At 34.9% G+C, this 72,089-nt stretch overlaps 3 protein-coding genes, 1 long non-coding RNA gene and 1 other non-coding gene across 5 annotated transcripts in view; 2 read left to right on the top strand and 3 right to left on the bottom strand.

Annotated features, from left to right (window-relative positions):
- Window positions 1–1,350, bottom strand: part of LOC109193400 — a 5,353-nt gene extending 4,003 nt beyond the window's left edge. The window contains exons 1-2 of the mRNA XM_019344257.1: window positions 696–1,350; window positions 1–515 (exon numbers count right to left, since the gene is read on the bottom strand). The exon at window positions 1–515 is cut by the window's left edge and continues 320 nt beyond it. Of these exons, the coding sequence (XP_019199802.1) occupies window positions 1–515; window positions 696–1,350 (1,170 nt within the window). The remainder of the gene's footprint in view (window positions 516–695) is intronic.
- A 10,699-nt stretch (window positions 1,351–12,049) lies between these two features.
- On the top strand, window positions 12,050–19,174 carry LOC109193395 (agamous-like MADS-box protein AGL9 homolog). The gene is made up of 8 exons (XM_019344250.1): window positions 12,050–12,448; window positions 14,046–14,124; window positions 16,919–16,986; window positions 17,779–17,878; window positions 17,980–18,021; window positions 18,109–18,150; window positions 18,287–18,423; window positions 18,841–19,174. The coding sequence occupies exons 1-8, from the start codon at window positions 12,264–12,266 to the stop codon at window positions 18,908–18,910; spliced, it is 723 nt and encodes a 240-aa protein (XP_019199795.1). The 5' UTR covers window positions 12,050–12,263; the 3' UTR covers window positions 18,911–19,174.
- Window positions 19,175–29,066: 9,892 nt separating this feature from the next.
- LOC109193429 lies at window positions 29,067–43,573 on the bottom strand. The gene is made up of 3 exons (XR_002056281.1): window positions 43,563–43,573; window positions 42,938–42,943; window positions 29,067–29,171 (listed from the first exon to the last, which is right to left on the bottom strand). It is a non-coding gene; the product is annotated as an uncharacterized LOC109193429 (long non-coding RNA).
- On the top strand, window positions 39,473–56,239 carry LOC109193428 (agamous-like MADS-box protein AGL27). The gene is made up of 7 exons (XM_019344292.1): window positions 39,473–39,867; window positions 53,875–53,926; window positions 54,472–54,527; window positions 54,598–54,691; window positions 55,278–55,319; window positions 55,615–55,656; window positions 55,764–56,239. Exons 1-7 carry the CDS (start codon window positions 39,683–39,685, stop codon window positions 55,878–55,880), a joined length of 588 nt encoding a protein of 195 aa, XP_019199837.1. The 5' UTR covers window positions 39,473–39,682; the 3' UTR covers window positions 55,881–56,239.
- Window positions 56,240–62,843: 6,604 nt separating this feature from the next.
- On the bottom strand, window positions 62,844–62,925 carry TRNAS-UGA. Its single transcript has one exon. It is a non-coding gene; the product is annotated as a tRNA-Ser (tRNA).
- Window positions 62,926–72,089: the final 9,164 nt, after the last annotated feature.

The raw sequence follows: 72,089 nt of genomic DNA, 5'->3' as shown, positions 1-72,089 counted from the left end.
AGCTTTCGCCGAGCATCTTCCAATGTTGTATGCAAACCCCTTACACCAGTCCCCATTTTCGTCGCGCAGCACTCCTCCACAGCTAGCTAAACCATTACGCCTATAGCTGCCATCCACATTTAGCTTGAGCCACCCTGGTGGCGGCTTAGTCCAAGAGATACGGGTATCAACGTAGATGTTTTGCCCATGCCTTGCCACTTTTTTCGACTTGAAAGCCCCCAACACCTCCTTATCATATTTGCGCAGCCATGCTAACCTCTGATCTACAGGCGTGTTCATTTCATTGAAGACGTCCTCATTCCGCCATTTCCATATCCACCAAAGTCTTATGTAAAAAATCTCGGGCCAGTCATCTGCGAACCCATCCTTCGCGTCTCCCCGAAGATTAACTGTAAACCATTCTGTCCAGTCCACAGTACGCAGCTTCTCCCTCAACCGCCAATGCAAAGAGTCTTCCCAAATGGGCCTGGCCGCTTTGCATTCCCTAAAGAGATGATTTAGGTCCTCCCTTTTACCTGCGCAAAGAAAACAAACATCAGAAGTGGCCAAGTGGCGTCTCACACGCTCGAAATTTGTCAAGATCTTCTCATGTCTCACTAGCCAAATAAACATGGAGATCTTAGCTGGCACCCTTAAGGTCCAAATGATCCTTCAGATGTTGTCCGAGCCCCCTTCATGTGAGGGGTCCATCAGACTATAGGCGGACTTTACTGAAAAACGACCACGAGGGTCCAACTTCCATCCCCACTCATCAGGATTTCCTGCTTCCGTAAGCCCAAAAGCAGCCAAAGCCTCCAAGTCTTCCCGTGGTAAAAACGGCTCGAGCTTCTCCCATTTCCATCCCCTGTATTGATCCCAGTACTCGTCAACATTTGCGTAAAGCTCCGGGAGGCTCAGGAGCCGGAGCAGCTTCTCATACAAAGAATAGGAAGTCAGCCACACGTCCATCCAGAACCGCGTAGAAGCGCCATCCTGAACGATATGCATTACACCCTTCTCCAGGATCACATTGGCATTACACATACCACGCCACACGTTGGAGATTTCACGCCGGCTTGAAACGTCCATGGTAGCTCCCACCCTGTGTTTATATTTGGAGGCCAAGGTCCTTGCCCACAGTGCTGAAGCTTCCGTTCGGTAGCGCCAATATAGCTTAGCCATACACACATTGTTCATTTCATGTAGTTTCCTTAGGCCAAGCCTGCCCTTCGCTTTTCCCGTGGTAACCAGCTCCCAATTCACAAGGCTTATTTTATTCCCTCCTGTCTGTTCGTTTTTGCCCCATATGAAACGCCGAGTCTTCTTTTCAATTTCTGCACAAACACCTTTCGGGAGTGCCACCGTCTGCATGGTACACCGGGATAGCATTCAGGACCGATTTTGCTAACGTAACTCTCCTAGCTAAGGACAGTGTTCTAGCTTTCCAACCTTCTAGCCTGTTGGCAATTCGCTCCAAAAGACTTGTGTATGTGTTACAAGTAATCCAACCATGGATAGATGGTACACCCAAATACCTCCCTAGGTCCTTGGTCTCTTCAATACCCAACTTAGCCGCAATCTTAGCAGCCAAACCGGGTGGAGTATTCTTGGAGAAATGAATTTGAGACTTGTTGAGGCTTATTTTCTGCCCTGATGCCCTGCAAAAACAATCTAAACACCGCTGTACCACATCCACCTGATCTTCTGAAGCCTCGGTAAAGAGGACCATATCATCGGCGAAGCAGAGGTGCGACAAAATCGGTCCCCCTGGAGCCAATTGAATACCTTTCCAATTTCGGGTTGTTACCTGGGACAGAATTAAGTGACTAAGCCTTTCCATATAGAGAACGAAAATCGCTGGGGACATGGCGTCACCTTGCCTTATTCCTCTTTCGGGCTTGAAATAATCTAGACGTTCTCCATTCCAAATGACAGCTAGCCTGGACGTAGTAACACACGTCATAATAATGTTGACCCACATATCATTAAAGCCAGCGTGCATCAGCGTATCCTTAATGAAATCCCACGAAAATCTCTCGTATGCTTTTTCCAGGTCAAGCTTTAAGGCCATGTACCCCTTTTTGCCGCGTGCTTCCTTCATGGTGTGCATAATTTCCTTGTACACAATAACATTATCCGAGATCTGCCTCCCTGGGACAAAATAGCTTTGGTGCGGTCCAATCACTTGAGGCAAAATACATTTGAGTCTGTTAGTAATCGTTTTCGTCAAAATTTTATAACTCACATTGCACAGGCTTATAGGACGAAATTGTTTAATTGTGTCTGGCCCCGGGACTTTCGGAATGAGCGCAACAAGAGTATCATTTAGGCCCTCGGGGAGTTCGCCGGTGTGAATTGCGTTTCTGACCAAATTGAATATACTATCTCCGGTCACGTCCCACGTGTGTTGATAGAAACCCGCCGGGAGGCCATCCGGGCCTGGGGCTTTGAACGGCTTCATGTCAAAAACCGCTTGTTGTACTTCTTCCTTTGTTACCGTTCTGTTGAACACCATCCAGTCTATACGCCTAAGTCTCGGAAAGCTCGGTACATCCGATGGCCAGTCTGTGACCGCTGTGGACCTTGTGAACAAATTAACGAAGAAATTTCTAACATGGTCCCTGAGTCCTGCCCCCTCAGAAAGCCAATTCCCGTCGTCATCTCGGAGCCCTGTTACCCTCGTGCGTGACTTGCGAATTGTAGCAGCCGCGTGATAATATGCGGTATTCCTATCCCCCGACGTTATCCAGTCTTCCCTTGACCTTTGAAACCACAAAATCTCTTCTTGATACAGGGTATCCTCGAGCTCGACTTGTAGTTTCTCTTCCAGCTTTCCCAGACCTCTGTGCGATTTATTAGCTTGGGTCCGTTGGATACCTCCAATCCTGGCCAGCAAGTCCTTCTTTCGTTTAAAAATGTTCCCGAAAACCTCTTTATTCCAGACATTTAGACCGTGTGTAACCTTTTGCACATTCTCGATCAAGCTAGTGTTGGTGTCCCAAGTTCCTTGAACTACGTTTGGTAAATCCTGATGTGTGAGCCAGGCAGCCTGAAAAAGAAAACGGGAATGGTTAGTTTGAAAATTGCTACGGACCCCGGATAGACGGACCAAGATCGGGGCGTGGTCCGATGCAACCCGCGGCAGATAGTCCACCGAAGCAGCCGTGAAACTTACGCGCCAGTCAAAATTACACAAAACCCGGTCAAGGTGGGCCCCTTTAATAAAATCTTTTGACCCGTCTTTCACCCAAGTCAGCTTAGGCCCCGTAAAGCCCAAATCTATAAGACCTTCGTCATGAATCCAGTTGACAAAATCTGCACTTCTTTGGGACGAAAACGAGGTATAATTTGCCGTTTCATCCCTATTGACAACCGATTTGAAATCTCCTGCCACGAGCCAAGGTCCTTGAGAACCCCGTTTAGATTGGGTCAAATCACACCATAGTCTTCGTCTGAGGTGAAGAGTTGGGCTACCATAAACTGGGCAAACACCCAGGGTGACTGGCCAACTTGGGACACCTGCAATAACATAAACTGCGGATGGGTAAAGAGAATCAAAATTTGCACCGGGTCTTTCCAGAGCACCCAAATGCCTCCGCTAAAGCCCACGGCCTCCACCCGGACCCAGTCCGAGAACCCGAGCGCGGAACAGATCTTGTTGGCTTGAGCTCCTGAGACCTTTGGCTCCAATAAGACAAGGATATTAGGTTTATGAACCTGTAGGAGAAACTTGAGGGCGCGACGGAATGTCTTTCCATTCGCCCCTTGGCAGTTCCATAATAAAATATCCATAAAACGATTAAAAAAACAAAACCAACATCATAGGGAACGTAAAGCACAAAACATCAAATCAAACGAAAAACAGCAAGAAAAACAAACGCACAGATGGCAGCTTGTGCCCCGTCAATCCCTTCACAGAAATCGTGACTCCCACCCAACGCCATAACCACGTCACCTTCGTTATCGAAGCACTCTGGCGGGTCAGCGTGGTGCTCCTTCGTGAGCTGCCAAACCGGTGAAGGGAGATCGCCAGCCTCGTCCCCCGCAAACACTCTTGACGAGTGTATCACCAGACCGCCTTGCTCACCGCGAACCACCACGTGCTCGTCTTCCTCCGCTGCTCGCCTAGTGCCCACACGACCACCACCCCCCCCCCCCCGAGCTCGTGTTATTGCCTCCCCCCTCGCTATTCGTGCTCGTCTCATCTCCGCGGGCTCATTTAGAATTTGCCTCTCCACCGCAACCACATTCGGCCTTCGCATACTAGCACTCGATGCCCCCACAACTCGTACCTGGGTTGGCACTGCCAAAGCCGCATCCTGCCTCTTCGATCCTTCCGCATCATTGTTATCTGCCATGTCTGCTGCCACCAAATCCGCCTCGCCCTCCTCCTCTACTGCTAATTAGAAGTTTAGATACTCGATACATCTATAATTTAGCCATTATTAATTTTATACTTTATAATTATGTTTTTGAAAAATATCTATTAAAATATAATAATAATAATAATAATAATAATAATAATAATAATAATAATAATAATAATAAGATATTGATATCATATCGAAAGTTTAATATTATTTCTTTTTAAATGAAATTTTAAATGGTACTTTTTTTTTATCTTTTGTTAAGATTTTATATTATATTTGAATAAGTTTCAAACATGCAATTGAATATTTTTAACTTATTATTCAAACTAAAGCTTGAGCTCACCTTTACAATTTATTGTACGAAACTACGAACTATGCTAATCTTTGGGGTGGTCAATGTTTCAATTTGAATGATGAGTGTCCCGAAAGGATGGAGCTAGCATTCTATTTATAGCAATAAATTATTTTCTTTATCTCAAGATGGTTTTATGACTTTTAATTCCATGATCAAGAATATAATTTTGACTAATATCTACAAATCTAATAACATCCTATAAAGTTATGCTCTTAACGGGAACAAAAAAAATGTTGGTGTAATTAGTTGTTGAAATGAATCATATTATTTTGATCTAAGGTCTTAGGTTCAAACCGCATCCCAATCAGAGTTGCCATAATTGTTAAACATATAATACGGATATGTTAAAAAAATGCAATATAAAATTTAACATAAATTTTGGTCAAATTTAGTCCGACTAAATACATAGCATTCAAAGTTGAGCATCAAAAATTATAAATCAAAAACCTTGAAAATCATTTTCTTGCATTTAAAAAAAAAAACAAATTTAGTTTAAGTTTTTTTTTTTATTATTTTTTTATTTTGATTATTTAGAATTAGATGTCTATAACACGTTTATTAAAAAAATATTCATCATAAATAAAATAAAAAATATATATACTTTTATTAGTTATATTATCTTTATTTTTTACATCAAAGATTCATTACCTTCAAATTCATTAATTAATTATATTCACTATATTGTCCATTCTCTTCTTTTTACATTATCTTGTAATTAAATATCAAAATCATAATACAAAATATGTTATATATTTATTTACCAAGTATTTTATACAAATATAATAAATATTAGTATTTTGTTCAATACTTTCACATGATAATCTACGACACACATCTCACAACATAGAAAACATGTAGGGGAAAAAACTATCACGGACAAATATCAACAGGCGCAACCCAATTGCATGACACACTACTAATAAAACTATTATTGCATGACGTTGTCCTCTATGCTACTACCAGACCAGTAACCCAATTGCACATGGCATACTAATAATAATAATAATAATAATAATAATAATAATAAACGAGGACAAGTAGTGAAGATGAAGACAATGACAATGCTATCTAAAAGAGAATTAAGAAGACTTAGAAAACTTTAAACAAAAAGTAGTATTTATTTAGACTATCATTTTTAAACTAAGTATTTAGACTAGCGTTATTACAAAGTTACAAACATTTATTTTATTGACAATTATAGTCCATCTCTAATATATTATATTGCATTTATATACTTTGAATTACTGATTTAAATAAACAAATTCAACATTCAATTATTTATGCATGAACATCTCCTATATAAATTTTGAATTACTTATTTAAAAATAATCATTGGGCATTATCCATTTGCGCAATGCGCGTGAAAAAACTAGTTAAATAAGAAATATGATAATTAAACTAAATAGAAAGGATAAAATATTTTTAAATATAAGGGAATTGTACTCACAATAAGGACATATCCTTACCTCCCTTTTTAAGTCTTTGGACTCCAAGCAAAGCTTATGAACTTATAATTTTGGTTGGTTGACTCATTGAGCCTCAGAGCTAAAAGGAGTAGTATGCATATATAGAGAACGCGCCAATTTTAAGTCTTTTTACTTAATTTTTTTTTTTTTTATATATAGTAAAGTATGTGATAAAAGTTTTATTTTTAATTTGGAGAAAAATTGTTCTCAAATTTTCTAAAAAACTATTTAAAGTTTTCAAATGAAAAAGGATACAAATAAATATATTTTATATTTTCCATTCTTTGGTTTTTCATTTTTTTTAAATCTCCAATTACTAAACCGCCCTAAGCTTTTTTTTTTTTTTTTTTTTTTTTTTTTTTTTCAGAAAACATGCGACGAAAAAGAGCACGCATGACACAACCTTGGGTTCAGCCGCCCTCATCAGCTTCTTCTACTATAAACAGTCAAATATATATAATTCACTAAAATATTTTCAAGAATTCAAAGACCATATTTTTAACAGTTGAACAATATTAGTTTTAAAAAAATTGTAAACGAAATTTTATTAACTAAGGTCCAAAATCAAAACATTACATACAAAAGGAGGAAGATTATAATACCACTCCATGTAATCAGTCATAGAAATCGACCTCCTAGCAAGTAATTAAGTGAGCTATGCATCTTATTTGAGAATCACTTACCAAAAGAGATATACACGTGAGAAAGTAATAATCCAATGATATCTCTTAATAATATAAATTATAAATTAATTTTAATTTGATAATTTTACTTTATTAGTAAGTAGATATAGATTCAATAACCCACATAACAGCCCTGGAAGGGGTAGTCGAGTGGGTGGAAAATGATTCTCCGCAATTCAATTTAGCTCTCATGTGTAGTTTGCACGTTATTACTACACTGCACATGTTTACTAATGTGTATCCTTAGATAGTGCATGTTAATTTCCTTGAAATAACCCACAAAAGATTAAATACTCAACATTAAGTATTTGACCTATTATAATTATTACTTTCATATATAATAAAGAATAATAAAATAATAAATATCGTGTACTAAAATTCAAATAATAATATTTAAAAACCAACAGGGACATCTTCACGGGACTATGTTACTTGTGACAATAATTACGTATAGCAACTCTCACCAAAAACACCCGAGTAAAGAAGATGTTTGGTTTATGTTTGTTTAGTTATATTGTTATTATAATTGTATTTAGAGTACATATAGTGAAAGTGATATTGTATTGGTTTGATTCTATTCCTTGTATTGATCTCACATGATTTAATAAAATTCTGAATTTTCATTTCAAAAAAAAAAAAAAAAAAAAAAAAAAACTAAAAGTGCGTTTGGTGGATATGAAAATTCAAATTAACTAGAAATTAGATGTTTAAAATTAAAGAAAATTAAATCAGTACGTTTATGCGGATATAATTAATTTTTTCCCCAAGGCAATTGAAAAAGTATAAAACTTATTAAGTTACACATTTACCTTTTTTGTGCTATGTTAAGAAAATTCATCTTATAACTATACTGTATTTGTCTCTCCCGAAGAGAAGATCTCAATTTTCCATAAAAGATTGAAATTTACTGAAAAAGTACATACATCATTTTTTTGGGGTCAAATTTTCTTCCATATGTGTTCTATATTGCCAAAGTATTCTTTTTATTTTATTATTTATTATTTATTATTTATTATTTTTAATTTTTTTTTAGTGTATATGTGTTCAAGTGAGAAAATACTCTCAGATAAAAAGTGAGGATTAATATGATTTATCCTCTTGGGTAGATCAAATATTGAAGGTTGCTGAAAATTAAGGGGAAAAGAGACATGTCAATTTTATAAATATTGCAAATTAAAAAGTTTGTAATAATTATAAAATTAACATCATATTTTATTTTATTTTTTTTATTTTAAAACCTCCCTTGATGAATCTTGATGAGCAGTTCTAATCAGTCATCATTTTTTACTGAAAGACTCTATTCTCATTTAAACCCTTACGCATACACACAGAGAAGAACATGTTTTTCTAATTGCTATATGTATATGCCAACAAATCACAAAATACTTGACTTAAATATTAAATTTGATCTTCATAATTGGGGATTAAATGTACAAATTTTATGTATTATAGTCATTAGTCAATAGACAAAAGTCGACTTATAATTTGTTTTTTCATTAAAACATTTAAATACATTCAATTATAGAATGAGTAATGAATGCCCTTAATTATAACAAAAGATAATAAGAATTCATAATAAATAATGGGAACTAAATTACACACAAATAATGATATTAAAATTACCGGCCTAGCTCACCAAAGCCTAATTACAATAAATATTAAATACTCATAAAGATCCTTAACAATGTAAATTGAACTTACAAATACTATGAATAAAACTACCTCACCAAACTAAATCTTAATTAATTATAACTACTCTTAGATTTTATTTTTTATTTTTTAAAGTGAGGGCCACTTTCTTAGGCCATCTGCAAACCTGAAATTTCTCCCTTGCAAATTCTAGTTGGCTTTTTCTCTTTTATTTATTTTTTTAAAATTTTTTTATATGAGGTGTTGCAATTCTTACACTACAGAATTGCAATTGCAACTCTGGTGTCAGAATTGCAACACAATTGTAATCCACTTATTTATTTATTTTTTTATTAAAATTAAAATTATTATTTTATTAATAAAAATACTTTTTTTAAATAATGTGATATGAAAGTGAGATCACTTTTGAAAGAGGAAAGAGAGTTGCAAAGGGTGAAGAGTGAATAGTGAATAATTGAAAATTTTGTGATATGACATTTTGAAAGTGAGAGAAGATTACAAGGGTGAAAATAGCCTTACATCCCGTAAGATCATGCAAGCTGGCAATTTATATCATGGACCAGGGTCTACATAGCATTGTGGACCCTAGATCAAAAAGACGTCGTTTGATGATTAAACTTTTATCTATAACTTCCCGTTTATCATGTTTAAACACAAATTTTAATTTGTTTTAGGTATATAATCCTTACGATTAATGTACAGAATTGTGTAACGTGAGGTACAGAAACGCATAACACGAGATACATACATATGTTTGATATTTTTACTTATTCTCAAATCTGATTTATGTAAATAATTTATATCCTATAGTAGAGCTGTCAATGCGGGCTGGCGGGGCGGGCTAAAAAGCCCGCCAAGAATGCGGGCCTAGGTAGGGGCAGCCCGCCCTGCCCTGCCTTAGGCCCGCGGGCCCCCGCCAAAGCCCGCCTTTTTTTTTTTTTTTTAATCATGTGTGAAGTGTCCCTAAAATCTAAACTCTAATGTGACTATGTTAATAACTTAATTGCTATCTACTTAAAATACTTATTCATAAGAAAATAACATAAATTCGCTCATCACAACATGACAACAATGACACCAATAGAGGTAAGTATAATTACCGGAAAACCGATAACTGATAACCGAACCGACGGATAATTTCGATTAACGGTTATAAAACAAAAAAAAAATCAGTTATTCAACTATTCGGTTATGAAGGTGTAATAATCGCGGTCACCGAATAACCGATACTATTATTTATATTATTATATTATACATTTTATATATATATATATATATATATATATATATATATATATATATATAACTAAAAAAAAAAAAAAAAAAAAAAAAAAAAAGCGGGAGCTCGCGGGCTAGGCGGGGCGGGCAAAAAAAACCCGTTTTTAAAACGGGCTTCAAAAACATAAGCCCACCCCGCCCTTTTGACGGGCGGGGCGGGAAAGCCCGGCGGGCTAAGCCCATTTTGACGGCTCTATCCTATAGGGCAAATTATGCTATGCGCAAGGTGCGCACGACGCTAAAACGGCGTCGTTTTCCGTGAAAACGACGCTGTTTTAACTAAAAAAAAAAATTGTTCGAAACGCCATTAACGGCGTTAACAGCATATTTGTTATGAAATTATGAATATACAGTTATGACATTATGAATGTACAGTTATAGAATTATGAATGTATAGTTATGGAATTATGAACTTACAATTATGAACATAGAGCTTCAAAAATTATGAATGTTCGGTATGGAATTATGAATATACAGTATGGAATTATGAATGTACAGTTATGGAATTATGAATGTACAGTTATGGAATTATGAATGTACAGTTATGAAATTATGAACATAGAACTCTGACATTATGAACTTACAATTATGAACATAGAGCTTCGAAAATTATGAATTTACAGTTATTGAATTATGAACGTACAGTTACGGAATTATGAATGTACAGTTATAGAATTATGAATGTACAGTTATGGAATTATGAATGTACAGTTATGGAATTATGAACACAAAGCTGTGAATATATGCTCCTATAACGAAGCGGTCTGAAATTAAATTAAAAAAATAAAAAATAAAAAAGGGAAGATAACGGTGCCTGACGGCACCGTTATCCGTGCCCATGAAGCACACTGGGCACGAGCCCACAGCATAACTATCCATCCTATAGGCACATAATTTTATAATAGAAGACATAAATTCGTAAAATAATACACACAATATGTTTTGTGTTATACAACTACTAATCAATTTCAGGTACAGAATCATTACGTTTAATGTACAGAATTGCATAACATGATGTACACAAACACGTAACACGAGATATATACACATTGTTTTCTATTTTACTTATTCTCAGATCTTATTTATATTAATAATTTATGTCCTATAGACACATACTATTATAATACAAGACATAAATTCGTAAAATAAGATACACAATATGTTTTGTGTTATACAACTACTAATCAATTTCAGGTACAGAATCCTTACGCGTAATGTACAGAATTGTATAACATGATGTACAGAAACGCATAACACGAGATACATACACATGCTTTACAATTTTTTTTTAAAAAAAACTTTTGTAACGCGAACTGAGCAACAAACGGTCGCTGTTAAAATTAAAGTTCAAAGCGACATCGTAAGGACCAGGGTTCATGGTATAACGATTGATTCAAGCTAAGGTAGGTGGAAGATTTTTTTCCGTTCAAAAAAATTGGGTTGAGACTTGGTGAGTCGAGTTCAATATTATGCTATTGAAACGTGGCATTGGTTGTTACGTAAATACAAGGAAATAAAATTATATATTTACTACTAGTTTTACATTTTTTAACATAATGGTAAGACAATTAGTGAAGGTTGACTACTATGTAAATATAAGAAAATAAAGTTACACATTTATTATTATATAATGAGTTGTAATTAGGTAGGAAAACATATTCTCCGCCCTTAACCCTAATTCTCCTTATTTCCTATAAAGACAAGAAATCAAACTTCTATAAATAAGGTAAAATTGTCATCCCGTAATTAGTTTGCTTTTTTTTTTTTTTTTTTTAAGTGTAAACTACAAAGTGGTGTGGTTCTTTTTCTGTTCGTTTAACAGTTCAGAAGGTAAATTGTTACGTGTGAGAATGAAACTTAGATTATCTTAAAATTTTTCCTCACAAATTAAAAAAAGTTCATTTGCCACTTGAGCTACCCATTAAGTTACTTAACCCGCATTAGTACTTAGTATCCTTAACACTTGGTTTTCAAAAGAAAATATCCTTAACACTTATGGGGCAGTAATTTTTTTTTTTTTTTAAATAGTGTTTAGGGAGCTATTTTTCCTGACACGTGCCCCTATACACTCATTTACCTTAGTGGATTTAAGGTTTCCTCTTAGCTTCCATCAACACTTCCACTCTTCTGCTCACCATCACATCCGGCGTTCATCCCCCTCACTTCTCCACCGTCCGATTTACCTTTTATAGTAAAATTTCCACCGGCCCCACAACCTTACCAAACACCTTTCCTCCACCTAATCATTCCTCTCACCACTTGTCTTAGAAAAAAAAAAAATAATCCACAAATCAGAAAGAAAAAGAAGAACAACACAGGGAGAACCCTTATGCAACAAAATGTATCTGACGCTATAAATACATATTGGAAGTGTATCTATTCCTGCATGTGTGTGTGTATATATGTAGACGATACATATAAGGATTGGTGGAGAATAAAAGGTGTGAGCTGAGAGAAAAAAACAGAAACTTAGAAAGAGAGAATGGGAAGGGGTAGGGTTGAGCTGAAGAGAATAGAGAACAAGATCAATAGGCAAGTCACCTTTGCTAAGCGAAGGAATGGGCTGCTGAAAAAAGCATATGAACTCTCTGTTCTTTGCGATGCTGAGGTTGCTCTGATCATCTTCTCCAATAGGGGAAAGCTGTACGAGTTCTGCAGTAGCTCTAGGTATATACACAAACATGAAACAAAAAGCTATTAATTCATTAATAAAGATTTCATCTTTTGGGAAATAAAGGATGCCCTTTTCTTGAAATGGTGTTTTTCTTTTATTTCTTTAGCTTGTTTGATATTATAAGTTTGTTTTTTTGAATTCATATCCCCCTCTCTTTCTATCTCTAGATTCTGTATTTTGGGGTGCTTGGTTAGAGATCCGAATGGCTAAGGATTGTAAACTAAGTAAGAATTGTAAGGGGAAAGTATTATCTTTTTTGGTGAAGTAGATAGTAGATTTGCCATTTTTGTGATTGTTTTTGTGTTTATAGGACTTTGTGCTTGAAGGTTTGTTAGATCTGCAAGAGGAAACCATGAAAAGAAGATAACAAGCAAAAAATATAATAAAATAAAACTAATCTATATTTATGATGAGCTTCTTTCTTCTTGTGATGTACTCTTGTTTTTCCTTTTTTTCTCCCAAGTCTTCATCTTTTCTACTCTTTCTACTTTGATACTTCACTAAAGCACTATTTTCATTAGTGTTTTTTGAAGCTTCTGGACTATTATTTGTTTTGCTTTGCACTAAAAATGGTCTTATCAAATGCTTTGCATTATGTATCCATGTTTCTTCTTCACTCTCTATTTTTTTTCTTTAATCTATACTTTTTCCCATGTTCTCAAGTAAAAGAAGCATTTCTCCTACTGTACTGTGATAAAGCTTTGATCTTGAAGCTGATCTTTGGTAAAGCTTTCTTTTTTCTTCATCTTTTTCAATGTTTATTCACTAATTTCTTCAATTAATTTAGTATTCTGTTGTTTTGATGGCTCACTGTTGGGTAAATTGATTTAGGTTTGGGTGGGATCAGGACCCCACTGTTAGCTAGGGTTTAGATTTCAACTCTCTGAAACCCTAAATTTCTGATTTTTTAATGGAACTGTGTCTTCAAGATCAAAAAGTTGTTCACTTTTTAGTTAATCTACCACTCAAAATCTTAAAAATTCCCCCTTTCTTAGCTCCATTTGAGATGATAATTTTTTCCCAGGCTGCTGTAATTTGTAGCATTATATGCAGTCAGTTATGAATTTGTCTAAAATTAGGGATTTGGAGGCTGGTTTGAAGTATGCAGTAATCTGTATCTCATTCTAGGTTTTTGTTTTTGTTTTTTTTTGGTTTTTTTTTGGTTTTTTTTTTTTTTTTTGGGTACAAATAATTAGGATCCATGGTACTCTCAAGAAAATAGAATCTCTCTCTTTGTCTTTCTCTTTCTTGTTCTTTTTCCCCATATCAATTAAATGGATTATAGATCCAATTGATTGATGTAGTCTAATCTGATGGTTTCATTTTAGTTTTTCAAATCACAGGCAGCATAATATCCAGTTATTTGATGAGTCTTCAGGTTCCTCCGAAACACACACATATGTATTAGATTTAGAAAGAATTAACATGATGGGATCAATTGTTTTTGTTTTAGTTTTTTGATTTTTGTTTTTTGTTTTTGTTTTTTTGTTTGTTTGTTTCTTTTTTTTTTTTTTTTTTTTTTTTTGTGTGTTGTATATTCCTTAAGATTTGATAAAAATATAAACATATTAATATCTCATATTTCTCCAGCATGCTCAAGACATTAGAGAGGTACCAGAAGTGCAACTATGGAGCACCAGAGACAAATATATCCACAAGGGACGCTTTGGTATGTATTTCCCAACTATTTCTACAATTCCCTTTAATACTTTATTTTGATTTTTATGGGTAATAAGATAAGTGTTTTACTGCATTCAAAAAAAAAAAAAAAAAGAGAAGTGTTTTACTTATAAGATTATTGTTTATTAATTTTCAATTGAAAAATTAACACTTAAAATTATTGAAAGCATTTGAGGAAAAAATGTGCAAGTTTATTATAAAAATTTAGTGGGCATGGTATGTATATATAGTTGTGTAATTAATACGGGTTTAATAATATATATTAATTGTTTTCAAAAAATAATATATATTAATTTAAGTAGCATGTAAATATTTATATACTGTACTATACTATGTATCCAACTAAGTAATTAAAAGTAATATAAATATCATGGGAAACTATAGTGATATAATTAAGTAAATTAATTGTGTAAAACATTTGTAATTCATTAAACAACTAAATACTCTGTCGGGTCGGAGTGTGGGGCCATTAGGGTTGGGGTTCAACCTTTTGGAAGAATTTGTAGTTCATTAAACAACTAATGGTTGTGTGCAAAAGAGGATTTTAAACAACCAAATAAGCTTTCTATGTTTTTGTGTGCGGTCATAGTTGAATGATCTAGAAAAACCTTGTGGTTGGACAAAAAAATACATTTTCTATGTATATTATAATTTGTCATGCCCATAATTGGAAAAAAAAATCAAGTAAAATTAATTTCATTTTATGGACAATTAACTCTTGTTTGTATCCATTATAATTCTTTTTTTTTTTTTTGACACACATATAGCATGATGACTTTAGTTCAAGATTTTTTTTAGAATTTAGGGGTGTTTGGTAAATGGTTGCTAGCTGATTGGGTTAGTGAGTTTGACTAGTTTATAGTATTAGCTGATTGTAGAAAAGTGTTTGGTAAATTAACTGTTAATTTGTTTTTTGAAAATAACTGTTAGTTGATAGTTGAATACATACAAAATGACTTTCTCAAAAAGCTTATCGAAAGTGCTACTTTGAGCAGTTTTTTTTTTTTTTTTAATTTTAGCATTTTGGAGCAATAAGTTGTTACAACAAGCTAATTAATCAAACACTCATTTATTGTTTAACCAAGTCAAACAGCTAATAGTGATCAAATAAGCCAAAATTGACTAGACTAACTATTTTACCAAATATTGCCTTTATGTTCAATATAAATTAAATAAGAGTTAAAATATTAAGAACTTTTAAAGTGAAGTAAGAGCCAAACACACTCCTATTCAGCAAACTCTAGTTATGCCCCCATCCCCCAGCCACACACACAAAATTGAAAATTTCTTGGTCTAGTATTATTGTTTGTCATTGTAATATAGCATTTTAGGTGAAAGGATGTTTGGAATCAGATTATATACATAATCCTAGATTTTTTAAGTTGTATACATTGATTTGTGATTGATGTTGTCATTTTTTAAACAAACTCGTACTTTGATGTATAATGGTGGATTAATAAATTTTAGTCCCAACAATAGGTTGCACTGAGGACTATAGTACATATGCACAAATTATTCTGTGACATCTCAATTGGGAGGGTCACAGAGATGCCATTGAGCTACTTGACATGCTTTTTAATTACCTAAAACACAAAAAACTTATACAGACAAATACAAAATCTGAACACATGTCACTACTCTTTATGTAAAGCCTTGAAAGTTGAGAATACGACTATCTTATGTTACAATGCAAGAACCCTCTTGCCTTCTTATGCAATTCCTTTTTAAAAGACTAATAACTAATTTCCTCAATGTTAGATTGTACTCTTTGTTGCAGTGCTTAGAAAAGTCTTTAATTGAGCTTAATACCTTGTCAAGATGATAGTTTTGTGTCCCTTGTGCTTCTCAAAATACCTATGAGGATGTATGAAACCCTAACTATCTATTTCCTTGTATGCTTGACTACTAAAAACTTCCCAATAATCAAAAGAGACAAAAGCTAAGGAAACTAAGCAGATTCTCGGGTCTAATTTCGACTCTATTTTTAAGCATCTTACCATTCGAGTGCAAGAATGGTTTCTTATAAAAAGATGTAGCAACATGAGTTACATTTCCAATGCCTCCTTAATCAACTCAATCGGATCTTTGTAGAAAGAGTTATGCCCAAAATACCCGTCAAAATTGTAGGAATAGAAAAACATATATGCTATTTGACAATTTTTAGCACCTTCCAAGACTAGGAAATTAACAAAATAAAACACCAATAACATTTTCTAATTTAAGTTAGTTTTGACTAATAATACGCAATACAAATATTATATACACAAAACAGTTTTAATCTTAATTTTATCATTTGATGAATGCTTTGTCTTGTTAGCAAGATTTGAGTTTCTCTTAGTATGTGTTCAGGCCGGGGGTAAATTTCCACTGAGAGTATATGTCGTTCGAGTTGCAGTATATCATATATTAATCATTGTTAATTGTTAAACATTTATATAAATTAATTAATTCTAATAAAGAATGAACATAATGGAGCTTACGTGTATGATATGAAACGTTTATAACCACTTGAGATGCATGCATGCATGGAGAGCTTAGCTTGTTGGATGTGATCATGTGAAGTCTGATTCCTAGTACTCCTAATAGGGTTGGTTCTTCTTAGTATTTTAATCTGTTCCTTGTTATGTGGAAAATTGTAAGTGAGAAATTAAAAGTTAATGTGGGCAGTGGACAAAAGTTTCATATTTATATATCTTGTCTGAAGGTTTGTCATTTGATCTTGATTCTATTCATCATGAACACACTTTAACAGACTTCATATATATCTCTGCTTATGGTTGCAGGAGATAAGTAGTCAGCAGGAGTATCTGAAGCTGAAAGCGCGATATGAAGCGTTGCAGAGATCACAAAGGTATCAATGCTAATACGAGATAGTCTTCACATTTCTTTTGAGTGATGAGAGAAACCCACAGTTACTATTTGAAGATCAGATATGCACCGGGTAACCGAGAATTGCCCAAATGCTTACCACTAAGCTATAACTGTTAGTGTAAGTAGTAAGCGTTTGATCCTAACAAGTGGTATCAGAGTCCAGTCATGTGCTTGAGTCCAAGCAATAACAGTTACCCGTGACCAAAAGAAATAAAGGTAGGCATTCGGAGTTAATACCTAAAATGGTCCTCGACTATAATGGTTTTTTTCAATTTTGTCTTAAACGACTTTGGTGACCTAATGTAGTCCCAGACTTTTGTGTTTTTTTCTTAATTTAGTCTTCTGTTTGTTATTCCGTTCATTTGGTGTTAAATTGAGGGACAATTCAGTAATTTCAATATTGGTACTCTTTACTCCTAGACATGCGAAGTGCGAAATCCCTCCCGGAGTAATTTGTAAAAGAAAGAGAGATTTCACACTTCGCAGGGCTAAGAGTAAAGAAATGTCAATATTGAGATTACTAATTGTCCCTTTATTTAACACTAATTTGACGGAATAACAAACAGATGACTAAATTGAGCAAAAATACAAAAATCTGGGACTATAGTAGATCACTAAAGTCGTTTGGGACGAAATCGAAAAAAAAAACCATTATAGTACAGGACTATTTTGAGTATTAACTCTAAGCATTCACTACTAGCTATAACTTTTGGCGTATGTGGTAAGCCCTTGATCCTAACGTACTAACGTGTCTTTTGTGTTGTGATACTAGGAATCTTCTAGGCGAAGATCTCGGCCCGTTGAATAGCAAGGAACTTGAATCTCTGGAGAGGCAGCTTGATATGTCTCTGAAGCAGATCAGATCAACAAGGGTACATAATTTCTCCTAACCATATATATATATATGCATGCATGCAAGAGTTTATTCATAAGTTCATTTGAGTATTGCAAGTTATCTGTTTCCATATTGCAGACTCAAATGATGTTAGATCAACTCACAGATTTGCAGAGAAAGGTACATTCAGAGGAGCATTCAGATTATATTCATATGGGATGGGTATTTTGTTCATATAAATAGACTTATAAAGTACTTTGTCTACAGGAGCATGCACTAAATGAAGCAAACAAGAGTTTGAAACAAAGGGTATGTACTCTAATGGCTATTCTTTACATTTCAGAAAACATTATAGCCACAATAATGAAGCTAAGACAGCAATTTCCTTGAAGAACATTCTAAGGAAAACAAAACATTAAACATTGTAGTTCTTCATGTTTTGCAGTTGATGGAAGGAAACCAACTAAATCTGCACTGGAATCCAAACGCACAAGACATGGGATATGGCCGTCAGACAGCTCATCATTCTCAGGGTGATGTCTTCTTTCATCCTCTGGAATGTGAGCCCACATTACAGATTGGGTAAGTCACCCCACATATATTAAGGCACTGTTCGGTAAAATATTTAGCTTATCAGTCAATTTTAGCTTATTTAATCACTATTAGCTGTTTGACTTAGCTAAAAAATCAATATAAGTGTTTGGTTAATTAGCTTTTTGTAACTCCAAAATGCTAAAATTCAAAAAGCTACTCAAAACAACTTTTTCAATTAGCTTTTTGAGAAAGGTAAAATATTATATCAAACAGCTATCAGTTAACAATTAATTTACCAAACACCTTTCTAAAATCAGTTAATGTTATCAACTAGTCATATCCTCTGACAGCTATCAGCTAAGAGTCATTTTATCAAACAGGGTCTAAACCTAGTACTACCTAGGATGACTAGTAAAAATGTTTTTTTTTTTTTTTTGGGTAATGAGTTGTTGTGGTGATATTCAGGTACCCAACTGATCCAATAACAGTAGCAGGTCCGAGTGTGAATAACTACATGCCTGGGTGGTTGCCATGAAAGCTTTCATGTTGAGCAGAAGGTTCTGAAAATCTCACTCTTTTGTATGCTTGATCATAAAAAAGACATGTTTTCATCGTTTTGTACCCATGTATAAGACTGTCATAAGATCATTAAATTCGAGTGTCTTTAATTTGTTCCTCTGCAGACTCAACTCCTTTAGCTCTGCAGCTTCAGCTTGTATGTAGATCAGAGTGAACATATCTTTGTTTCTCTCTGTTTCAAGATTTGACATTTTGGATGCATGCATGTGAGATATTTGCAGATTTTTACTTGTAATTTAGATGTATTTTACTTTGATTTATGGGAGACTGAGAAAGTCCATCTTATAATCCTAATAACTTAGGAAGTACGAGGTAAATTAAGGCCAATTTAAAAGTGTTTAAACGCCTATTTCAAGTTCAGCATCCTTGCCAGTTGTTACAATTTAAATAGGGTCGTATGGGTGACTAATAATACCACTTGCAGGAAAGGAATGAATAGAAAACTAAAATAGAGAATTAATATAAAGTTAGAAAATTTATATGACTAGTTTGATCATAAGGTATATTATGGTAAACTTGTGTTCATAGTTTTATTATGATAACTCAACAAATTAAATTCTCTATCATAAAATTTACTGAGCTTTTGCAGATGGCATAGCGTCTCTGTTCATCGGCGGCGGCTAAGTCCATATATCAACTTCTATAATTTTAGATACTATGAAAGCTTACACTCCAAACCAAGGCAAATTATGCTGTGGAACTGCAAGGTGGACACGATTTCAAAATTATCTAAATATAGAGTTCACAAATTATGAAAATATATTATATAAAATAATGTATTTTTAGTATATTAAAAATGTACTTTATGTACATAAATAATGTACACTTAGTATATTAAAAATGTACTTTTTATTTATGATCCACACAATTATGTGCACCATAGTCCATGCAATAATGATCTTTGCCAAACAAATCCCAAATTCAGACACCCTTTAAAATCTTGAGCATACCCATCAGCCCCAAATCTATAAATCACAAGCCCATTACATTTTTCCATAGATCCATCAAAAAATTCTAATCTTCAAACTCATTCAACCTACTACATTTTTGTTAAAATCAAGCGCTTGCTACTGCCTCAATAGGTATAGTAGCTCTGATACTAGTAAATTATGTGCTTACCATTGCGTACAAGGTATTTTTGATTTAAGTGTTGGCCTCTTATTTTTTGTTTTAATTTCTTGCTTTTGATTTTTTAAGGACAAAATTGTAAGAAGGAATTTTATTTATTTTTTTTAAAAAAAACATAGAGTGATAAATAAAAAAAATTAATGAACATTTTAATTTTAAAAGCAATTAGGAACATTTAAAATTTTGTAAAATATTGTACAGTAAATTTCGTGATAAAATTACCTGTCTAAAAATTGCAAGTTTTTAACAAATTTGAAAATTTAATAAACAATATCCTGTTTAGAGTTTCAATTTCAAATATGAAACATGTTTTTTTTTTTTTTAAATATAATAATAATTATAGTTCATTTCCAGGCCGGAATCAATGAAAATGTAAAAAAGAAAAAAATAACATGCATTTTCTTTTTCCCTAAACCGTGAAAACGAAATAGAAGGGGTAAAAAAGAAAAAGAAACAATTACACTCGGTAATCAATATATATTAAAAAAAAGCATAAAACAATTGGTGACATTATAGTCCTTTATTATTATTATTATTTTTTATTACAAAGGAGGTGGAACCCCATGCTGAAGACGACCTACATAGCTGATGCCACTTGACGCAAAACATGGATACCCAACACATCATCCTCAATAATATCCATCAAACCCGGAGGGGGAAAGTTGTGCTCTTTCCAGGCTCTAGATTGATGGGTACTAATGCTGGCGAGCCAATCAGCCGCATAATTTTGTTCGCGCCAAATGCTCCTGAAGACGACCCTCGAGAACTTGCCTCACCAAACTCTAATGTCAATGATTCCATGCATAGGCCCTCTAAGCTCGTTTGGTCCCTCAATCATAGTCCTTTATTTGAATGCATGACAAAGCCATAGAAATACTCATAATTAATGAGATTTGAACCTATGACATAGGCCTATTTTATTTCGTAGACGATTTCGGACGAAAATTTTAATATGGTGTTAATTGCTTGAATTAAATTGATAATATTATATTTTATAAAATTAAAAATTATTTTATTTCATTATTTAAATTTATTTTTTTAAAAAAATCAAAATTAAAAATTATAATCATAAAGTTGAAATTATTAATTATAAAAAAAGTAAATGAAATAGTATGTAATGTCTATGAGTGTGTAGGAATAGGGCGTAACAAAACAAGAGAAAAAAGGAGAATAATGGGAGGGTGGGGGTCATACTATATCAAAATTCTGTATGGTCTCCAATATTTTATTACTATTGTGAATGACTTTAGCAGGGTGGTTGCAATACAAACCGAAAAACAAATACCCGAAGTATTTCGAGGTTATCCATCCACAAGGAATGGGGTACTAAGCACTAACTCTGTTGATTCTTGTGAAGCTAGTTCAATCATAACGACGTTAAAGTGACGAAACTAAATAAATCTAAACTAAAAGCAACAAATGAAAAGAGATATAGAAGATGCAACAAAGGTAAACGATATAGATCGGGTCTAATGTCTATCTTGAGCTAAACTAAGGTAGAAATGTAGTTATATCCCTTGAGAATGGAGGAATTGCACTAAAGTACCAGGTGTTACTCTCGTGATCTACCTGAGTGTACTAATCCGCAATTTCTCCATTCGCATCAGGTCGGCGAGCCCTTCTCTAGCGTAGCAGCGGCGAACGACGGGCTCTGGCGGGCAGTGGCAGTGCGGACGGGCTCTCTCTCTCTCCGGCGTTGTTCCTATGGTGATGCTCCCGACGGTGTGGCAATGGGGGGCGTAGTTTGGAAATTGTAGGTAAGGTGCTAGCATATGTTGATAAAGCTTATATTAATGATATGGATGTTATGGATGTTGTTGATGGTGATTATGAGTTACATGGGTGGGGGTGATGATGAAGTGAGTATAGTATTATGATGATTAAGGGAGGATTAATGAAACTTAATTAGTGTTAATGTTGGCTTTGGTTAATAATAATGATTAGTGATAATATTGGTAATTAGTGGCTAAAGATGGTGGTCAATGATTAAGATAATAATAATATGATGATGATGTCTTGAATAGGATAATTATTAAAGCTAATGATGGTGATTAGGGTTTAATGAGGTTGATTAAGGCTATTGATGATAATGAAGGAGTTAAATAATGATGAGATGATGGGATATAATTATTGTGGTTATGATGGAGCTAATATGATGATTTATGGAATGATGATGGGTCAATGACTTAATGGTGATGGGTGATTATGGATGAGGTCTAAAATGATAAGGTTTATTGGTAATAATATTTATGGGTTAAATATTGGAAAAGAGAGAATTATTGGTACACCAATAGTATGATATGGTTTAATACTATCCTTTATATAATAAAGCTATATGGTTTGGAAAATAATTAACGTTACAATTAATGCCACAACATCCTTTATTATAAAAAAAAAAAAAAACACAACATTTAAAAAATAAAATAGCTATATATTATATAATCATATAAAAAATATATTTTTGAAAAATAAAATAGTTATATATTATATAATCATATAAAAAATATGTTCAATTAGAGTTTAAATTTACACATACAAAATTTGAAATTTGCTTTCCAAATGTAATTATCTTAGTTATTATTCGTATTGTGAAAATTATAATATAGATGAAATACAATTAAGAATAAATCAATGTAATTATGTAAATTCTTTCTATAAGTTTATTTGAATATGCACATAATTAAAGGTTATATTAACCATACAAAATTATAATTTTAATTGTAATTTTGTATTCTATAAACATAATAAATACTTGACCAATGGAAGCTTAAAAATATTATTATATTAAATAATTTAAAATATTTTAGTTTTTCTATTTTTTATTTATATTTATAATAACATAATTTTTTTCCCGTGCATCGCGCGGGTGAATTACTAGTTATTAATAATAATAGTATGGATAAGTGAATGGAAATTTGGTTGATCTACAGGTCCTCCATTGAAGTGGCTAGTTCGGGAGTGAGCCTAAGATCGAGTGCTTGATATTTAGAGTTTGGCTTGAGGTAAAATTCATAGATACCCAAAATTTATTATTTACCCTAAGTGTTCTGTGAAATATGTGTTGTGATGATATCTATTAGTTTGATGCTTAGAAATGTTGATTTATTTCGTGTTTGATGTCTATAATGTGGTAGAGATGTTTTATTGTTGATTTGTTGTTACTATACTATTCTTGGATGATTTGGAGCTATTTGGGTTGTCTGGAAATGAAGTCTGATCGTTTGGAGAGGTTGCAGAGCGAGTCTATGAGGCTACTGCATCGACTCTTCTTTTTGGCGTGTGGGTCTAGGCGCGGGCCTAGGAGGCCCGTCGGCTAGCCCCGCACGTTTGTGACAGGATGTGGTGGCGGGCCTTCGGGCCCTGCCAACCACATCCTTGGTTGCCGCGGGTCTCTGCGGCAGAAGACAATGTTCTGCCGCTTGGACCCGTGCGACCAAGGGCCTTGTAGCATAACACTTGTGTTCAGCTACTGGGGGTCCGGTCACAGTCTAGTTTCACGGGTCCGGGTGACTTATGAGGTTCGGGGGCTTGTTCAGATTGAGCCTAAGCGTTAATGAGCTATGTGTACAAAATTCATTTTCAAAATAAAGCATGATCTAGTAATTTTACTAAGTGTGGTCCAAACATGATTTGTTGTAAGTGTTGAACATGTCATTTATGAGTTGAAATCATTATGAGTGCATTCTTTATTTTATGCTATGGCTTAAAATGTCTAATGTTGGTCGATGAGTATGATTTGGAAATGCTTGAATCATTAACGTGTGCGGGTGGATGCACAAGTGTGTTTTCTCACCCACACACACACACACCCTTATCCTCAAAATATAAGTTAAGCATATTTATAAACACCTATCTATTTTAGGAACTTACCCCCTTCATCTTATTCTCTTTTTTACCTTACAAATACATGATTATACTTATCAATCTATCTTTTCTTAAAATAAAACTTATATTCCAATCACCTATCACTATCCCCATTTTAGAAAACTATACATATAACCTATTTCAAGCTTATGTTGTTAAGTGTGAACTTCATTTTGGAACGAAAGGTTATCAAATGTTATACCACCCTATTTTCAAAGCTGTGAGGAAAAATGTTTATTTTGGAGGATTTGTTTGGACTTCGGTCCTTTTGAAAGAAACGATGAGAGGATATGATGAAAGAAATCCAGTAGAAAACATCCTGGATATATGTAAAAAGTAGTCTGGTAGAAAACATCATGAGTTTACTTTGGGGCTTGAGCTATTACCCGACTTGAAATCCAGTTAGGGCGTGTGCACACTTAAGGTAGCGGTCCAGTTTCGAAACATTTGATTTGTGGGCGAGACGGTGATTAGGCCAGTATTGAGCTGTTGGACCCGTATAGGTTCATTCACACATAGTGAAGTTCCTACCTCCCCACCATTATGATGATACAGATGAGATTGATGATACAGATGAGATTGATGACACATATGAGATTGATGATATTGATGGTGTTTCTTCCTATAAAACAAATACTATTTTCTTGATGGTGAGAGTATTCTTAGTATCTTACTAAATGATATATATTCGGAAACTATCTTACTATGGTAATCCCTTTACTCATGGTTACGTCCGTTACAATTGAAATGCAATTATTACTTAACCCTTTTGGTTACTTATTATTGTTAAGCCATGTTATTATTATTATCTTTATTGTTATTAGTTTTGTATTAGAATTAGTCAATAAGTTTATTACAGTTTGACTAGCCTATTGTGTAGGAGTAGTTTACGATTATCTCTCTACTATTAAGTGTTTCAGTTGTAACCTCTTACTGTGGAATGAACGATCATCTTCTCATCTGGTATCAGCAGACCAGGATCCGTTCTCTCTCCAATTCTCACCTCCACCACCACCGTACCCCCTCCGTCCCTCACTAAATATGTCCACGAACTCTTCAGAAAGAACAGTCACCGCCCCTTCCGCCGTGCCGGCCGCCACCGCCAACCCCATGTCGGGTGCGCATCACTTCGTCTCCCTGAAGCTAACGATGCGCAACTTCCTGTTTTGGAGAACGCAAATATTGCCTTTTCTCCGCGGTCAGGATCTCTTAGGGTACGTGGATGGCGAAATCCCGTGTCCACCACCGGTCATTGATGCGGCTCCGGCCTCCGGCGAGTCAGCATCCGCCATCACCACTCCGTCACTGGTTCCGAACCCTGCATACAAAGCATGGGTAAAACAGGACCAGTCCATAATGTCATTACTCATCTCATCGTTATCCGATGAAGTAATGCATTTAGCGGTCGGCCATGGCACTTCCCGAGTGGTATGGAAATCGATCACCACGGCCCTGAGCAGCTCCACCCGCGCTCGGTGCCTGAGTCTTCTCGGCCAGTTCCACTCTCTACGCCAAGGGAACAGCTCCGTCACCGAATACCTAGGCCGCGCTCAATTATTGGTCGAAAATATAGCGCTGGCCGGCAGACCTATTTCACTCGACGAACAAAACTTGTTCGTTTTTAGGGGTCTGCGTCCGGAGTACAGGGCGATGGCGTCGTCTCTTGCAGCGGCTGGGACTCCAGTGACGATCTCCCAAATTTCCGATCACTTGCAAGCCCAGGAGTTCATTCATTCCGAAGATTTTCCGGCGGGGTCCGACGTCGGCTTCGGTGATGCTCCAGTCGCAAACTATGCGGGGCGGGGCAGGCACAATGGTGGCGGACGAAGCTCCGGCAATGGCCAGAGCCGGGGCAATGGTAACCGCGGACGAGGAGGCAACCGTGGACGTGGCCGGAACAACCCCCCACGCTGCCAAATCTGCCGAAATCAGGGGCATACGGCCGTGACATGCTACCAGCGGTATACCGGGCAGTCACAGCCGCAGGCCCACGTCGCGGTGACCGCCGATGATGGTGTCTCGGGAGGATCCGGCGGCTGGTTTCCCGACACCGGCGCCTCGGCTCACGCGACGCCCGACTCCAGCTTGTTGAATCAATCCGAAGAGTATTCGGGCAGTGATGTTCTGCGCGTAGGTAACGGGACAGGTTTGACAATTACTCACGTTGGTCACGCATCTGTATCATCAAAATCAAACCCATTAAAATTGTGTAATGTTTTGGTTGTCCTTAAATTGTCAGTTCCGTTACTTTCAGTACAGCAATTTACTAACGAAAATAATTGCTTTTTTGAATTTCACAAAAACTGTTTTTTTTGTGAAGGATTCCACAACTCGGGCAGTGCTGCTTAAGGGGCCCACATTGGGTGGCCTATACAGACTCCCAGTGTCGCAGTCACACTTCGCGTTTCTCACCTCTCGCACAACCTCGGACGTGTGGCATCGCAGGCTTGGCCATCCACATGCGAGTGTCCAAAGTCGTGTCCTGAAATTCTGTCCAGTTTCGGTCAATAAAGCTTCCGCATTGGAGTCTTGCAAATCGTGTCATTTGGGAAAAGCTGCTAGATTTCCATTAGATAGGGTCCCGTTCAGTAGTAATAATGTATTAGATTTACTATATACTGACATTTGGGGTCCATCTCCTGTAATATCATCTAGTGGCTTCAGATATTTTGTACTCTTCGTGGACGATTTTTCACGCTATTGCTGATTTTATCCCTTACGGGTAAAATCAGATATATATACAATTTTTGAGTCGTTTCGAGTCAACGATCATCTTCTCATCATTATGGTAGTATAAAGTTATTAGCATATTGTACTTACTTCTACACTCAGTCTATCCTACGAGAATTATCCCTTTTTAGGCATTCTCTTGATTTGCAACTGAGCCTTTATTCGTACTTGGTGGGTGGTTGATATCTGTTCAAGCATGTGCGCGGGTAATGTGTGTGTGTGTGTGTGTGTGTGTGTATAAAATTAAGTTCCAGTGCATTTAAGTGTTTTCTGTGCGGTTTTAACGTGCGTCAGTTTTGTACTTCAAGTGCGTGAGTCTTGTGCTTAATGTGCGTGAGGGTTATGCTTAATGTGTGTGGGTTTGTGCTTAATGTGAGTTGTTGTTGAAAACTTAAGTGAGTGAGTTTTGTGCTTAATTGCGTGAGTTTTGTTCTTACAGTGCGTGAGTTTTGTGCTTAACATGCGTGAGTTTTGTGTTTAACGTGCGTGGGTTTGTGCTTAATGTGAGTAGTTGTTGAAACTTAAAAGGTGCATTAGTTATGTGATTAATGTGCGTGCGGCTTGTGCTTAACATGCGTGAGTCTTGTGCTTAACATGCGTGAGGCTTGTGTTTAACATGCGTGGGTTTGTGTTCTGAAGGTGTTTTGTTTGTGTGCTTAATGTGCGTGTGTTGTGTTCTTAAAGTGCGTCAGTTAATGCTTAATGTGCGTCCAACCGCACAACCGCACTGGAAGTAAGAAGCATAAGCTAAAAATGGCGCACCTTAAGTGATAGATCTTAAGCACAAACTCACGCACATTAAGTACAAAACACACGCACATTAAGTACAAAACCCACGCACTTTAAGTATTAACTCACAGACCTTAAGTTTCAACAACTACTGACATTATATTAAGCACAAACTTACGCATATTAAGTACAAAACCCACGCACATTAAGCACAAAACCCACGCACTTTAAGTATTAACTCACAGACCTTAAGTTTCAACAACTACTGACATTAATCACTAACCTCACACACATAAAGCACAAACCCTACGCATATTAAGCACAAACTCCACTCACATTAAGAACAAATCTCACGCACCTTAAGCACAAATGCCCACACTTTAAGTTTTCACAACTACTCACATTAAGCTCAACTCCACGCACATTAAGCACAAAACTCACGCACCTTACACATAAGACTCACGCATCTTATATACAAAACTCACGCACATTAATCACAGAAACGTTAACCTTAATTTTGACCTAGATGCAAAAATTACAAAATTGCCACCGCGTTTTTTTTTTTTTAAATTTTGGTAATCCTGGACGTTGATTTAAGAGAGATGAATGGCGCAGATTAAACCGCACAACCGCACCTGGGCACCCTAACCGCACCAGAACCTAATTCTATATATATGTGTGTGTGTGTGTGTGTGTGTGTGTGTGTGTGTGTGAATCTATCTATATCTATGCCCTAGTAGCTATTTGACTACTATCTATGAACCTATGTGGTATATTGTGTGTTGCTGACAAAACTATCTATTTTCCAAATCTATATCTATATTTATTGTACAGGGTTGAGTGGTTTATACTTAACAATTATGCTAACGGGTTGTTTTCGTGTGCTTTACTTAACCCTTTTCAGGTTTTGCTGATGCTTGCTGAGCGCGTATTAGAGGCTTGACCTTTTGATAGTTTTTTTTGTTGGTTTGGTTTTATTAGATGATCCCCGATGGTATAGTGGCTTGACTCTCGGTAGTCTTATCTGTGTTAGCTTAGTCTTTTAGATGACCATCCTTGATGTACCTTGACTGATAGTATGCTTTATGGACTTGTTGTTGTGGATTCTGGAGTATTTCCTTGAGATTCATGTGGGTTGTGTGATGCTATGGCATCGGGGTCTTGGAACCCGCACTTATGTTTAGTTTGTGGTTGTTATTTTGTAGTTTTAGCTGAAGAAACTACTCAGGCATGGGTAGTTGTGGCGGTAGCATTTCCCGTTTTTTGGTTAACGATTCTAGACTTTAGGGGGCGTTTGGTTGGGGTTATATTAGATAACTAGGGTTATATTAGGTTGGTTATATAACATGCCTATGTTTGGTTGGGGTTACACAATATTCCCTTGGAATCCATATCACATCTACGTCAGATTTTTTTTCTTCTTTTGAGGGAATGTGATTCCCTTGTTAATCTTAGGTAATCTTGGATTCTCTCGCCATTTTACAGTATTTACCCTTAACATCAACACACGGCTCCACGCTCGAGTCCTGTCTCAGCGACTTTGCCTTCTTCTTTCTTCTGTCGGATTTCATTATAACGAACTAGAGAGGTAATCACCTTTCATTTTCATTTCCAGATCCATCAACGAATCAATTTTCAGTTTTTTATTTTAAATTCCCTTGCAGAAAGCCAGAAACGCAGACAACCCGCAGTCTTCATCTTCTCCAAGTCTCAATTTAAGATTTTTATCTTCTCAATCTCACAGGTAATACTCACATCTCTTTCATCTTTAGTTTCTTATTTCTTCATAAATTTGAGGATTATGCTAGAATCTCAAAAATATCATTACTATTTTGAAACTAATTTTGGCCAAGGGGGAGGGAGAGGGTTTCTTCATTTTTCAATTTCTTCATTTGATTTCTATAGGAATCTGTTATTTATCTATTGAATGCTCAATAATTACTTTCTATACCTTGTTTATTTATTGGATGTGATATTAGTGCTCCACTTATATCAATATATGTGTAGATAGGGGACATGAGTGTTAGTTGCAGATGATGTAAATCTACCTTATCGAACTAGTTATGGCGATGCTGCAATTTCAATTGCGGTCCCACATCACTTAAGTGTAGAAAATAGGAGGAGTAAAGCTATAGAAGAACTAGTACGCATAGTTATGTAGGGATACGGTTGTATCAAAATATGATTATCAAAATTAATATTCAAAATACAATGCTATATAATTCTATATAGTAATACACCCCCGCTTGCTGTCATTTATATGTTCAACTTCTATATGAAAGCACGCTGACATAAATATAGAAAAAAGCAGTGAAGTTATTGTTAGAAACTGAACTTTTTTTCCTAGGTTAAAAACAATGTGCTTACTTTTCCCTTTGAATCCTCTATTTTGTGCTCTTGGGCATCAAATTATTTCTCCAAATTTGTGCCTAAAGTTTCAAGAGATTTTACTTGTAGATTTGTGATTTACTTGGGGTTAATATATATATATATATATATATATATATATATATATATATATATATATATGAGTTAATTCCACTAGAGGTCCCTCGTCTTAGGTGGCAATTTCAAATTTAGTCCCACACTATCATTTTTGACATTTAACATCCCAGACTATTATACTTTGGACACTTTTAGTCCTTATGATTTTTTTCTATTTTTAGTAAGAGCATTTTAGTCTCTTTATATTTTTCTTTTGTTATTTTTTTTATTTCAACCGGTTTAATTGGTTTAGGACTTTACTAAAAACCAATTAAAAATATGGTTACTAAAAATCAGAGATTACCTAAAGTTCTAAACCAATTAAACCGGTTGAAACCGAAAAAATAACAAAAGAAAAATATGAAGAGACTAAAATGTCCTTACTAAAAATAGAAAAAATTATGAGAAGGACCAAAAGTGTCCAAAAAGTAATAGTCTGGGATGTTAAATGGCAAAACGATAGTCTGGTACTAAATTTGAAATTGCCACCAAAGACAATGGACCTTTGGTGGAATTAACCCTAAAAAAAATTGATGAGGCTGATTTACTAGAAATATTCAATGGTTTTTAAGCTGCATGCTTGTTGCTCCAATTTATATGTTCAACCTGCATGCTTGCTGCTGCAATTTTTGATTTACTTGGGGTTAAGTTGCATGCTTGCTGCTGCAATTTAGATGTTTTTAAGTTGCATGCTTGCTGCTGCAGAAATATTGAAGTTATTATTTGTATTTGATTTTCTTCCAACTATATGTTGCATGATAATGGACCTGCAACAATTAAATTATTTGATTTTTTAATGAAATTATTTGCAGCAATTAAATATTAGTTTAATTTGTTACACATTTCATTCTTATAGGGTGATATGACTCGGTAGGCAAAAGATGAGATTGCAAGCTGCTGTCTTCATTTTGCGCATAAGGATCATGGAAAACATGTTTAATATGCATATGTTTCTTGCAATGACATTAGTACTTAGAAGAAGAAAGTTTAGGAGAACTATGACATATGCCGATCAAACAACATCTAGACATAATATTAGATCTTTGAATTTACAAAAAATGGTCTTTGAAAGTGATATTCAATGTGTTGATAATTGTAGAATGGATAGGAGAGCTTTAGCTAAATTATGTGATTTGCTAAGGACTCGTGGCAACTTGAAAGATAGTAGGAATGCAACAATCAATGAGATGGTTATTTCTTTTCTTCATATAGTTGCACATAATATAATGAATAGAGTACTTAAACGTCAAACAGCTAGATCTGGTGAGACTGTTAGTAAACAATTTCACGCTGTTTTGAACTCTATTTTGATACTACACAACATGCTCCTTCGAAAATCAGAACGATACAGATAATTCAACAGATGAGAGGTGGAAGTGGTTTAAGGTACCCCTATACTCTTTTCAAAAAAAAAAGTAAATTTTTTTTTATCTAATTATAACTAAATCATTTATTAACAAATGTGTATATTTCATTAGGATTTAGGGTTGCTTGGGTGCATTAGATGAAACATTTATAAAAGTCAATGTTGAAACAGTTGACAGACCTAGGTATCGAACCAGAAAAGGTGAAATTGCCACAAATGTCTTAGGTGCTTGCACACTAGACATGCAATTCATCTATGTATTGCCGGGTTGGGAAGGATCTGCAGCAGATGATAGAATTTTGAGGGATGCTATTAGTAGAAGGAATGGTTTAAAGGTTCCTCGTAATAATTTTTTAGAATATAAATATGATAAGATTTTAATTAATGAAAATATTACCTTAGGTATTAATAATTTTCTAAATTGAAATATGTATAGGAAATTACTACTTGTGTGATGCCGGATATACAAATGGGGATGAATTTTTAGCACCATATAGAGGTCAACGGTACCACTTAAATGAATGGAGGCAAGGTTATCAACCTACAACAGCTAAGGAATATTTCAACATGAAACACTCTCAAGCAAGAAATTGCATTGAGAGGTGTTTTGGCATATTAAAGGCTAGATGGCAATCTTAAGAGACAAGTCGTTTTATCAAGTTAAAACTCAATGTAGGATCATTTCTGCTTGCTGCATTCTCCACAATTTCATTAGGTCAGAAATGCCTATTGATCCTATAGAGATTGAAGTTGGTCAAAATGAGCAATAATTTTCAATCTGAAGAAGATGATGAAGACTTGATAATGCATTGTGAAACTAGTCATGATTGGACTGAATGGAGAGACAAGCTTGCACATGAGATGTTTATTACTTGGCAGATTGAAAAACATTGATCTTCTTCTAGAAATACAACTTTTTGTTATTATTTTAGTTGTAATTGAAGAAAAATTACGAACTGAATTTTATTTGATTTGCATTGATGTATTTTTGAGGTATTCTAAACTGAATTTTATTTTGATATGCATTGCTGTATTTTTGAAGTATTCCAAACTGAATTTTATTTGATATTTTGTTTCATTCAATAGTTCTCTTGCTATATTTTGATATGCTAACTACATATGACTAAAGTATGGGTTGTATTCGATTTGTTGTTATTGTTTGGTTTTATTTTTACAGTGATATGGAAAGGAAAAATACTGCAATTAGAATAAGGAATTCTACTACTAAGAGACAATGGACAAAACAAGAAGATGCAGCACTGGTCGATTGCCTTGTCGAAATAGCAAATGACCCCACGTTAAATGGAGAAAATGGATTCAAGACGAGATATTTGTTGCGCCTAGAAAAGATGCTACATCTAAGGTGTCCGGGAACAAATATCAAGGCAACCCCCACATTGAATCTAGGTATAAGCTATTAAGGAAGCATTTCCTTGCCATTCAAGAGATGCTTAACAAAGGTAGTGGATTTGGCTGGAATGATGTTGAGAAATGTGTTACTGTCAGCAAAGATGTCTTTGATGAATGAGTTAAAGTTAAGTGAAATCTAAATCATTTCAATTTACTTACTAAAATTGCTTACGTTGAGAATTGTGGTACAATTGTTGTTAACTAATTTATCTTTCCTTTTTATTTTATTCTAGAGTCACTGCACCCTAATGCAACTAGTTTAAGAAATAAAGAATTTCCTCACCTTGATAGCTTGATGCATGTTTGGGGAAGTGATTATGCAACAGGAACTGCTGCAGAAAATCCCATTGATGCAGTGGAGGAAATGGAGAAAGAAAAAGATGATGAAGTTGATCTTACTGATGGTAATCATGAGGAATGGGAAAAAGAAAGTGGAGAAAAAGAAGTTGATCAAACTGAGTCAACTGTTTGCCCATCTACTAAAATCAATAAAGGCAAAAAACAAGCTAGTAACAGGAAAAGGTCTAGAAGTGAAGAAGGATTGAATGGCTTAGTAGCTGAGATGCATGAGTATGTAGGTGCTTACAAGGAAGCTAATGAGCAAATCAAAGACATAGCAACCTACTTTAAGAAAGAAGATGAGAACACATATAGAAAGAAGAAGATATTTGAAGAAATCATCAAACTACCAGAATTTTCAAGGCAAGAAGTCATAGAAGCTGGTGAGCATATTTTAAAGGATGCACACAAGATTGATACCTTCTTTGCTTTGCCTAATGAGTTTAAGAGGGATTATGTAATGAAGCAGTTGTATGAGGTCAATCCATACACACCAAGCTTTGACTTTCATGGTGGAAACGATGCATAAGAAGTACGATGAAGGTTGTTTGGGTTTTTTTTACTTGATGCATGACTTTGATGGTGGCATTGTTATTTTTGGGAATTGGCTACCATTAGAATTTTGATATTATCTAATGTAAATGGTTTGGAAGTTATGCTTGTTTTGTGAATGAAAAACATGGCTGCCAATTATATTTTTGGTTTAGCATTGGTAGCAATATATGTATAGAAAACATGGGACTATATGAGTCCCTTTTCTGAAACTTACCCCTACTGCAAAAATGGTATTTAGCTGTTAATGAGAATATGTATTTTTTGTGTTGTTAAATTTGATTACAGTTTTTCACTTCAACTTTTTTTTTGTATTTTCTAGTTTTGATTTGTAATAATAGGATCCAGAAATTAGCTATATATATATATATATATATATATATATATATATATATATATATATATATATATATATATATATATATATATATAATCGCACTCAGGTGCGAATGCTTCGCCCATGCGCGAAATAGGAATGAATTCTGTCCGTCCACGTGTCCAGATCTAATGGATGAGAAACACTGATTTTTAAAAAAAAAAAACGTGGTGGCATTTTTGTAAATAATTGAACATCGAAGTGCAAGTAAAATGTATTACAACTGCATGTAAAATGTATTATAGGTGCAAGTAAAAATTTACTCTGAGCATCAATACAAAGTGCACCTATAGTTATAAGTAGTTGCAACTATAGTTCTAAGTAGTTGCAACTATAGTTCTAAGTAGTTGCACACATAGTTATAAGTAGTTGCACCTAGGTGCATGAATGTTTGCGGGTGATTTTCTGGGGTATTACTACCTGCTGAACTCAGATCAATGAATGTTAACAAGGCAAAATTACATGCACTTATAGGTGAAAGTAGGTGCACATATAGTTATAAGTAGTTGCACCTATTGTTATAAATAGTTGCACCTATTGTTATAAGCACACCCAGGTGCATGAATGTTTGCGGGAAGTGAATACTAACAAGGCAAAATTACTTGCACTTATAGGTGAAAGTAGGTGCACTTGTAAGTGATTTTACTTGCACTTCGATGTTCAATTATTTATGAAAATGCCACCGCTTTTTTTTTTTAAATTATTAAACCTGGACACATGTCGCGCGCTGATTCGTTCGCATATTCCTTCCTGGGCACTTATTCGCACCTGAGTGCATCCCTATATATGTATATATGATCAACTTTGCTTAAATTGTAGATTTTTTTCTTTGATTTAATGTAGTATAAATCGCTAATGTACTTTTGAATTTTATTTCATATTTTCTTTTCAGGAATTTTGATGCAGTATTTGTGAGAAATGCAAGACATTTTTGTCCATTATTTCATCATCAATGCAGTCTGAATTAGTTGTTTCTGCTCTAGTATCATCAAATCAGTTTGGCACATTTTCTTGTTTGTAAGGTGATTTGCAATATGATGGTATTAAGGTAAAATAACCATTATAACATAATCAATAATTCATCAACCAAACATGTTTATATTACATAGCCCTGTTTTTACCAAATACATAAATCTAACATTCTCACTAATTTAACATTCCCAGTAATCTAACATCCCTAACAATCTAACATTCCCTAAGGTAATCTGACATTCCGTGAATCAAACGACCCTTTAATCCTAAGTTTGATAGAATCCTTTGGCTTATTCTACTACGTAGGCTTGTAACCTAACTAAGTTCTAGTGTTAGAAAATGAAGGTGTTACAATGTTGCAGGTGTAGACAGTGAGTGCATAACGACCCAACCTATCTGATCTAAAATCAACCATTAGAATCTGTTTCTTTTGACACATCCCTTGAAGTGTCTAATCAACCCTCACTACAAGGTTTGAGAAGATCAAACAAGTAGATAAATGTTCATACTTGGCATATTATGATTGCGAAAATAACAAAACTTCTTCTCATAGCTTGTCCACAATTTTGTCTGTTCACAAGTTATCACCTAGCTACCAAGCCTTTGTCATGAATATCAGTTGCACTAAAGAGCCTTAGTGTGTGTTTGGAAACCCGAAAAATGATTTATAGAAATCATTTTTCGGGTTTCTGGTGTTTGGTTAGGCAAGGAAAAGAGAAGTCAACGAAAAATAACACATGGTCAATGGTAAATAACTCAACTTTTACGAAAAATGACTTCCCTTTTCTTGGGGGGGGGGGGGGGGGAGTAATTTTTCGTCGTTCTCTCCTCTGGCCAAAAGCTCACATCCATAAACATCAAACTCCACCAATAAATCGCCAAATCTAACAGATCTAGACGAAAACCTGGAGTTGGAAGAAGTCTCCTCACTGGTTTCCGATGCGGAAACTAGTGCCTCCGATTTCCGCATTGGAAACCAGTGCCTCCGGTTTTCGCATCGAAAACCAGAGAACTGGTTTCTGCAGCCGGAAACCAGAGAAATGGTTTCTGCAGCTGGAAATCAAAGTCAGTAGTTTTCGGCTGCTGAAACCAGAAAACATAACAAATCTGATTTTGGTTCAAAAAAAAAAAAAGAAGAAACAAATCTTTTTTTTGGTTCTTTAAAAAAATAATAATATGATTTTTGGGCATTAGATATGACTGAGCAAATTGGAGTATTTAAGTTGAGTATTTCATTTTCCTGTTCATTTTCTGAAAAATGAACCAAACACACAAAGATTGTCTTCTGTTGTGCAGCCAAACACCAGTAAAAGAAAATATTTTTAGGAAAATGACTCATTTTTCAGAAAACATTTTTCAAAAGTTATTTTCCTGCTTTCCAAACGGACCTTAAGACTTATAATGAGGCGATACAACATGATTGTTGGAAGCAGGCCATGACAATTGAGATTGAGGTTTTGCAAGTAAAAAAGGCTTGGGAACTTACTAGATTACCCCTACGAAACAAACTATTAGTTGTAAGTGGGTTTACAAAGTTAAGCACAAGGCATATGGGATCATTGAGAGGTATAAGGCAAGGCTTGTATCCAAAGGATACACTGAAACACCTGACCTGGATTATCTAGATACATTTAGTCTAGTAGCTAAAGTCACAACAATCGGGACTCTCCTAGTTGTTGTTGCTGGAATGGGATGGAGCACCAATTGGATGTTAATAATGTTTTTCTCCATGGAGATCTCAATGAAGAAGTATATATGTTAATAACGTTTTTCTTCATGGGGATCCCGAAGTTTGGGATGGTTTGTAGGTTAATTAAGTCCCTTCATGGCCTTAAACAAACTAGTAGACAATGGAATGTCAAGTTGACTGCAGAGCTACTTAAGCTTGGGTTTAAACAGACAATTGAAAATTCTTCATTGTTCATAAGGGGAACAAGTGATACATTCAATGCTCTTTTGGTATATTTGGATGATGTGGTGTTGGTTAGTCCGGATAAGTTACAAATTCAATAGTAAGGAACACTTCCATGTTTATCATATCAAAGATTTAGGTCTACTCATCACTCTTTTTTTTTTGGTCATTGAGGTTGCTAGAAATAAGGAAGGGGTCACTGTTAACCAAGGAAAATATGCTCTGAATTTATTAGATAGTGCAGGTTTCTTACATAACAAACTAGTTCAATATCTTATGGTTGCTTCTATAAAATTGAGTAAAGCAAGTGACACTGTCTTAGCAAATACCACTCAGTACAGATAATTGGTGGGTAAGCTATTGTACCTCAGCATTACAAGGCCGAATATAAGTTTTGCTACACAATAATTGTCACGATTTCTATATTGCTCTACAAATGTACATTTACAGGTTGTTGCACATAGAGTACTGAGATACATCAAAGCCGCTCAAGTCGGGGCTTGTTATTTCATGCACACAACTAGCTCCAAATGAAGGGTATCGCGTACTGATTCGAATTATGCTACATATCTAGATGCCCGAAGATCTTTATTTGGTTTCCGTATTTTCTTGGGTTCGGCTTTGGTTTCCTAGAAGTCTAAGAAGTAGGTGAATTGTCTCGCTCCTCATCAAAAGTTGAATATAAGGCTCTTGCTACAGCAACATGCGAAATAAAATAGTTGTATTATTTGCTTGAAGCTTTAGAGGTTGTTGATTCCTTGACTGTCTTGTTTACTGACAGTAAATCAGTTATAACAATCGTAGAAAATCTTATGTTCCATGAGCAAACGAAACACATAGAATTGGATTGTCAAATTGTAAGGAAAAAATTATAGAAAGGGGTGTTGTAGCTATTGTATGTTCTCATAGTTAACCAGCTAGTTGATGTACTTATCAAGGATCAAGCCCCATGCTCCAACCACCTTCAATGGTTTCATATTCAAGCTTAGTCTACATGATATGTACACTGTAGCTCGTGGGAGGATATTAGAAGTCATGCCAACACAGCATGACAACTCACCAGATTAGTTAGGCTAGTAGGGCATACGAGATACGCAAGCCCCACTTGCATGTTTAGTCTGTATACATACGTAGACTATGAGAATTTTTTTTAAAATTATTTTTTTTTTTTGACAAGAAACGCATTTGGCAAATGAATTTTGCCTATTTTTGTTCAACTTTAAAAGCTTCTTATTTTTGTCATTTATTATTATTATTTTTTATTGGAATAAAGTTCAAATTGACCACTGAACGTAACCTAAAAATGAAATTAGGCCATTGAACGAAAAAAAAAAGAGGTGCAATTAGACCACTGAACACTCCAAATGTATGCAATTTCACTTGATAGCAGGTTACTGTCTATTTTAGCAGGTTACTGTCTATTTTAGCAGGTTACATGCTTACGTGGTAGCTGAGTTGACATTTTTAATAATTTCTAATAATAAATTTAATTTTTTTTAAAAAAAAAACTGTTACCCCGTCGTTTTATTATTTTTATTTTTTTATTTAATTTTTTTTTTATTTTTTAAAAATTTATTAAAAAATATTTAAAAATTATTAAAAATGTCAACTCAGCTGCCACATAAACAAGTAACCGGTTAAAATTGATAGTAACCTGCTATCCGGTGAAATTACATACATTTGGAACCCGGTGAAATTACATACATTTGGAATGTTCAGTGGCCTAACTACACGTTTTTTGAGTGTTTAGTGGCCTAATTACACTTTTTTTCGTTCAAACCTCATTTCTTTTGTTTAGTGGCCTAATTATACTTTTTTTCGTTCAAACCTCATTTCTTTTTTATTTTTTGCCAATTTCTATCATTCTTCCAAAAGGCTGAACCTCAACCCACTTTTTTTCGTTCAAACCTCATTTCTTTTTTATTTTTTGCCTATTTCTATCATTCTTCCAAAAGGCTGAACCTCAACCCTAAGGGCCAACTCAACTGAACATGAACCACAGAGGCTAGACTAGGCTGAACCTCAACTCTAAGGGCCGACTCAACTGAACATGAACCACAGAGGCTAGACTGTGCTCACCCCAACCCTAAGGGCCGACTCAACTGAACATGAACCACAGAGGCTAGACTGTGCTCACCCCAACCCTAAGGGCATGATGACTCAAAGAGCTCCCCTCACTTTGAGTCCCCAACCCTAAGGGCATGATGACTCAAAGAGCCCCCCTCACTTTGAGTGGGCCCACACTGCCGCTGGTGAGACTCGATCCCTGGTCATTCTTCCAAAATTTTACCTCTATAACCAGTTGAGCTACCCATGCGGACACCTATTTCTATCATTAACCCGATGAAAAGAGGAGGTAAAAAAAGGAAAAGGAATGATAATCAATACGGAAAAAAAGCTTTTCAGAAAAAGAATAAAGCATAAATGAGATGGTGACGTAATAATCCTTTAATTGAATGAAGAGACAGCGCTAGGAGAAATACTCAAAATTAGTAATTTTTCCTCCTTCAAGCCCAGAAGAAGAAAAGTCTAAATATGGGAGAAGAAAAGTCTAAATATGCCATTTCCAGCTGTACGTGTCCCGTTATGTAGCCACATTTGCGGTAACACGTTGTCCGTTCCGTTTTATCCCACGTGTCAGCCCGCGTTTTGGGAACAGAAACGCGAAGTAGTTATCGCCTACCGCCTTTTGTTTAAGAGATTTTACCTTCTCTTTCTGATTGGACGGCAAATTACCCCTGGGGATAGGGGGTGGAGTGCGAAGAGTCAGTGGTTTGTGATGACTTTATGAATCCCGTTTTAATGGCGATAATGATGCACTTTAGCTCCCCGGACTCATCGGAATTCTAGGGCTTTTCTCGATCCAATGGGGCGGAGGAAGGTAGAGATAAAGCGAATCGAAGACAAGAGTAGCCGGCAAGTCACCTTCTCCAAGCGCCGGAACGGACTGATAAAGAAGGCCAAGGAACTCTCCGTTCTGTGCGACGTCGACGTCGCCGTCGTCATCTTCTCCAGCAGCGGCAAGCTCTACGACTTCTCCAGCACTAACAGGTCCGTTTCTCATACTCCTCCTCCAGATTATATTCAAAATCGCTATTATTGCATTTCGCAGATCTTGCCGTATGGCGGTTTCTCTTTCCGTAAACGCCTCTTTACGTTCTGTTTGCTTTAATTATTTCGGTTTTCGAGGTAGAATTTTGTGTTTATCGCTGGCTCAATAATGTTGACTGAGTGTCGTATCATTCTGCAGAACTTTTTCTTTTTTGTCGTTTCATGACTAAATGCATTCGTGCTTGCACTATTTCTTAGTGTTTATCCTCATACTATTCGAGTAAAGGGTTTGTCGTAACCCAAATTGGTATTGGTATACTGGGCGCCGATATTTCTGTGGTTGCACTTGCATGCGATAACTCTAGAGGAGCATGCAAGCATGTGCTATAGATGAATTGTAATTATAGCCAATTCAAGGACACAGCTCAGGCCTCAGTGGCTCAATTCACATAAAATTAGAAGAATACTTAAATTCATTTATAGGCCGGAATCTTACTAGCTTGCATAAGTTAGATGACTATAAACTTATATATGGAGGATATCATTTTGGTTGGTTATGAACACCTAAAATCACAATTTAGCTCTTATGTTTTATATATCCCTTCTATTAATTTATACCTGATTTTTTCTTCACATAGGATTTTCATAACTTGGACCAAATGCTTTCAATTTAGTCAATTTGCCTCTTAGAAATCCTTCAATTATATATATCCAATTTATTGCACTAGTAAAAAAATATCCAATAACATCCCTATAATGATAAAGTAAGAAAGCAAAAAAGACAAACATCAAATGACATAACAATCTGTATATCGCTAATCAGCTCGATCCCCTTTGTCACATACTAAAACCCTAGTACCCGAATAGAATTAGATAATTAATGGTAAGGTGATTGATTCGTCAAGAAGAAAGCTTCTAAACTCTACCCTAGTTTGAATCTTAGGAAAGTTCACTACTCTTGTGAATTACTCAACAAGTCTATTGTGTAGATAGACTTGACTAGCTTCGTCATAGAATACTTTTATAGACTACTCCCATTAAGAGGTTATGCATAATCTTTACACAATTTTGACTTTTGTAATTAAAGCCCACCTAGGACCAAATATGATTTCCTTAGAGTTTCACACGCTATTCATAGATTTGACACCTTTTGTCATGAAAATTTTATTTACTTATATATTTTATGAACATTGAAATTTTAACCATAAATCAAAATTAAAAAAGGAAACATTATAGGGGACAAAATTAAAAGATATTCACAAATGACCTTATTGGTATTTGTTGGATGTATAAAGAATTGTAGAAAGAATACCAATTTTTATATTGTAATCATATGCAACCAATTACTTTTTTGATAAGAGATTCAACTAGGACTAGATACCAGATAAAATTGGATCCAAAAGTAATAACAATACAAGAGATCAGATAAACCAACATGGCTATTGCTATCATCTTGAATAGTGGATAGTTGTTTAAGCTATTTTTATAGATCAAGGTGCCTTAGGCGAATCTTATTAGTTATCGAAACCTTAAAGCAACAAAATGATCATGATCGAAGGCTTCTCACCTCGATTTTACAAAGAGCAACTATCTATACAAATGGATTGACTTGAGTGAATAACACATAGAGTGTGCCTTTATGTGTGTTTTCATATGTACATGAAACCAACACTATTTTTAAGAAATTTAGGGTTAAAATTACTTCATATTTAAACAAGAAACCCATGGTATTGAAGTGTTTGGTGATTGATGACGTTCATAGTTCATAAATCACTTCACTTTAGGTGTGGGTGTTTCTTGCTACGTCATATGCCCATGACTTCGTCTAGAATTATAGAGTTTATCTTTGACCCAAGACTTAGTCTAGAATTATGTTTCTTTATTACTTTTGACAAAATTTTCAAAACTTGCTACTTGTTCCACATACATTATCTTCATTGTAACCCAATATTAGTAATGGATAACCATTTCATTCTTCCATCTCCACATTTCTATATGGTGACAACTATTTTCAAACTCTTATTGTATTGCTCCTACACTACTTTAGCAAGGTTGGAATTAGGCATCAAACTCAACATTTTAGAAACACAATCACAAAATAAACAAGTAAACAACAAAGCGCGTTAATCTTGGCTAGATTTTGGGCACACTCACCTATTATATCACAAATAAGTGCAAATCCTCACTTTTTTTGCTCACTATTGCACATTGTTGTCCTTTGTTTCATAAGTCACATGAATGCCAAAATTTGATTTAGCAACCTTATTTGTCCTATTTTCTAGTAGTCACTACTAGACTTGTCAATGTCTTCCAAAGTTGCAAACCCATATGTTGATCTCATAGAAATGTTTCTAGACTTTTCCAACCCCCATACAATCTCATCTTGCTAAGTTGTATCCTCATAGAAAATCATTGCAAAAAATCTATCTTCAATGTCAATAAATAAAGAGTTGGTTACTCAATTATCCGCACCCCAACCAACATTCGCAATTCAGTAATGGGTTATGTTCTTATCATATCCTTTGGCTATATTTCTTGAACCAGATATTGCTAAAGAGGTTTATCTGCAACTCAAAACTCAATCGAAAATTTTGTTTCTTTACCACTCTTAACAAAATTTCCAAAACTTGCTATTTGTTTCAAGTTATCTTTCTGTACAACCCAATATTCGTAGAGGATAACCATTTCATTCTTTTATCTCCAAATTCGCTATCCATATGGTGCCACCGAACTTAGCACTCCAACCCCTATGTTACTGCCCTTGCACTATTGTAGCAAGGTTTGAAGTAAACTAGGCATCGAACTTGTGAAGAATAAAAGGATTTTATTGTATACTTTGAAAACAACTGTATAGATATCTACTATTTATATATAAATATACTATTAACCTAATGGGCCTATTCTTAAAAGGGCTTAGGGTTTCAACAATCCCCCTCAAGCTGTAGAGTATAAATTATATGCTCTATGCTTGTTACAAATATACCCAATTTTAAGGAATTCTAAGAGATTTTGTCAGATCAGTTAACTGATCAACAGAATTGACAAAGCTAGGTTTAATACTCCCTGACACAATCTTCTCTCTAATGAAGTGGCAATCGGCCTTGATGTGTTTGGTCCTCTCATGATAAATTGAATTTGAGGCGATGTGTAGAGCTGCTTGGTTGTCACATATCAGTGTCATTTGAGAAACATTGTCACATTGCAACTCTTGTAGTAAGTGTTTCAGAGACATGAGTTCACACTTGGCAAGAGTCATGGCCTGATATTCAGTTTCAGCACTGGACATGACAACAACTTGTTTCTTACTTTTTCCAAGATATAAGATTACCATCAATGAGCACACAATAACCTGAAGTTAAGGTCTGTTAAATAGACATTCAGCCTAATCGACATCAGAATACCCAACAACCTGAGCATGTCTTCTATCTTCGTATAGTAAGCTTTGCCTTGGTGCTCTCTTGATATATCTTAGAACCCGAACAACAGCGTCGTCCCAATGAGTATTACAAGGGTTCTCAAGAAACTGGCTCAAGACACCAATTACAAAAGAGACACCTGGTCGTGTAATTGTGAGATAATTCAAATTTTTTCAATTAATCTCATGTATGGTTCTCAGTCAGGCAATGGCTCCCCAATTCTTGTAAAAGTTTAACATTCAGATCTATTGGTAACTACAGGTCTACAATCCAACATACCATTTTCTTCTAAAATATATGAGACATATTTTCTTTGAGAAATAATTATATCATTGCTAGACTGTGCCACTTCAATTTCGAGAAAGCCCAAATCCTTGATCTAGAATCGATTGAAGAAATACTCTTTCAATTTAGATAACACCGATAATCCTTTTGGAGTTGGGAATAACCCAAGAAAACACACTTGACAACTTTAGGGGCTAACTTCAAACGCCCAAGTCATGTCATGAACAAAACAAATACACTCAAAAACTCGAGGTAGAAGAGGGAAAAGACCAACCCCAGGATACACAATTGAATATGGGGTATCATTGTTTAGTACTAAGGATGGCATGCTATTTATCAAGTAACATGCAGTAATAACATCAGCCAAAAAATTCTGAGGAACATGAGAGTCTAGTAACATAGTGCGAGTAATTTCAATTAAATGTCGATTTTTACGCTCAGTCACCCCATTCTGGTGAGGTGTGTAAACATACGACGGTTGGTGTAACATACCCCAAGAGGTCATATAGGACTGAAAGGGATTAGAGGGATATTCTTTAACATTGTCATTACGCAGAACACGAGTGAGTTTACCAAATTGAGTTTGTATTTCAGCACAAAAATTTTAAAAAATCTGGAATAACTCAGAACAATCTTTCATAAGGAACACCCAAGAACACCTCGAATAATCATCCAAAGTGACAAAGTAATGAAATCCAAAGTAAAAATTGACACGACATGGATTCTAAACATCAGTATGAACTAAATTAAAAAGAGATGCAGCCCGATTATTGCCTCTTCGTGACTGTTTCCCAAAGTGACATGACTCACAGTCTAATGACTCTATAGACAGACATGGAACCATCCGTCAAAGTTTGGAGATACTATGGTGGCCCAAACGACTAGGAGAAGCATGTGAGAATATGTGGAAACACAGGCAGCAAGACAACAAAGGTAATAGAGACCTTGTGACTCAATCCCAATGTTGATCATCTTCCCCATACTACGATCTTGCACAACAGTTGAATCAGCACAAAAGGTTATGGGGCAATTGATGGTACGAGTGACTTCACTCACAGAGATAAGGTTAAAAGGACTATTGGGAACATATAAAATTGATTCTAAAGGAAAAGATGACATAGGAAAAGCCTGCCAACACCGGCAACGGGTGTTTGATAACCATTAGCTAAGGTAACCATGTGCAAAGTTTTAGACTTTGTGACATTAGTCATAAGAGATAGATTACTAAAAATATGATTTGAGGCCCCTATGTCTAGAATCCAAGTACTTGTGGTACTAGCTTGAGAGAGAGAGACAACAAAAATGAGCTACTAACGATGAGAGATGAAGCCCTAATATTATTCAAAAGGAAAGGGAAAATTGGCTCAAGAGATGGTCGACCAGCGTTGACGTCGACTTGCAGAAATGAGGGAATTGAAAACACAGTCAAATGCGTCTCCTCAAGAGGATTCCAAAGGTGGAGCAGCGTCTTGATCGTAGATCTAAGGAGGAAGATTTGGCCGGAAAATAGTTGAGACTTTCGCTGACGGTGGTGGAGCGTGTGGAACTGAACGGAGACGGGAGAGCCTGTGCAGTTCCCAACAAGTGTCTAATTTTCTTTCTGCAACCCGATTTTGAGATGTAGTGTTAACACAGGATGATTAGTGTAAAAGACCATGTTCAAGGATGATTATCAATATATCACTTTGCAAGGTACGCAGAAGAATATTACATTGTGTTCTAATCTCAGCAAAAAAAAAACACGAAAATGAGAGAACAATTTAGAGTACTAGTTATGAAATATTACCAAGTCGTGCGAGAATAATCATCAACAAACGTAACAAAGTATTGAAACCTAGATTTAGATATAAGATGACATAGACCCCAAACATCGGGTGAACCAACTCAAATGGACCACATAATTCAAATTACATATTAAGGTTGAGAGTTATATTTCAACTAGAACTTGATTCCTCTAACACTCTCCTCAAGCTGAAGCATAAATATCTAATGTGCCTAGCTTATTACATAAATATACATATATATATATATATATATATATATATATATATATATATATATGAAATTCAACTCCTGTTAAGCCCTTTCAGCTAATTGATCAGCACTACCAATGTGCACAATCAGTCCTTGTTGAACTTTCTCTTGTATAAAATAACAATCAACCTCAATATAGTTCGTTCGCTCATGAAAAATTGGATTGTTCATAATATGTATAGTAGCATGATTATCACACCACAACTGCATAGGTAACTTTACCTTTGCACCTATAACTTTCATAACATTATGCACCAAAATTATTTTACTAGTCATATGAGCCATAGCTCTATACTCTGACTCCGCACTTGATCGTGCCACAATGCTGCTTCTCATTCTTCCACGAGACTAAGAAGTTTCTTCCCACAAACACGCAATATCCTGTTGTAAACCTCCTGTCATCAGGCGACCCAGCCAAATCTGCATCGAAATATGCCTCAACATATGTGTCTATGATTATTTTAAAGAACTCCTTTCCCAGATGCTCCCTTCAAATATTTCACAATGCGAATAGCTGCTTCCGAATGAGTTCGTGTATGTGAACTCATGAATGGACTCACCACACTTACTAGAAACGTAATATCTAGACAAATAATTGTGAGCTAGTTCAGCACACTTCCCATGGGCGTATTGCACGATTTTGACCCAAGTAATTCAGTATTATTGAGAACGTCCAACACATATTTTCTCTATAAAAGAAGTATGCACTTCTTTGAGCGAGCAATTTCAGTACTCAAGAAATATTTCAGTACTCCCAAATCCTTAGTATGAAACTCAGTTCTGAGGAAGGACTTAAAGAGCACCAATTTCCCTTTCATCACTACCTGTGATTATGATGTCATCCACATATGCTATCAACATAACACATCCACAGTCAATACGTTTATAAAAGACAGTATGATTGCATGCACTTCTCTGCATTCCAAATTCCACAACTGCATTGCTAAACTTCCCAAACCACGCACGCAGGGACTGTCTCATACCGTTTAAAGATTTTTCAACTTACACACTCTTCCGAATTCCCCCTAAGCAACAAGCCCTGGTGGTTGCTCCATATATACTTCCTCAAGTAAATCACCATGCAAAAAGGCATTTTTTCACCAAATAAACTTCATCAAGTAAATCATCATATAAACTTTCTCAAGTATATGCGTACCAAAGTCAATTTAGCCACTGGGAAAAAAGTCTTGATATGATCTATACCATATATCTGTGCATACCCCTTAGCCATCAAGCGTGCTTTTGATAGCACCCAAAAGGATTTATAGTTTACTCACACAGAAAAAGGAAGGATGCAAATCAGACAAATCAGAATATACGAGGAAAGGCTTAACTCGAGGGATTTGACGAAAATAAATTAAAGGCTCGCAACAATCATCTCCTTTTCTATAATTGTTTATTGTTTATTTTCTAGCACTATAAATTAGAATTTCTAGATGAGTAAATCATCAGATCTTTTACTGTTGAAAGGCTTAGGAGAGAATACCTTGAGTTGTGGAGTAGCTCTCTGTCTCACACTTCATACGGAGAAACCACCACCCTATAAATACAAGCTAGAGAGCATATGGTATGGAAACAAGTGTTTATATATCTTGAAACCTTAATCTCCAGACTTCTTAATATGTAGACTTCCTAATATGTAGGATTCCATATTCAATATTCTATAACACTCCCCTCAAGTTGGGCAAAGTTGGATCATAGTTCTTAATCATGTCTACTCAGGTCCCAGTTAGGGCCTTTGTGAATAGACCTGCGAGTTGTTTTTCGGTCTTTACAAACTCAGTGGAGATTAACTCCTGTTGTACCTTCTCACGAACAAAATGATAGTCAATCTCTATGTGTTTAATTCGTTTATGAAATATCGGGTTTGATGCAATATGTAGAGCAGCTTGGTGATCACACCACAACTTTGTAGGAATCGGAGCTTTGAAACTATACTCATTCAAACGATTGTTTATCCACATCACTTCACACATTGATTGTGCCATCGCTCTATATTCAGACTCTGCACTCGAATAAGAAGCCACGTTTTGTTTCTTATTCTTCCACGAAACCAGATTACCTCCAAAAAAAGCCACAATATCCAGTTGTTGATCTACAATCCTCTTTGGATCTTGCCCAATCAACATCAGTAAAGCACTCAATCTTGGTGTGACCATGATTCTTATACAAAATTCCATGTCTTGGGCTCCCTTCAAGTAACTCAAGATGTGTTCTACAGGTTCCCAGTGATGTACTGGCTCAAAACACTAACTAGGTATGCAATATCTGGACGAGTAGCTGTCAAGTAGTTTAGCTTCCCAACTAATCTCCTATACCTCTCCAGACCTTCAAACGGCTCCCCCTCTTTTGACAATTGCATGTTCGGTATCATGAGAATATTGCATAGTTTAGTACTTAGTTTTCTATTTCAAAGAGTAAGTCAAGTACATATTTTCGTTGAGACAGTAATATGCCTATTTTATTTCTCAAAACTTCAATACCAAAGAAGTACTTCAATGGTCCCAAATCTTTTGTTTGAAATTGACTATGAAGAAATGACCTTAAGAGACGAAATTCCTTTAGTGTCACTTCCTGTAATGACAATGTCATCCATATAGACCACTAACTAGATGATGCCTTTTTTGAACCACTTATAAAACATTGAGTGATCCGATTTACCTCTCACCATTCCAAAGCTCTCAACGGCTTGACTAAATTTTTCAAAGCACGCACATGGACTTTGTTTCAGCCTATACAACGGTTGCTGAAGTCGGCATACTTTGTCGACGAGAATACACCTGTAAGAACATGAGGAGTAAGAACAGGAGGAGTAGGGACAGAGATAGGAATAGAGGACGTGACCGTATACATCAAGATATTAACCCCTCCCCCTGACAAATAGCATCTGGAGATGAAGGAAAGAAAGGAACATCCTCATGAAAAGTAACATCAACGCACACAAAGTATCTACCAAGCTCATGAAAGTAACACATGTACCCCTTTTGCATACGAGAATAACCAAGAAATACACATTTCAAAGACTTTGGATCTAATTTGGTGATATTAGGACGGACATCCCGAACAAAGTATACGCAACCAAATATACGTGGGTTAATATGGAACAAAGGTTTTGATGGATACAGAATATGGTAAGGTGTTTTGCCATCCAAAATCACGGAGGGCATGTGATTGATCAGGACATAGGCTGTGGAAACAGCGTCAGCCCAAATCAAGCAGATGCTGATTTTTATGCTCAACCACCCCATTTTGGGAAGGTGTGTCGACACTAAGATAATAGATGTAGCATACCTACCTTTCTCATGCATATAAGAGGCAAAGGGATACAAGAAATATTCTTTAGCATTGTCACTGCGTAAAATTTTGACATGAATACCAAATTGAGTTTCAACTTCAGCACAAAACTCATGAAACCACGTCTGTGTCGTTGGATCTAGTCTTGGATGATGATCGTCCGATTACTCTCCGGAAAGGTAATGCATTTGTGCTTATCTTATATCCTCTTTTGTGTCATATGATCGGATGTCATCTGACTCGTGTTCTTTCATTGCTTTCCTTGATTCTATTTCAATTTATAAAAATGTTAAGGAAGCCTTGTCCCATCCTGGGTGGGGAGATGCCAAGATTGAAGAGATGAATTCTTTGGATCACAATGGTACTTGGGAGTTGGTCGTTATGACTGCAAGTGAAAGGCTAATTGGTTGTAAATGAGTGTTTATCGTCAATTTTAATTCTGATGGGTCTGTTGCGCGATTGAAAACCCGTCTTGTGGCTAAGAGATGTGCCCAAACTTATGGGGTTGATTATTCTGACACTTTTTCTCCCGTGGTTAAGCTTACTTCTATCAGGTTATTGATTTCGATCGCTGTCATTCATGATTGGCCTCTACATTAGCTTGATATCAAGAATGCCTTTTCGCATGGAGATCTTCATGAAGAGGCGTATATGGAGTAACCTCCTGGGTTTGTTGCTCAGGGGGAGTCTGAGAAAGAAGCCTTCGGCGATTGTTGTACGAGCTGAAACAAAGTCCACGTGCGTGGTTTGGAAAATTTAGCCAAGCCGTTGAGAGCTTTGGCATGGTGAAAGGTAAATCGGATCACTCAATGTTTTACAAGTGGTCCAGAACAGGCATTATCGGGTTAGAAGTCTACGTGGATGACATTTTCATTATAAGAAGTGACACTGAAGGGATTTCAGAATTACTAAGAATCGTTGACCTAGCTATGACAAACTCAGTAGGAAGACCTGCCAAAAAACTCATAATAGCCAACCTAGATGGGCGGTGACTAAAGCGGAGCGATAACTCTAATACCATGTTGATAGGCTTAGGAGAGAATTCCTTAGAGTTGTGGAGTAGCTTTCTGTCTCACACTTCATACGGAGAAAACACCACCTTATAAATACAAACAAGAGGGCATATGGTAGGGAAACAAGTTTCCATATATCTTGAAGCCCTAATCTCCAGGCTTCCTAATATGTAGGATTCCATATTCAATATTCTATAATATTTACCCTTAGTCTTTAAGCTCTAAGTAGCAGGATAAGAGCCTATAGCTCTTGTTGGAGAAAGTCTTGTGACTTCCTCTACTTTTTAAAAAAAAAAAAATTTCCGGTCAATAAAAACATACCTCCTTAATTCTTTTCTCTAACAAATTGATTTGACTTGCCGCTGAATGACGAACACACGAATGGATTGAGTGGTTAGCTAGAGTGGAGCAGTACTTTGCCATTCATTACACCCGAGAGGATTTGAAGGTCTCAACAGCTTTTGTTAGTATGGAGGGTCAGCTCTACATTGGTTCTAATGGCTACAACAACAACCCACTCTTACGTGGACTCAATTCACACACGACCTTTTGAAAGAATTTAGTGAAAAATTGCCTGGGCTACCGTTTGAACAACTCACCGCTCTTTGTCAAACAGACTTGGTGGATGAATTCATCGCTGCATTTCGAACTCGAATTGCCCAAATTCCCGGACTTGTTCTTCACATTCAATTAGGACTTTTTCTCAATGGCTTGAAACCTGCAATTCGGATGTGACTCCAACCGAGTGATATGACTAACCTCCCAACAGCAATGCGGCTCGCTTGCGCTGCAGAATGAGAAATTGAATTTCTCTCCCCAAAATGCAGCGCTCCAGATAATTCCTTCACATAATGAGTCTACCTGGTCCAATGGGCTTGGGAAGAATTACCAAACCAATTCTTTTTTGAATTATTCACAGCCCAAACCCATTCCAACCCAGTCTCAATTCTCTGGTAGCGAACAAACATCTTCCTTCTCCTCCCAAAGACAACCCGCGTTTCCTGCTATGCAGTTTTCAGTGTGTAATTCCAGCACGTTAACATCACGAGCTCTAGCATGACATTATTCTAGCAAAGAGTATTTGGACATGCGCGCCAAAGGACTTCATGTATGCCCAAATAAATCCTTGCAAACTCTAATTGCAACAATGGATGACAATGACGAAACGAGCCTGGTGTAACTAACCAAATCAAAATCAGACAATATAAGGTAGTTTTTCCACTCTAGCCTTGTCTGACAAGGCTGTTTCATTGGCGGGTGACGATGATATGCACCAAAAAGGATGGATAGTTTACTCACGCAGAAAAAGGAAGGATGCAAATTAAGCAAATCATAATATACAAGGGAAGGCTTAACTCAAGGGATTTGACAAAAATAAATCAAAGGCATGATCATCTCAACAATCATCTCCTTTTCTATAATTATTTATTTCCTAGCACTATAAATTAGAGTCTCTAGATGAGAGTAAAGTCCACAATCATTCGTGTGTTTGTCTCAACAATCATTCGTGTGTTTGTCGTTCTGCGGCAAGTCGGACCAATATGTTAGAGTAAAGAAATAGGAAATGGGAAAGAAAGAGGAAATGCTTTTATTGAATGTGCAAGAAGAAAAAGGGTTATCATTAAGACACCCTCTATCAAGAGTTTCATGCACTTGTCCAGCTGCTACAACTATAATAAAGCTTTAGAATAGATGATTAGATGCCCTCCTCTCTTGAGGAGTGTTAGACATTATATGATAGGTTATATTTAGCATGATTTTAGGGATTTTGTGTATATTCTTAGAGATTTATTTTCGATTCTTACCTTAGTTAGTATGTATATTCTTGTATAAATAGGTGTGTATTATTTCTCATATTTCAATCAAAATATTACACCTATTTATACAAGAATATACATACTAACTAAGGTAAGGGCTGAAAATAAATCTTTTAAGAATATACACAGAAACTCTAAGATCATGCGGAATATAATCCTACCATATTATGTCTAACAAGGAGGTTACAATTTATAATGTAATGCAGTAAATAAATATAGTAAAAGGAAAGGATTGAGAAACTGATTTATCTCTGTTAGATTCCATGATTTAGGCTTCTCCCCTGATCTGTGCATAAGCTGCCTGATTTGTCCAGACTTCTCGATTTCCCTTCTAATGTTGATTCCCCTTTTTGCATGTGTAAACCACCCATTCCTTTGGGTGCGTATCAAAGAACCATTTCTTTCTTCCATCTCCATCCGCCATATGGTATCAACAAACTTAGGACTCGAGCCCCTATCATACTGCCCCTACACTACTCTAGCAACATTAAAAGTAACTTAGGTATCAAACTCAACATTTTAGAAGCATAACCACAGAACAAGTCGACAATAAAGTGCATTAATCTTAACTAGCTTTTGGGTTCGTGCATGTAACATGATCCACATCAACCACATCCTCAATGACTCTTAGACAACATGCACAATCACATATTAGTTTCGCTCTTTACTTGCTCACCATTGCACCCTTATTTTTTATATGCTTTACTAGTTAACATTAGAGTTGTCAGCTCCCCTGATCTCACAAGTCCCTAGACTTTTCTATACCCCATACAATCTCATCTTACTCCATTGTATCCTCACATAAAACCATGACAAATTTTCTATCTTCAAGAAAGGAAGCAGGCAAACAATATTACCTCTTCTTTGTCAGTATAAATTTTTGGAGAATTTATTCTCGGTGGTGTCTTTGGCCACCAAGAAGAGTTGAAGGAAAGGTGTTGCTGTCTTCTCTTTTGTTTGTCCCCTTTCTTGTTAGAGGAGAAGTGGTGTGTTTCATATCTTTCGGATTTTGCTCATGAGAGCTTATGGTTGAGTTTCTTGGTGATGAGGAACTGTTGGATGATAGTATATTGTGGTAGCTTTGGAGTTTCAAAAAAGCATGTGGTGGCTATACAGGAGGTAGAGAGATTTTGATGGGAGGGAGAGTAATGTGGGTGGTTTTCTGGAGAGAAGAGGACATTTGGAATTTATATGATGGTGACAAAGGCTTGGTTTCTACTACAACACTAGAGAGAAGTTGGCAATATGGATAAATGGTGAGGGCATTGATGATCTATATTGCAACAGGAACTTGGTGACGGCAGCGATATTATATATTTTAAATTTGTTTTGGATTAGATTAGATTATGTTGTTGGAGCTTCCATTGAGATACTTTAATTGTTTCAATGTAAATGTAATCTGATATGTGTAGTAAAATTTTCAATCATTATTTTGCTCAAAAAAAAAAAAAAAAGCTTGTCCTAGAAATTATAAAATAGCTCTAGATTGATAATTTGATCTCTAGGTTCAAGGTTTCAAGGCTATTCTCTTCTTCAAGCATATCCTATTTTCTTGTTCATGTTTTAGTCCTTGATAATCTATTGGAACTTTTCTTGTTTCCATCAATTTCTTTTTCATGAACATGCATGCTCTTATTGCTACTGCAGCAAAGTTTTGTTGCTGAAATTGCCATTCTGTATGTTTTTCCTAACAAATTCTATATATGCTTGTCATACTGCCTGTAGAAGTATTAAGTAAATAGTACACTTGTTCATTTTGTTGGAATTTTTCTGTGTTGTGCTTAAAGCTTGAAGCACAAGGGAACCAGTGAACTTTAACAACTGTGGATGTTTCTTCCCTATTAAGTGTAGAGAGGATCATAAAATGGAGACTCAAACCTTTCTCATGGCCTATGCACAAAATACACACAAATTATTGATTTTGTGCTGTGCTGAACTTTTTTTTCCATACCCTATATGTGGGTTTTGTTAGGCCCATCATGCTAGGACAATGCATTAATTTACATTAGAATAAAGGATTGTAAGTTTCAACTGTATGTCTTTAGTATATATGTAAAAGTTTTAGATCTATCAATTTATTTTATTTATATGGGGCATATGTTGTTATGTTCCCTCTGATGTTTTATCTAAACCATTTCAATGTTTTAGTTTGACAGGGGTCCTACAAAGATACAACAGCCATGTAGAAACAGAGGAAAAGGTATCTATCTTTTAAACCCAGAAACCAGTTTCACTGATTTTGTGTTTAGATGTGCTCTTTTTCTTTTCTTTCCCCCTTAGAAAAGCAATAACATCTTGAAGTATCCAAGCTCATGGCTTATTGGCAATATGTACAGGTTTACTACTAATCTTTTCATGACAGTCAAATTGTCCTTTCTTGAATCAATTATTATGTACACTCATCATTAATATGGAATAACAAGTAATTGCTGAAAGTTTCTCATATTTACAGAACCTGTATGTTGTTAATTGACAGGAATTATAAATCAATTCATCCTAGGACAGTGCTAACAAAATAACATGTTAAATCTCTTGAAAGCTAGAGCAGGGGCAGGGGTATATTATATGAATTGCTGTTTTTCTTTTGTTTAAATTTGTTGGTCAAAGTGAAAAAAAAAATTTGCAAAGTGGTCAGTAGTTATCCAACAGACTTTTGCTGACATTTTTTGCACCAAGTAATGTCCTGTGCCATAAACACTTTTTGGAGTTCTAATAAAGCTAATAAGCCTCTATTTCTGGAAACAGCAATCTAATTACTCGCGTTACATGACAATTGGAGAACTGGTACAGACACTGGAAAGGTATCAAGACCATACTCCTAATTAAAATTTTGAAATTTTTTGGTAGACTACAAATCTCCTGTTTGCACAGTGACATTGAGGAACCTGACCAGCTTAGTGTGACTGATCTTGTCCATTTGGAGCAGCAGATTGGGAGTGCACTTCTAGAAACAAGATCTAGGAAGGTCTGTATTTCTCTTTTCTTTTTTATTTATTTGTTGGTTTTTTGAACTGGTGAATATATATTATTTTTTAGTATCTTACCTACACCTGTTGTGCTTCCTACTAGTCACAATTACTGCAGATTATACACGTAAAACCTAACATGCTACTTCTTGGTTTTTATCTGCTTTATATCTCGTTGATTGCTAAAGATTCAGCTGACTGCTAGATTTAGGTCTAGACACATAAAATGATTATATGTCATTTTAAAGAGCTATGCATAGAAAAGTTCATGGTTGTATGCCATTTAGTGAATTGTGAATGGTGAATTGCAGATTAAAGATTGATAGCTAAATTGCCACTTTTCTAATAATGCCTGCTTCTTCCTAAAATAATTCCTATTGTTTATTTATTTTTTTACATTTGAAGATTAAAATTCAAGCCTCTATGGATTTTAGTAAGCATTTCTTCCCATCTTTTGTCTGGGTTTCTTGTTCTCAAATAGTTATCTATAATATTTTTCTATTGCCACTCCCTTGCCTAGTGCTGCTACCTTTGCATTGCATTATGCATTACAAAAATTTATGCAATAATGTCAATTCTATGCAGAATTGTTTGCTGATGGAATCTATCGCGCATCTACATGAAAAGGTATGTGCCTACTACCCCCCCTCGCAAATTTACATTCTAGCTAGAACTTAGTTACCTGCATATACCTATTTGGCACTTTGGTGCAGTTATAAAACTCCAGTCTCAATGGATGGATCATCTGGTGGGCTGCTGGGCTTCATTCTACCCATAGTAACCAGTGCAAGAGCTCATATATGATCGATCCCCTAAATTCGTTGTTTGTGACCGTGACCCTAGAGGTGGCTCTTATATGCAGCACGCACATTTTGATATCCAAATGTTCCCTAACGTCAATCTTAAACGTTTTTTTGGACAGGAGAAGATGTTGGAAGACGAAAAAAGGCGTCTTGAGGAGCAAGTAAATAAAACCATCCACTTGAAAACTTGCATTTCTTTGTGTACAAAGAAACATTAAGGACGGCTTAGGTAATTGAGTTTAAACTAAGTGTGCACTATGTGTTGCAGATAAGTGGAATTAAGAAGGATAGGGAGGAAGTGAATGAGATGGGTGTGGATTTCACCAGCCTGGCGACGGTTGTTGGTACACAGCAGCAAGCAGCAGCAACCCTCAATTTACTTTGAATCAATCCTGCACTGTATGCTGCCCGGCCGCTTGGAGAAGCTAAATAGAATAAAATTAAATCATGTTTTCTATTATTCCTAATCATCCCATTCGAGAGTAATAAGAACCTTAATTAGCTTGTTATTACTTTCTGCCTCTGCTCTAGCTCCTTACTGCGAGCTACCTAAAAATGTCAATACTTGTGTGTGTGATTGTGTGAGACTCTGATTCAATATGTCAGTGTTTTAATTTATTTGATGTTGTCTGTAGTTCTCCTGGCCCAGAACTTGTAATATATAGGGGTCCTTTGGCTGCAATATAATTTGATGTTGGAGACTTTTTCATTGTATTATGATATATAGTGCATTTGCTATGTGCTTTTTTCTTTTTAAGCCTAGCACGTGATAACTAGCAAATCGTACGTAGATCACTGATAAATCCTAGAAATCATAAGATGAGGAACATCTAGTCCCAAATTTAGTGGGCTTGTGCATGTAATAGAAGTCTATTTAGTGAAAAATGAACATTTATATATAGTGTATTGTATAATCTATTTCAATTATTCACCTTATAATGTAAACCATGGTTGATGACTTACCTTGGTGGCATAATTTGATCTATGTCAATAATTGACTATGGCCCTGTTTGGTGAAATAGTTAGCCTATTCGTCAATTTTGACTTGTTTTGATTACTATTAGTTATTTGACTTGGTTAAACAATTAATATGAGTGTTTAATTAACTAGTTTTTTGTAATAATTTATTGTTCCAAAATACTAAAATTTAAAAGAATAAGAGTCAAATAGGCCATTCAACTGTACACCAAAATGTAATTAGACCATTGAATTAAAAAAAATGCAATTGGGTCCTTGACCAATTCGAACTCATGCAATAAGACCCAAAATGACCTGTAGTTGTTTTCAATTTTAAAAATAATTAATTTATTGAAAAAAAAAAAAAAAAACTAGAACTGTCGGAGACGAATTGTCTCCTACAAACGAAGGAACCTTTGTCACCATGTCTCCATGGTCGGGGACCATCCCTTTGTCTCCAGCAATGGAGACGAAGGTCTTCGTATCCAGTTTTTTTTTTTTAAAAAAAATAATTTTAATTAGTTATTTTATTTAAAATTATTTTTAAAATCAATAATTGTCACGTCAGTATAATTTCAGGCACAGGTCATTTTATGTCTATTTGCATGAGTTTGTGTTGTTCAGGGACCCAATTGTATTTTTTGTTGAGTTCGATAGCTTAATTGCAGTTTGATGTAGTGGTCTATTTTTCGATTAATTTTCTGAGAAAGTCATTTTACCTGTAATCAGCTATCATCTAACAACTAATTTACCAAAGACTATTCTACAATCAGCTAATGCTATCAATTAATCAAACATATTAACCCAATCAGCTAAGAGTAGCTATTTAGCTAACACTCGCTATATAAATAAAACGGAGTATAATATATTGGTTATTTAATTTAGTCGTAAGATGGTGCCAAAATGAAATTATATTAGAGACGAGGCAAAGGTAGTGTATATGCATGCGATGCGAAAGGCATTCCGGAGAGTAGAAATCAGAAAACAATTATTCAATTAAAGCATATATATATATATATATATATATATATATATATATATATATATGGGAATAGGAAGTGAAATTCCATCACCTAAGCATGCAAGAAGCGGAGGAAATAAGTAAATACCTGCGGGCGGTACGATGAGCAGCAGATCAGATCAGATCAGAAGAACAAAATATATATACATGAAATAATGGAAATGGAAATAATGGAATTGGAATTGGAAGATGATGAGAATAAGCTAGGTGTTGTATGTATATATGTGTAGAATAAGCTAATTGGGTTAAGCGGTGGAGAAGCGTAACTTAGAAGAACATTCTAGATTAACTGTAAGGAAAGGATATATCTGTAATTTCATAACATAACAATCACCCTACTTTCGCCTGCAACACCCTTCCCTACGTAAATCTTTGCATTCCTTAGCTTCTCCTACATACATTTGTCCAACTCTTACACCTCATAGATAATAATGCCTCTTACTGCCCAATTTATCTTTTATATTATTTTTACAATGTAGTATCTGCCCATATATACTTTATCAATTTATTGAAGCATAAAAAGTCGCTCCACTCATATTTGAACTTGTGACCTCCCATTTAAGAGAGACACCAAAGGCTACTTAGCATGAATTTTATATAATATAGATAAAATTTATAATAATAAAACAAGTTTTTTTTTTTAGGAAAATCTTATTAGCTATTGACAAATAAAAATTATTATAATTATAATATTCTATATGACGGTTGGTTTTGATATGCTTTACTACTAATAGTTCTATATAATATAATAATAATAATAATAAAAATTAGAAGCATCTTTATTAATTTAATTTCTTACATTTTAAATAATTAATTACTTAAAATTTAATAAAAAATAATATAGAATATTAATCTGAATTACAGTTGATTACACTAATTATATTTAAGTAAAATAAGATTAAATTTTGTGTTTTATCACCGTCAAAACAAAATTCCGATTGTATTTGATTCCAGGAATATAATGATTATGCTGCTTAACAGATCTGAGATCTCCCTATTGGAGTGATAGATTCCTTTGTTCGATATTTTATCATTATAAGACTAATATTGACTAATTAAGTTTAAATGGCTATTCATAGACTATTTGGTTGGATGTAGTTATAATTCCTTTACAACATAATTTCTTGACATTTAAAATTACGGTGTTTAGCTCCATTTGAGGAATTACAATTCATACATTCTTCCATGAGAATTCTAATTCAGTGTCATCGTGGAAAAGAAAAAACATGAAAATAACTAAATGAGTTAATTCCATTTTTTATCCTATATTTATAGTTGACATTCTATTTTTAATTTTTTTTTTTTTATCAAACCATCCTTCTTTGGTCCTAGCATTATTATGGTTTTGTCCTCCATCAAAAAAAAAAAAAAAAAAAATTGTTTAAATTTTGTAAAATACAAGGGCATTTAGGTCTTCAATTATGAATTTTTTTTTATAAAAAAAAATAAAAATACAAATATAGCATGTTAACCCACTTTGTAAAATAATGATCAAAATGGTTTTTTATTTAATGATATTTCAATAATTCTGTTGACGGAGGACCATAAATGGTCATGCCACAATAATACTAGGACCAAAGATAGATGTTTTGAAAAAAAAAAAAAAAAAAAAAGGACTAAAAGTGGATTGTCTTCTATAAATCTAAGACCAAAAATAGAATTAACTCTAACTAAATTACTCCGATTCTGATTGGTATTATTCTTCCAAAAGGCTGAACCCCAACCCTAAGGACCCCCCACACCCCGACCCGACAAAGCCATTGGTATTATTATATTTATTACATAAGGTCATTTTAGTATTTATATTACTGTTTGACTGTTTCCATTCTCATTTCAAATGATTATATTCCTTCCTACTAAATACCAAACAATGTAATTTGTTGACTTCCTATTTTATTTTTTTCTCATCAAATTACAATTCGTTTCCTTCTCAATTCCCTCATCCCAACAAAACGCCTTATCAGAGTTTTTTGCCTACAGAAAGCGAACTTTCTCGCCCCAAGGCTTTACAACTTTCAAGTGCAAGAGTCCTTTTATTAATGGTGTTCTTACTTTGTTTAGAGTAATATATTAATTTAAAGTGATACTATATTGTCTCTTAAATTTATCTTAGGTTTAGTATTAATTTATTCACTTTAATTATTAAGTGTATTTCTTTTTTAATTAGCAGAAGGGTCAAATAGGTCCATGTACTAACATTAATTATTGATCTAGTATCATGAATTAAAATATAGTCCATCTAGGCTATTATACTCTCAATTATTTTTCATCTAGCAATTTTAACAAGTTTCTAACAAGTAACCCATCGAATTTGCTTACATGGAAAAAGAAAATAAAAACAAAATGCTAATATGTTATTTTTTTCATCTAACTTGCTGTTTTTGTCACTTTTTTTCCGCAGAAAAATTCAGATTATGTTGATTTCTGATATGGGTTGAAAGATTTGAACTCCTCCTTTGTTACGAGTGTTGAGTGTGAAAACACGTTGGGGTATTCTAAGCGGAATGCATCCATGTTGTTGTTATCATAAATTTGCCCTGCAAAATTTATATTTTTGTCGTGGAGGGGTATCCCATTGCCTTCAAAAACATAGCCACTTCCCTCAGGGACATAGGGCAGTCTCATTTCTTCGATGTCTATCTCTTTCTCTTTCCAGTGCTGCACATTATACCTCATAACGCGAAGTTCCTTAGTTTCTAGTTTTCTACTTAAGTCAGATTGTGGCTGCAGCCAGTAAACGCAAGCATGTCCTTTTCGTATCTACACTCAAAGAAAATTGGTTAATTAAGTTACAACTCAAACATTAAACCAAAAGTCGTGTTAGTTATTATACCTCAAATGAAGAGAAATATGCAGATCATCGTTGTCCCTTAGTCTATTAACCAGTTTTTTTCCAAGTTCCTCAATCTCATGTGTGTACCGAAGAGCCTCATAAACGCACCATCCAAAACCAAAATCAAAATCAATACCAATGCCAATAAATGCGTTCAAAAACCACAAAAGCGATAACATACTTATTTCACAGCTGACGGGAAAAATAGATTCACTGTTTTCTGGAAAATTGTAGAAGAAATCAACATAATCTGAAAATACGTAAAAAAAATTGAATTTTTCTGCCGAAAAAGTGACAAAAACAGCAAGTCAGATAAAAAAATAACATGTCAGCATTTTATTTTTATTTTATTTATCAATGTAAGCAAATTAGATAGGCTATTTGTTAGAAACTTGCTAAAAATGCTAGATGAAAAATAATTAGGAGTATAATAGCTTAGATAGACCATATTTTAATTCATGGTGTTAGATGAACAATATTAGTACATAGGCCTATTTGACCCTTCTATCTTTTTAATTCAGTGTAGAGTTGATTAATTCATTAAAAAAAAATGAAACTACAGAATTTTGTTTTTAATTTATTAGTGACCTAGGGTAACATTATCTCCAAAAATGCCCTCTTACTTTCAAAAGTGGTCCTACTTTCACATCACTTAATTTGTAATTTCTTTAATATTTTCTGTACATTATATTCTTGCAATATTCTTCCACCTTCAAAAGCGGTCTCACTCTCATACCACATTAGAATAAAATAACAAAATAATAATAAAATAAAAACAAAGTACAAAAAATTGCGGTAGCCCTTTTCATACTTTGCAAGCTTGCAGTACACATCAGCAAAAAAAAAAAAAAGAAAAAGAAAAAAAAAAAAAGAAAAAAAAAAACAAAACAAAACAAAATATATATATATATATATATATATATATATATATATATATATATATATATATATATTCCACTTGTGTAGCCACATCATTTTGCAAGCATTATCCTGGGATTAGCCTTAAGAAGGGAAACAAGACCTTTTAAAAAAGTATTCCCTCTATTAAAGAAAATTAAAAAGGAATATGCTTCTTACCCCTCCTAATTATATTCCCCTGATGTGGCTTCTAATTATTGAGTAACCATGTATATGTTAATCAACCACTAATTAAATAAAGAAATTTAAATTCTTCCAAAAGGAAGAACTCCAACCCGACAGAGCATGAGAGGATGTAAATCATGGTGACTCAACTGAACATGAACCATAGAGGCTAGACCGGTGCTCACTGCGCACAAGGAGCCCCCCTCACTTTGAGAGGTTACTCCCATACTGCCGCTGGTGAGACTCGATCCCTGGTCATCATTCTTCCAAAGTTTCACCTCTATGACAGTTGAGCTACCCATGCGGGCGAATGAAAAAAATAAATTAGCAGTATATAGCATTACTCAAAAAGGAAAATGAACGAAAAATAATTATATATACACACAAACAAAATAATTTGCTTTAAATCTACATTTGATAAAAAAGAACGAAGTTGAATCCATTAAGAGTAAAGAAACATCTTGTTTAAAAAAAAAAAAAAAAAAAAAAAAAAAAAAAAAAAAAAAAAGAGTAAAGAAACATCAAAGAATATGATAAATGACTGTAGGATGGAACAAACATTGAATCAAGAAACAAGCAAAATCCCATACTTAAGAAAGGTAAAATCAAGGACACTACGTACAAATACAAGATAAAAGTACGTGCATATATATATATATATATATATATATATATATATATATATATATATATATATATGCTCTTACATTTTCCACATACACGTACTACATTATATTACATGCATGATATATCCAAGCATGCATGGTACGTATAACAAATTAAATAGAACTCAAAATCGGATTTTGGACTGTGCAACAGCATAGGGCCTCAAATTTTAGAGGGCCTAATATTTAATTTTTACTTAGTTAGTTATACAATAGAACAAAATAAAATTATAATTAATCTTAAAAGACTCCATGGAAGAATGGTAAAAATGTATTTCTATAGTGTTCCAAGATACGTTCAAATCTTGTCTGTTACTCTAGCTTTGTGTCTGATTTCCCGCAAAACACCGGTTCCGATCACATTTTTGACCACTTGAAATATTCTCAACATCCTTCATCGCTATTTTCGACCACAGCATGAAGTGGTTGCAAATTACGTCCATTATTGGAAAGTTGTCGAAAGATTTGTTCGGGTGAGAAGTAAACATTGGGTATTTTCCGACCACCGGTGGTCAGAGCCACCCTATAAAGTATAAACTGAGCTGATGATAATGATGAGACAATAATCCATGGGATCGGATTGGAATTAAGTATTTTGAGTGGCTGAGAATTGAATTGAATGTGGCTTTGCATCTATACTGTGTCGGCGTCCGACAGCTTCGCTTTTAACGTCGTCGTGTCTTAATTTTTTCCTTCTATAACGATATTATATATAGTTCAAAACATTTGTACGAAATTGTATAAGAAGTTACGAGGTTGGTGGTTGAGTAAAAAAGTGAAAAATAATAGCGTCAACAGCAGGGTTCGAACCTGCGCGGACAGAGCCCAACAGATTTCAAGTCTGTCTCCTTAACCACTTGGACATATCGACCCTGTCGAACAGTTGGCTATGTTTATGCTAACAGTGAATTCCAAGAAGCACGCCTAACTTGTAGTTTTCTACGAATGCATTCATCGTATCATGGTGGAGCCCCCTTCTCGGATCCTTAGCTTTTATGTCCATCACTCTCGTCTTAATCATCACTCCATTACTATGCTTGGTTTAGTTGGATGAATTTTTGCCTACCACAACCTGAAGTGTATATATATATATATATATATATATTATAAACTCTGTTCATGTATAATATAATAGACTTCAAATCACACATTAAAAATAAATTGTAATTGGTTCGATTAAAAAGACAATGACAAAAATTGAATTCGTGAGTTTCAAATACAATAGTCATGCTTTAATTTACTCACTCAACTATCCCTTTTGGAACAGAAAAATGTATTCTCTATTTTGGATCGGATGACGAGGGAAATTCACAATTTTATCCGATGGTATACACGAGATAAACTTCACTAATATGTAATAGCTTACAAATTAACCAATAAATTAATGTAAACGGCACTAGAAAGGTCCATGTACAATGAAATCAATTGATAGGATGTTGGCAATAATCAAACTCCTGACTTTTAAGTATGAGAATCATATTTCACCCACTCGATTACTCTTTTGATTTACAGGAAAACACGTTGTCACTACCTGACAGTGCACTTTGGGTGAATCCCTCCTTGTAGCCCTAGCTGAGAAATTAAAAGATGACAAGGAAGTAAACCAGCTAATAAGGTTGCGCATAACTGACTAGTTCAAATAAAAAAAGGCCAGTAAATAGCTCCTATAAGATTAGAACCTTAGCTTAATTGTAGTTACCAAGTTATCTATCCAATCAACTTCGCTGAGGTTGTCTTCAACTCGATTACTTTTTTTTTGGCAAGAAAAATGCATTATTATATTGATTCTGTGATTGATTAGGGCCGGGTATTATTTTGGATGCTAAAATTGATAATCAGCATTGAGCACGTGATTAGCATTATTAATGAGTATGATTATGCGAGCATGAAGTTTCAGTTAACTGTTAACCTACGTGGTGCCAACGGTTGATCCCAACGACATGGTTCAGAACTTATTTGTTTAAGTGTTTTTAATACTGCTTTATACTTTGCTAACTCAATAAATAACCCCCTCAACAAGGTCAACATCTGACAACCCTCTTATACTAATCATCAACCCATCCTGTCTCTGGATTTTTTCTTTATTTTTATTATTTTTTATTTAGAAGATTCTTTATTTTAATTAAATCAATGTTTATAATGTCATCAAGTATATATATATAGAGAAGTTCATAAATTGATCCATAAAGATGCAATGCTTATGCACAAATAATTTATATTTTGCCCATCAGTTATTCTAAAAATGAAAATGTACAAATAAGCTATTGAACTATTTGGAGAATAGTAATTAAGTCACCGAACTCGAATAAGCTTCAAATTCATCCATGAATCTGAAATATAGCAATTAACATTTTTAACAAGTTAATAACAACATGTTTGCGTTGATTGGGTTGCCATGTGTATATTATTATTATTATTATTATTATTATTATTATTATTATTATTATTATATTATTATTATTATTATTATTATTATTATTATTATTATCCTACTAAGCATTTGACCATGTGTCGGTTACTATATTTAAAATTAATAAAGTATTTCTTTTTGTTTTAAAAATAAATTTTTAAATTTTATTTTAATTATTTAAAATAAAATAATTATTTTAAATTTTTTTTAAAAAATAGCCTCCATGGCTGGTCGGAGACGAAGGGGACCCTTTATCTCCGGCCAGCCAGTCATGGAGACGAAGGGTCCCCTTCGTCTCCGGTCGCCATGGAGACGAAGGGGACCATCTCCATGGTTTGCCAGAGACGAGGCGGTCCCCACCGCTTCCTCTCCGGCTGGCCATGGAGACGAAAGGGGACCCCTTTGTCTTCGGTCAGCCATGGAGACGAAGGGGTCCCCTTCGTCTCCGACCAGTATAATTTTTCTTAAAAAATAATTTCAAAATAATTATTTTATTTTTTATTTTTTAAATAATTATTTAATTTGAAATTATTAAAATAAATTAAAAAATATATTTTTAAATATAATACCCGACACGTCAGGAAATAAAATCAGAAAACATGACATTCAGAAAGATGGTCAAATGCTTAGTAAGATAATAATAATAATAATAATAATAATAATAATAATAATAATAATAATAATAATAATAATAATAAATACACACATGACATCCCAATTCGCGCAAACCTGTTGTTAACCTGTTAAAAATGCTAATTGCTTTTTTTATTTTTTCGCGTTATGGATGAATTTGGAGCTTATTTGAGTTCGATGGCTTAATTGCTATCTCCCAAATAGTTCAATGGCATATTTGTACATTTTCCCTTCTAAAAATGATACTTAAAATTCTTTTCAAATTTCATTTTTCTCAACTCAATTGGTACACTTTGATAATCAATTTCTCATTCAATCATTATCCATTTTGAACGTATAATACATCAAATTTATGTTCTTAATTAGAAGAATTCGAATCTACTGTGACTTGACCCAAATCAAAAAATGAACTTCGTTCAAATTAAATACTTCAAATTTGCATTTAAACAAACAAACAAACAAACAACGATTCATTTATTAGTAATATACAAGCTAAGAACATCCAAAATAATAGAGAAAAGGTAAAAGGGTTATAAATCCACTCCACACCATTAGACAGAGATCGATCCTCTAGCTAATACATGGGCGACTCGGTTCACAAATGTTTAACACAAGAAAATTTTAAGTGAGTAAAAAACTTAACAATTTTAATTTGGATTTTCCTCTCCAATTTTTTTTTAAAGTCAAATTTAATTAAAACAATAATTTTGTTTGATGATTTAGATAAATAAATATCTGATCTTATTAGGGACTTATTACTACAAATAATTAATTAATTAAGAATCCTAGTAAGAAATTAAACTGCAAACATTTTATTGCACTACTAGTTATAGGAGATAGGAGATAGGAGATAGGAGAAAGTTGACTTTATCTACAACACTGATTTAATAATCTACTTACAGTTGTGACAGTTGCTTTGGTATTGGTTTAATTATCTCAACATTTTAATTATAAATTAATTGAAATTTAATGTTTAGAATTATGACAATATCGAAGAAAACTTTTACAATAATATTTATAGATTGCCTATCACGATAACTGACACATACCAAATCTCATCCCTAATGTAAATAAATGCTTTAACCTATACAATTGTATCTTCTTTTTTTTTTTTTTTCAATATATATAACATTCACTATTTTCATCATTGTGAAACTAATTCAGATTTGACGTAAAAATGCATGGGTATGAGTTGATTCTTCATTCTTACTATGGAAAAATGACACTTTTTCCCCCTATGTTATATACTTATAGCATTTTTCCCCCCTCAATTATTTAAGTGGCTCTTTTTCCCCCTAAAATGTTAAATGGACATATTTACCCTTAAAATAAATATTTCATTTATTTTTATTCTCCAATAAATAATTACTATAATTTGGTTCAAACCAGATACTATAGTAACCAAACCAAAATATTCCAATTACAATTTATAATCAAAACGCGATATTTAGAGTTTATTAAAATCGCGAACTGGAATGGCCGGTTCATGTTCCGAACTGAAAAAATAAAATACATTTATTGTTGAATTTAAACTATTTTAAAATAAAAAATAAAATTTTAAAATAAAGACGGTTCAAAATCGCGAACGGGATCCGGAACCGCCGGTTCATGATCCAGTTTTTTTTTATTCTTAAATTTAATAAATTGAAATCCAAATATTGGGTTCTAGATCTGAATCATAACTGAAATTTTTAATTCGATTGCTATAGTGTCTGGTTCAGTTCGAATCGAACCGTGGTAATCGCTACATATACGCAATAATTTGTTGGAGAAGTAAAATAAATAAAATGTTTACTTTAAGGGTAGAAATGTCAATTTAATATATTAGGGGGGAAAACCACCACTTTTAAAATAATTGAGGGGGCTAATGTGCTTACATAAATAATTGAGGGGGAAAAAGTGCTATAAGTATATAACATAGGGGGAAAAAGTGCCATTTTCCCTTCTTACTATTGTAGATGTAGTAAATATGGAGATTCCTACTAATTCACAAGGTACGGTGATCGGATCAGGCCCCGGTCCTTTTCTATTCTACATGTTGGTTTATGTTCTTAAACTCGAATTACGTGACAATGGATTAGAGGTTTCCGAGCTAAAAGTAAGTATGTCGTCAGTGCCAAAAGCCCCTCTCCCTCGCATTTATAGGAGAAGAGAGGGGACACATGCCGGTCCTCGGCATGCGTGACACGTGAAGTGCATCCATACAATCGTTATACCGTGCACCAGGGCGCACATAGCACTATGCGCCACGCACCTCTCAAAACGATGTCGTTTTGTTAAGTTGTTAAAAAAAAAATCTCCTGTTTCGAATGCACATAAACTCATAACAGAATACACATAATCTAACATAATACATAATACACATAAACTCATAACATAATACACATAAACTTTTAACTGAATACACATAATGAGTTTGGTTAACATAACACACATAAACTCTTAACTGAATTCACATAAACTCATAACACAATACACATAAAATTTTAACTGAATACATATAATGAGGTTTGGTCTATTCGGATGGACGGAGTGACATCAGCATGACGTCAGCATGAAACGCGCGTGTTTTATGCCTGGGCGCACATTGCTATGTGCACCGTGGTGCACGATATAAATTGCCGCATCCATAAGGGTAGGTCGAAGGCCTAATTGATCTTTCCACGTGCCTGGAGATTCTTCACTTCACCAGGCCCATCACTATTGAATTTGCCTGAAGGAACAACGCTTTAGGACCTTGAGTATTGCGGGTCAGACGGTCAGTCTGACTAGATATGATCGGGGCGTAACAAAGAGAGCCAGACTCTGCTAACAGGTGGACTTATGTTTAGCTCAAAGACCCTGGGTTGGGTCAACGTGCTAAGAGATCGGCCCTGTCCGAGTGCAGCTCTTCCCCGCAGGCAGTTCTAATATAGACCAAGTATACGATGTGATGTAGTTGGAAATATTCCATACCAATTGTATTAATGGTTTCTTTGGGATTGGAACAGCTTTAAATCTCCAGATCAACTGTTTCACCCAAAAAAGATATCTACAATTTAGTGAGAGAATTAGTCACTGTGTCCGATAGTGGAAAACTCGGGACGTTATGCCATGGAACCGTGTTCACCATTCATGGTGAACACGGTTCCAACGGTGTTAGTACACCGTTATCTTTTTTCTTTTTTTTTTTCTTCTTAATTAATTGCGTGACTTTTCTTCTTTATTTTTACATTTTGCGGTTTCACATTAATTTGAGGTGAACAAAGATTTCGGACATTCATAAATTATGAATTCATGCCTGCACGTTCACTTTGGAACCATGCCTACACATTCCCGTCCGAAATCACGGACATTCATAAATTATGAATCCATGCCTGCACATTCACTTTGGAACCATGAGATTATGAATTTTCTGTTATAAGATTATGAATTTTCGGTTATGAGATTATGAATTTTCAGTTATGAGATTATGAATTTTCTGTTATGCGATTATGAATTTTCTGTTATGAGATTATGAATTTTCATTACATTCATAATTTCGGACATTCATAAATTATGAATTCATGCCTGCACATTCACTTTGGAACCATGCCTACATATTCCTGTCCGAAATCACGGACATTCATAAATTATGAATCCATGTCTGCACATTCACTTTGGAACCATGCCTACACATTCACTTTGGAACCATGAGATTATGAATTTTCTGTTATAAGATTATGAATTTTCTGTTATGAGATTATGAATTTTCAGTTGCGAGATTATGAATTTTCTGTTATGCGATTATGAATTTTCTGTTATGAGATTATGAATTTTCATAAAATTCATAATCTCATAACAGAAAATTCATAATTTGATCAAACGCGCGCCGTTAACTCCACATCCGCGAAATTTTTTTTTTTTTTTTTACCTAAAAACGACGTCGTTTTGCCTTGTGTTCACCATTCTCGGTGAACACGATTCCATGGCATAATTTGCGTGGAAACTCTCGGTATATCCAAAAATGAATTGCTTTAAACGGTTAAATTGAAATAAAGAAGAAAAGAGATGGTAACATATATAAAAAGTCAAAAGAATACGGAGTGAAACAGCCTAAAAAAGCTGTCACAAAAAAAGGGGCCAGTATAGTAAACCTGGTCCATTTGGGACAATTAATACATCTGCCCCTCACATTACCCTTCAACTACACTCACCATGTCCCTCCATTGCCTACCCTCATCTTTCATCCACCAAATTACATACAAATCATATACAGGTGTGACTTATATATATATATATATATATATATATATATATATATTGAACAGATCAACTATGAGCAATTTAAATTGCTTTATCTTTTCTTATAATTCTTTTCATATTCAGGGCATTTGGTTGGAGGAAATTTAAATATATTCTCACTTAATTCCTACTTAATTTCAAAGGCCACTTAAATTCCTTAGTTTGGTTGGAAGGAATTGTAATTCCCTCATTTTTATGGAATTAAAATCTCATGTCCCCCATTAGGATTTTAATTCCATGGATTTTAGGAAGAAAAAAAGATAATGATGAGACAAAATTACCCCCCTCCCATTTTTAACCTAAAATTAATACCTACAACAACAATGAGCATTTTGGACTTTATACTACTTATTCCCTTTCAATTCCTATGTATACCAAACATTGGAATTGAAATTCTCAGTAATTTTATTCCTGTAAACCAAACAATGCAATTTAAATTCATACTTTATTCCCAGTAATTCATCTCCCATGGAATTACAATTCCTTTCTCACGGAATTCCCTCCCTCCAACCAAACGTCTCGTTAAGGTTACAATGCGAGGTTTATCAAGTACACATCATCTAGTAGTGAAGTGATATAAGACTCCTATAGAATAAAATTTCTATTACATGCAGTGTTGCAAAAATCGCGCCTAGGCGCCGATTAATCGGCGCCTAAGCGCTAGGCGGTGGGAGGCCACCACGGGGAATGACAATTGCTCTTTTTTCGAAATTAATCAAAACACGTCAAGTAAATAGAGAGTTAAAAAAATGAAGAATTGAAGTATGTATAGTATTACTCTACATACAATTATTTTTTTTATATAAAAAAAATCATTTTAATAAAACGTTTATTTTAAATAGCAAACAATTTTTTTTACAAGTTATAATTTTACTTTAGGTAAACTTACCACCTACCATATATCTACACGACATGGCAAATAGACCTACTGGGATTGTTTATACACAATAAATATCTAAGAAATACTTACCAACAATAATAAAAAAATAAATAAAAATTTTTAGTTGAAGTATACATATATTATTATTATTATTATTTAAACATTGGATACCAAGTAAAGTTGATGTACTTTTAATTGAAAGAAAAGACATACTATACTCAGTGGAGGCGTTATTGGTTCTTTGTGTTTCAGTAGGTTGAGAAAGTATATGAACAGATACTACAATGTAATAGGGCCAGTAACATTCAAAAAAAATAAAGATGTTAGAGTTTTTTCCCATTTTGGTCCCTTGACTATCGCTCATTCTCAATTTTACATTCCGACTTTTAATTGCACCCAATGTGGTCCCTTGACTTTAAAAAATTATCCCAATTTGGTCCTCCGTTACATTTTCCATCAACCAGCTGTTAAGTTCAGGGGTATTTTGGTCCATTCATCTGCTACACGCCTAAATCAACTGTTGTTCATCCCTCCATCGTGTTCCTATTGTTTAACGTTCAGAAAAAACTCCAAATAAAAAATCATAACTCCAAATGCAAACCGAAAAATCCCCAGCTTATATGATAAACCACCTCCATAAATGTTAAGCCTCTCCAATCATTTCTTGATAGAAAAAGACACACCACCCCTATTCAAATCAAACTGCCGCAAATCAAAAGCCAAAATACTTATATTCTTCAACTATAAATTTAGTATTTTGTAAATAAAACGAAATTAGGAAGCTAAGACTTGGGGAGAAAACATAGATGGGGGGGGGGGGTAACAGAGACCCTCACCTATGATGTTTGGGCCTTTGCGGGTTAGAAAAGCCGAAGGGAAACGGAATGCTCTTCCTCTTAAAGATTAGCCATGGAGCAGAGTATTTAGCAGATTGTTCATTGACAAATCAACCTCGGACAATCTAGAAGATTCTGCAAAACCCGACGGAATATGACCCGAAAGCCCGTTTTTTAACAAGAAAACCTCGCTGAGATTAGCGAGCAAGAACAATCCCCTAGGGATTTACCCTTCTAAACTATTATAAGCCAAATCCAAATGCTCAAGGCTTGATAGATTCTTGAAGCTTCTAGGAATTTCTCCGATCAAATTCGCAGCCCGCCACCAGATAAACTTGAGCTTCTTAAGCTCACCGAATTCCGGCGGGATGGCTGCCGGCAAGAAATTGTTGAACGCCATTCCCAGGCTCTCGAGATTCGACAATTTGGAGATTTCGACGGGGAAAGTACCATCGAACATATTGGAGTAAAGATGTAGAAATCGGAGCTCCGTCATGTTCCCGATCGTAGGCGGGACGCCGCGGGTGAAATTATTGCCGCCGAGGTTGAGGTGTCGGAGGTTCCGGAGCTAGTCAATGTCGGAAGGAATGAGGCCCACGAAGAAGTTCTGAGAGAGGTCCAAGTACTCAAGCTTCGAGCAGTTATACAAACCCGTCGAAATTCACATTGAATCAAGATTCTGGAATATAGATTTTGGAACCATAATTCACATTCAATCAAGATTCAAGACTGAAAAAGAAAAAGAAAAGGAAAAAGAAGAAGCTAAGGCGTACAACGAATGAATGGACCAAAATACCCCCGAACTTAACAGCTAGTTGATGAAAAATGTAACGGAGGATCAAATTGGGGTAATTTTTTAAAGTCAAGGGATCACATTGGGTGCAATTACAAGTCGGAATGCAAAATTGAGAATGAGCGATAGTCAAGGGACCAAAATGATAAAAAACTCAAAGATGTTATTATTTGTAGTCCTTTGACTATTATTCACTTCTCTAATTTGATTCTCAAACTTT

The sequence above is a fragment of the Ipomoea nil genome, unplaced genomic scaffold (assembly GCF_001879475.1).
Source record: "Ipomoea nil cultivar Tokyo-kokei standard unplaced genomic scaffold, Asagao_1.1 scaffold1875, whole genome shotgun sequence".
NCBI classification, from domain to species: Eukaryota; Viridiplantae; Streptophyta; class Magnoliopsida; order Solanales; family Convolvulaceae; genus Ipomoea; species Ipomoea nil.
Note: the sequence above shows the minus strand (reverse complement) of the source record. Positions and strands in the feature narration are given on the sequence as shown.

Bases quoted from the DNA above. Each gene is read 5' to 3' on its own strand.
- LOC109193395 (XM_019344250.1), top strand. From the start codon at position 12,264: ATGGGAAGGGGTAGGGTTGAGCTGAAGAGAATAGAGAACAAGATCAAT. The intron at 12,449-14,045 runs GTATATACACAA...ATATTTCTCCAG, and splicing joins GAGTTCTGCAGTAGCTCTAG to CATGCTCAAGACATTAGAGA. The intron at 18,022-18,108 runs GTACATTCAGAG...CTTTGTCTACAG, and splicing joins TCACAGATTTGCAGAGAAAG to GAGCATGCACTAAATGAAGC.
- LOC109193428 (XM_019344292.1), top strand. From the start codon at position 39,683: ATGGGGCGGAGGAAGGTAGAGATAAAGCGAATCGAAGACAAGAGTAGC. The intron at 39,868-53,874 runs GTCCGTTTCTCA...TCAATGTTTTAG, and splicing joins GACTTCTCCAGCACTAACAG to TTTGACAGGGGTCCTACAAA. The intron at 54,692-55,277 runs GTCTGTATTTCT...AATTCTATGCAG, and splicing joins TAGAAACAAGATCTAGGAAG to AATTGTTTGCTGATGGAATC.